Here is a 72,089-nt window from a genome sequence, read left to right as displayed (position 1 = left end):
CCTTTCCCTTATCTCTTGGCGCATGGGCCTCTTGGGGCTGGTGCCCTTGGCCCATACAGGCCAAGGCGCACCCCCTACAGCCCATGTGGCCCCCCGGGGCAGGTGGCCCCACCCGGTGGACCCCCGGGACCCTTCCGGTGGTCCCGGTACAATACCGGTGACCCCGAAACTTGTCCCGATAGCCGAAATAGCACTTCCTATATAAAATTCTTTACCTCCGGACCATTCCAGAACTCCTCGTGACGTCCGGGATCTCATCCGGGACTCCGAACAACTTTTGGGTTACCACATACTAATATCTCTATAACCCTAGCGTCACCGAACCTTAAGTGTGTAGACCCTACGGGTTCGGGAGACACGTAGACATGACCGAGACGACTCTTCGGCCAATAACCAACAGCGGGATCTGGATACCCATGTTGGCTCCCACATGCTCCTCGATGATCTCATCAGATGAACCACGATGTCGAGGATTCAATCAATCCCGCATACAATTCCCTTTGTCTATCAGTAGGATACTTGCACGAGATTCGATCGTCAGTATCCCGATACCTTGTTCAATCTCGTTACCGGCAAGTCTCTTTACTCGTTCCGTAACACATCATCCCGTGATCAACTCCTTGATCACATTGTGCACATTATGATGATGTCCTACCGAGTGGGCCCAGAGATACCTCTCCGTCACACGGAGTGACAAATCCTAGTCTCGATTCATGCCAACCCAACAGACACTTTCGGAGATACCCGTAGTGCACCTTTATAGTCACCCAGTTACGTTGTGACGTTTAGCACACCCAAAGTATTCCTACGGTATCCGGGAGTTGCACAATCTCATGGTCTAAGGAAATGATACTTGACATTAGAAAAGCTTTAGCGAACGAACTACACGATCTTTATGCTAGGCTTAGGATTGGGTCTTGTCCATCACATCATTCTCCTAATGATGTGATCCCGTTATCAACGACATCCAACGTCCATGGTCAAGAAACCGTAACCATATATTGATTAACGAGCTAGTCAACTAGAGGCTTACTAGGGACATGGTGTTGTCTATGTATCCACACATGTATCTGAGTTTCCTATCAATACAATTCTAGCATGGACAATAAACGATTATCATGAACAAGGAAATATAATAATAACCAATTTATTATTGCCTCTAGGGCATATTTCCAACAGTCTCCCACTTGCACTAGAGTCAATAATCCAGTTCACATCGCTATGTGACTAACACTCAAGGTCACATCCCCATGTGACTAACACCCAAAGAGTTTACTAGAGTCAATAATCTAGTTCACATTACCATGTGATTAACACTCGATGAGTTCTGGGTTTGATCATGTTATGCTTGTGAGAGATGTTATAGTCAACGGGTCTGAATCTTTCAGATCCGTATGTACTTCACAAATTTCTATGTCATCTTGTAGATGCAACTACTACGCTACATTTGGAGCTATTCCAAATAACTGTTCTACTATACGAATCCAGTTTACTACTCAGAATAATCTAGATTAGTGTCAAAGTTTGCATCGGCGTAACCCTTTACGACGAACTCTTTTACCACCTCCATAATCAAGAAAATTCCTTAGTCCACTAGTTACTAAGGATAACTTTGACCACTGTCTTGCGATCCATTCTTGGATCACTATTGTACCCCTTGACTGACTCATGGCAAGGCACATTTCAGGTGCGGTACACAGCATAGCATACTGTAGGGCCTATGTCTTAAGCATAGGGGACGACCTTCGTCCTTTCTCTCTATTCTGCCGTGGTCGAGCTTTAAGTCTTAACTTCATACCTTACATCTCAGGCAAGAACTCCTTCTTTGACTGATCCATCTTGAACACCTTCAAGATCATGTCAAGGTATGTGCTCATTTGAAAGTACTATTAAGCGTTTTGATCTATCCTTATAGATCTTAATGCTCAATACTCAAGTAGCCTAATCCAGGTTTTCCATTGAAAAACACTTTTCAAATAACCCTATATGCTTTCCAGAAATTCTACGTCATTTCTGATCAACAATATGTCAATAACATATATTCATCAGAAATTCTATAGTGCTCCCACTCACTTCTTTGGAAATACAAGTTTCTCATAAACTTTGTATACACCCAAAATCTTTGATCATCTCATCAAAGCATACATTCCAACTCCGAGATGCTTACTCTAGTCCTTAGAAGGATTGCTGGAGCTTTGCATACTTATTAGCATCTTTCAGGATTGACAAAAACCTTCCGGTTGTATCACATACAACCTTTCCTCAAGAAAATCATCGAGGAAACAATGTTTTTGACATCCTATCTACAAGATTTCATAAATAATGCAGTAATCGCTAATATAATTCCAACAGACTCTTAGCATCGCTACGAGTGAGAAAGTCTCATCATAGTCAACTCCTTGAACTTGCCGGAAAAAATCTTAACAACAAGTCGAACTTTCTTAATGGTGATACTTACCATCATTGTCCGTCTTTCTTTTAAAATCCATCTGTACTCAATAGCCTTACGACCATCGAGCCATTCTGCCAAAGTCTACACTTTGTTTTCATACATGGATCCTCTCTCGGATTTTATGGCCTCGAACCATTTATCGGAATTCGGGCCCACCATCGCTTCTCCATGGCTCGTAGGTTCATTGTTGTCTAGCAACATGACTTCCAAGACAGGATCACGTACCACTCTGAAGTAGTACGCATCCTTGTCATCCCACGAGGTTTGGTAGTGACTTGATCTAAAGTTTCATGATCACTATCATAAGCTTCCACTTCAATTGGTGTAGGTGCCACAGGAACAACTTCATGTGCCCTGCCACACACTAGTTGAAGAGACGGTTCAATAACCTCATCAAGTCTCCACCATCCTCCCACTCAATTCTTTCGAGAGAAACTTTTCCTCGAGAAAGGATCCGATTCTAGAAACAATCCCTTATTGTGTTCGGTTCTGAGACAGGAGGTATATCCAACTGTTTTGGGTGTCCTATGAAGATGCATTTATCCGCTTTGGGTTCGAGCTTATCAGCCTGAAACTTTTTCGCATAAGTGTCGCAGCCCCAAACTTTTAAGAAATGACAGCTTAGGTTTCTCTAAACCATAGTTCATACGGTGTCATCTCATCAGAATTACGTGGTGCCCTATTTAAAGTGAATATGGTTGTCTCTAATGCCTAACCCATAAACTATCGTGGTAATTTGATAAGAGACATCATGGTATGCATCATATCTAATAGGGTGCAGTTATGATGTTCAGACACACCATCACACTATGGTGTTCCAGGCTGTATTAGTTTTGAAACAATTTCCACAATGTCTTAATTCTGTGCCAAACTCGTAATTCAGATATTCATCTCTATGATCATATCATAGATATTTTATCCTCTTGTCACGACGATCTTTCAACTTCACCCTGAAATTACTTGAACCTTTCAATAATTCAGACTCGTGATTGATCAAGTAAATATACTCAACATCTACTGAAATCATCTGTGAAGTAAGAACATAATGATATCCACTACATGCCTCAGCACTCATTGGACTGCATACATCAAAATGTATTACTTCCAACAAGTTGCTTTCTAGTTCCATTTTACTGAAAACGAGGCTTTCAGTCATCTTGCCCATGTGGTATGATTTGCATGTCTCAAGTGATTCAAAATCGTGTGAGTCCAAATGGTCCATTTGCATGGAGTTTCTTCATGCATATACAACAATAGACATGGTTCGCATGCCTCAAACTTTTCAAAAACGAGTGAGTCCAAAGATCCATCAACATGGAGCCTCTTCATGCGTTTTATACCGATATGACTTAAGTGGCAGTGCCACAAGTAGGTGGTACTATCATTACTATCTTATATCTTTTGGCATGAACATGTGTATCACTATGATCGAGATTCAATGAACCATTCATTTTAGGTGCAAGACCATTGAAGGTATTATTCAAATAAACAGAGTAACCATTATTCTCCTTAAATGAATAACCGTATTGCGATAGACATAATCCAATCATGTCTATGCTCAACGCAAACACCAATCTCGATGGTAGAGGGAGCCTTGCGATGCTTGATCATATCAACATTGGAAACACTTCCAACACATATCGTCAGCTCACCTTTAGCTAGTCTCCGTTTATTCCGTAGCTTTTATTTCGAGTTACTAACACTTAGCAACCGAATCGGTATCTAATACCCTGGTGCTACTAGGAGTACTAGTAAAGTACACATCAACACAATCTATATCCAATATACTTCTATCGACCTTGCCAGCCTTCTCATCTACCAAGTATCTAGGGTAATTCTGCTCCAGTGGCTGTTCCCCTTATTACAGAAGCACTTAGTCTCGGGTTTGGGTTCAACCTTGGGTTTCTTCACTAGAGCAGCAGCTGATTTGCCGTTTCATGAAGCATCCCTTTTGCCCTTGCCCTCCTTGAAACTAGTGGTTTCTTAAACCATCAACAATTGATGCTCCCTTTTGATTTCTACTTTTGTGGTGTCAAACATCGCGAATATCTCAAGGATCATCATATATGTCCCCGATACATTATAGTTCATCACGAAGCTCTAGCAGCTTGGTGGTAATGACTTCGGAGAAACATCACTATCTCATTTGGAAGATCAACTCCCACTTGATTCAAATGATTGTTGTACTCAGACAATCTGAGCACAAGCTCAACAATTGAGCTTTTCTCCTTAGTTTGCAGGCTAAGAAAATCGTCGGAGGTCTCTTACCTCTTGACGTGGGCACGAGTCTGAAATCCCAATTTCAGCCCTCGAAACATCTCATATGTTTCGCGATGTTTCAAAACGTCTTCGGTGCCTCAACTCTAAACCGTTTAACTGAACTATCACGTAGTTATCAAAATGTGTATGTCAGATGTTCGCAACATCCACAGACGACGTTCGAGGTTTAGCACACTGAGCGGTGCAATAAGGACATAAGCCTTCTATGAAGCAATGAGGACAATCCTCAGTTTACGGACCTAGTCCGCATAATTGCTACTATCAACTTTCAACTAAATTTTCTCTAGGAACATAACTAAACAGTAGAACTGAAGCGTGAGCTACGACATAATTTGCGAACACCTTTTGACTATGTTCAGGATAATTAAGTTCATCTTATGAACTCCCACTCAGATAGACATCCCTCTAGTCATCTAAGTGATTACATGATCCGAGTCAACTAGGCCGTGTCCGATCATCACGTGAGACGGACTAGTCAACATCGGTGAACATGTTCATGTTGATCGTATCTTCTATATGACTCATGCTCGACCTTTCGGTCTCTTGTGTTCCGAGGCCATGTCTGTACATGCTAGGCTCGTCAAGTTAACCTAAGTGTTTCGCATGTGTTCCGAGGCCATGTCTGTACATGCTAGGCTCGTCAACGCCCGTTGTATTCGAACGTAAGAATCTATCACACCCGATCATCACGTGGTGCTTCGAAACGACGAACTTTCACAACGGTGCACAGTTAGGGGGAACACCTTCTTGAAATTTTAGTGAGGGATCATCTTATTTACTACCGTCGTTCTAAGCAAATAAGATGTATAAACATGATAAACATCACATGCAATCAAATAGTGACATGATATGGCCAATATCATATTGCTCCTTTTGATCTTCATCTTCGGGGCTCCATGATCATCATCGTCACTGGCATGACACCGTGATCTCCATCATCATGATCTCCATCATCGTGTCTCCATGAAGTTGTCTCGCCAACTATTACTTCTACTTCTATGGCTACCGGTTAGCAATAAAGTAAAGTAATTACATGACGTTTATGTTGACACGCAGGTCATAAATAAATAAAGACAACTCCTATGGCTCCTGCCGGTTGTCATACTCATTGACATGCAAGTCGTGATTCCTATTACAAGAACATGATCAATCTCATACATCACATATCATTCATCACATTCTTCTTGGCCATATCACATCCCATAGCATACCCTGCAAAAACAAGTTAGACGTCCTCTAATTGTTGTTTGCATGTTTTACGTGGCTGCTATGGGTTTCTAGCAAGAACGTTTCTTACCTAAGCAAAAACCACAACGTGATATGCCAATTGCTATTTACCCTTCATAAGGACCCTTTTCATCGAATCCGATCCGACTAAAGTGGGAGAGACAGACACCCGCTAGCCACCTTATGCAACTAGTGCATGTCAGTCGGTGGAACCAGTCTCACGTAAGAGTACGTGTAAGGTCGGTCCGGGCCGCTTCATCCCACAATGCCGCCGAATCAAGATTGGACTAGTAACGGTAACCATATTGAACAAAATCAACGCCCACAACTACTTTGTGTTCTACTCGTGCATAGAAACTACGCATAGACCTAGCTCATGATGCCACTGTTGGGGAGCGTAGCAATAATTCAAAATTTTCCTACGTGTCACCAATATCAATCTATGGAGTCATCTAGCAACGAGGGAGGAGTGGATCTACATACCCTTGTAGATCGTGCGCAGAAGCGTAAAAGAGAACGGGGTTGATGGAGTCGTACTCGTCGTGATCCAAATCACCGATGATCCTAGCGCCGAACGGACGGCACCTCCGCGTTCAACACACGTACGGAGCAGCGACGTCTCCTCCTTATTGATCCAGCAAGGGGGAAGGAGAGGTTGATGGAGATCCAGCAGCACGACGGCGTGGTGGTGGAAGTAGCGGGATTCCAACAGGGCTTCACCAAGCGCTGCGGGAGGAGGGAGATGTGTCATGGGAGGGAGAGGGAGGCGCCCGGGCTTAGGTATCGTTGCCCTCCCTTACCCCCACTATATATAGGGCCAAGGGAGAGGGGGGGCGCAGCCTTGGCCCTTCCTCCAAGGAAGGGTGCGGCCAAGGAGGAGTCCCACCTCCCCAAGGCACCTCGGAGGTGCCTTCCCCCTTTAGGACTCTTCCGTTCCCTTATCTCTTGGCGCACGGGCCTCTTGGGGCTGGTGCCCTTGGCCCATACAGGCCAAGGCACACCCCCTACAGCCCATGTGCCCCCCCGGGGCAGGTAGCCCCACCCGATGGACCCCGGGACCCTTCCGGTGGTCCCGGTACAATACCGGTGACCTCGAAACTTGTCCCGATAGCCGAAATAGCACTTCCTATATATAATTCTTTACCTCCGGACCATTCCGGAACTCCTCGTGACGTCCGGGATCTCATCCGGGACTCCGAACAACTTTAGGGTTACCACATACTAATTTCTCTATAACCCTAGCGTCACCGAACCTTAAGTGTGTAGACCCTACGGGTTCAGGAGACACGTAGACATGACCGAGACGACTCTTCGGCCAATAACCAACAACGGGATCTGGATACCCATGTTGGCTCCCACATGCTCCTCGATGATCTCATAGGATGAACCACGATGTCGAGGATTCAATCAATCCCGCATACAATTCCCTTTGTCTATCGATACGATACTTGCCCGAGATTCAATCGTCAGTATCCCGATACCTTGTTCAATCTCGTTACCGGCAAGTCTCTTTACTCGTTCCATAACACATCATCCCGTGATCAACTCCTTGATCACATTGTGCACATTATGATGATGTCCTATCGAGTGGGCCCAGAGATACCTCTCCGTCACACGGAGTGACAAATCCCAGTCTCGATTCGTGCCAACCCAACAGACACTTTCGGAGATACCCGTAGTGCACCTTTATAGTCACCCAGTTACTTGTGACGTTTGGCACACCCAAAGTATTCCTACAGTATCCGGGAGTTGCACAATCTCATGGTCTAAGGAAATGATACTTGACATTAGAAAAGCTTTAGTGAACGAACTACACGATCTTTATGCTAGGCTTAGGATTGGGTCTTGTCCATCACATCATTCTCCTAATGATGTGATCCCGTTATCAAAGACATCCAATGTCCATGGTCAGGAAACCGTAACCATCTATTGATTAACGAGCTAGTCAACTAGAGGCTTACTAGGGACATGGTGTTGTCTATGTATCCACACATGTATCTGAGTTTCCTATCAATACAATTCTAGCATGGACAATAAACGATTATCATGAACAAGGAAATATAATAATAACCAATTTATTATTGCCTCTAGGGCATATTTCCAACAACAATAAACATGATCAAATCATATTCATGCTCAACGCAAACACCAAATAACACTTATTCAGGTTCAACACTAATCCCGAAAGTATAGGGAGTGTGCGATGATGATCATATCAATCTTGGAACCACTTCCAACACACATCGTCACTTCACCCTTAACTAGTCTCTATTTATTCTGCAACTCCCGTTTCGAGTTACCAATCTTAGCAACTGAACCAGTATCAAATACTGAGGGGTTGCTATAAGCACTAGTAAAGTACACATCAATAACATGTATATCAAATATACTTTTGTTCACTTTGCCATCCTTCTTATCCGCCAAATACTTGGGGCAGTTCCACTTCCAGTGACCAGTCCCTTTGCAGTAGAAGCTCTTAGTCTCAGGCTTAGGACCAGACTTGGGCTTCTTCACTTGAGCAGCAACTTGCTTGCCGTTCTTCTTGAAGTTCCCCTTCTTCCCTTTGCCCTTTTCTTGAAACTAGTGATCTTGTCAACCATCAACACTTGATGCTCTTTCTTGATTTCTACCTTCATCGATTTCATCATCATGAAAAGCTCGGGATTCGTTTTCGTCATCCCTTGCATACTATAGTTCATCACGAAGTTCTACTAACTTGGTGATGGTGACTAGAGAATTTTGTCAATCACTATCTTATCTGGAAGATTAACTCCCACTTGATTCAAGCAATTGTAGTACCCAGACAATCTGAGCACATGCTCACTAGTTGAGCGATTCTCCTCCATCTTTTAGCTATAGAACTTGTTGGAGACTTCATATCTCTCAACTCGGGTATTTGCTTGAAATATTAACTTCAACTCCTGGAACATCTCATATGGTCCATGACGTTCAAAACGTCTTTGAAGTCCCGATTCTAAGCCGTTAAGCCTGGTGCACTAAACTATCAAGTAGTCATCATATTTAGCTAGCCAAACATTCATAACGTCAGCATCTGCTCCTGCAATAGGTCTATCACCTAGCGGTGCATCAAGGACATAATTCCTCTGTGCAGCAATGAGGATAAACCTCAGATCACGGATCCAATCCGCATCATTGCTACTAACATCTTTCAACACAATTTTTCTCTAGGAACATATCAAAATAAACATATGAAAGCAATAACGCGAGCTATTGATCTACAACATAATTTGCAAAATACTACCAGGACTAAGTTCATGATAAATTTAAGTTCAATTAATCATATTACTTAAGAACTCCCACTTAGATAGACATCCCTCTAATCCTCTAAGTGATCACGTGATCCAAATCAACTAAACCATGTCCGATCATCACGTGAGATGGAGCAGTTTCATTGGTGAACATCACTATGTTGATCATATCTACTATATGATTCACGCTCGACCTTTCGGTCTCCGTGTTCCGAGGCCATATCTGTATATGCTTGGCTCGTCAAGTATAACCTGAGTATTCCGCGTGTGCAACTGTTTTGCACCCGTTGTATTTGAACGTAGAGCCTATCACACCCGATCATCACGTGGTGTCTCAGCACGAAGAACTTTCGCAACGGTGCATACTCAGGGAGAACACTTCTTGATAATTAGTGAGAGATCATCTTAAAATGCTACCGTCAAACTAAGCAAAAATAAGATGTATAAAAGATAAACATCATATGGAATCAAAATATGTGACATGATATGGCCATCATCATCTTGCTTCTTTGATCTCCATCTCCAAAGTACTGTCATGATCTATATCGTCACCGGCATGACACCATGATCTCCATCATCTTGATCTATATCAATGTGTCATCACGTGGTCGTCTCGCCAACAATTGCTCTTGCAACTATTGCTATCGCATAGCGATAAAGAAAAGCAATTATTGGACGCTTGCATCTTATGCAATAGAGAGACAACCATAAGGCTTTTGCCAGTTGCCGATAACTTCAACAAAACATGATCATCTCATACAACAACTTATATCTCATCACGTCTTGACCATATCACATCACAACATGCCCTGCAAAAACAAGTTAGACGTCCTCTACTTTGTTGTTGCATGTTTTACGTGGCTGCTACGGGCTTAAGCAAGAACCAATCTTACCTACGCATCAAAACCACAACGATAGTTTGTCAAGTTGGTGCTGTTTTAACCTTCGCAAGGACCGGGCGTAGCCACACTTGGTTCAACTAAAGTTGGAGAAACTGTCACCCGCAAGCCACCTATGTGCAAAGCACGTCGGGAGAACCGGTCTCGCGTAAGCGTACGCGTAATGTCGGTCCGGGCCGCTTCATCCAACAATACCGCCGAACCAAAGTATGACATGCTGGTAAGCAGTATGACTTATATCGCCCACAACTCACTTGTGTTCTACTTGTGCATATAACATCAACACATAAAACCTAGGCTCGGATGCCACTGTTGGGGAACATAGTAATTTCAAAAAAATTCCTACGCACACGCAAGATCATGGTGATGCATAGCAAGGAGAGGGGAGAGTATGATCTACGTACCCTTGTAGATCGACAACGGAAGCGTTTGGTTGATGTAGTCGTACGTCTCCACGGCCCGACCGATCAAGCACCGAAACTATGGCACCTCCGAGTTCTAGCACACGTTCAGCTCGATGACGATCCCCGGACTCCGATCCAGCAAAGTGTCGGGGAAGAGTTCCGTCAGCACGACGGCGTGGTGACGATCTTGATGTACTACCGTCGCAGGGCTTCGCCTAAGCACCGCTACAATATGACCGAGGTGGAATATGGTGGAGGGGGGCACCGCACACGGCTAAGGAACGATCACGAAGATCAACTTGTGTCTTTGGGGTGCCCCTTGCCTCAGTATATAAAGGATGGAGGAGGAGGAGGCCGACCAAGGCAATAGGTGCGGCCAGGATGTGGAGTCCTACTAGGACTCCAAGTCCTAGTAGGAGTCCACCAAGAGGGGAGGAAGAGAGAAGGAAGTGGAGGAGAAGGAGAGGTGGCCGGCCCCCTTTTCCCTAGTCCAATTCAGACTAGAGGGGAGGGGGGCGCAGCAGCCACTTGGCCCTTTCTCCTCTTCCCACTAAAGTGTTGGGGAACGTAGCAGAAATTCAAAATTTTCCTACGTGTCACCAAGATCTATCTATGGAGTCGTCTAGCAACGAGGGAGGAGTGGATCTACATACCCTTGTAGATCGCGCGCGGAAGCGTTCAAGAGAACGGGGTTGATGGAGTCGTACTCGTCGTGATCCAAATCACCGATGATCCTAGCGCCGAACGGACGGCACCTCCGCGTTTAACACACGTACGGAGCAGCGACGTCTCCTCCTTCTTGATCCAGCAAGGGGGGAGGAGAGGTTGATGGAGATCCAGCAGCACGACGGCGTGGTGGTGGAAGTAGCGGGATTCCAACAAGGCATCGCCAAGCGCTGCGGGAGGAGGGAGATGTGTCATGGGAGGGAGAGGGAGGCGCCATGGCTTAGGTATATTTGCCCTCCCTCCCCCCCCACTATATATAGGGCCAAGGGAGAGGGGGAGGGCGCAGCCTTGCCCCTTCCTCCAAGGAAGGGTGCGGCCAAGGGGGGAGGAGTCCATCCTCCCCAAGGCACCTCGGAGGTGCCTTCCCCCTTTTGGACTCTCCCCTCCTCTTGTCCCTTTGGCGCATGGGCCTCTAGGGGCTGGTGCCCTTGGCCCATGTAGGCCAAGGCGCACCCCCTACAGCCCATGTGGCCCCCGGGGCAGGTGGCCCCACCCGGTGGACCCCCGGGACCCTTCCGGTGGTCCCGGTACAATACCGGTGACCCCGAAACTTGTCCCGATGGCCGAAATAGCACTTCCTATATATAATTCTTTACCTCCGGACCATTCCGGAACTCCTCGTGACGTCCGGGATCTCATCCGGGACTCCGAACAACTTTCGGGTTACCGCATACTAATATCTCTATAACCCTAGCGTCACCGAACCTTAAGTGTGTAGACCCTACGGGTTCGGGAGACATGCAGACATGACCGAGATGACTCTCCGGTCAATAACCAACAGCGGGATCTGGATACCCATGTTGGCTCCCACATGTTCCACGATGATCTCATCGGATGAACCACGATGTCAAGGACTTAATCAATCCCGTATACAATTCCCTTTGTCTAGCGGTACGATACTTGCCCGAGATTCGATCGTCGGTATCCCGATACCTTGTTCAATCTCGTTACCGGCAAGTCTCTTTACTCGTTCCGTAACACATCATCCCGTGATCAACTCCTTGATCACATTGTGCACATTATGATGATGTCCTACCGAGTGGGCCCAGAGATACCTCTCCGTTTACACGGAGTGACAAATCCCAGTCTCGATTCGTGCCAACCCAACAGACACTTTCGGAGATACCTGTAGTGTACCTTTATAGCCACCCAGTTACGTTGTGACGTTTGGCACACCCAAAGCACTCCTACGGTATCCGGGAGTTGCACAATCTCATGGTCTAAGGAAATGATACTTGACATTAGAAAAGCTTTAGCATACGAACTACACGATCTAGTGCTATGCTTAGGGTTGGGTCTTGTCCATCACATCATTCTCCTAATGATGTGATCCCGTTATCAACGACATCCAATGTCCATGGTCAGGAAACCGTAACCATCTATTGATCAACGAGCTAGTCAACTAGAGGCTTACTAGGGACATGGTGTTGTCTATGTATCCACACATGTATCTGAGTTTCCTATCAATACAATTCTAGCATGGACAATAAACAATTATCATGAACAAGGAAATATAACAATAATCAATTTATTATTGCCTCTAGGGCATATTTCCAACAGTCTCCCACTTGCACTAGAGTCAATAATCCAGTTCACATCGATATGTGATTAACACTCAAGGTCACATCCCCATGTGACTAACACCCAAAGAGTTTACTAGAGTCAATAATCTAGTTCACATTTACCATGTGATTAACACTCGATGAGTTCTGGGTTTGATCATGTTATGCTTGTGAGAGAGGTTATAGTCAATGGGTCTGAACCTTTCAGATCCGTGTGTGCTTTATAAATCTCTATGTCATCTCCTAGATGCAGCTACCACGTTCTATTTGGAGCTATTCAAAATAACTGTTCCACTATACGAATCCAGTTTACTACTCAGAATAATCTGGATTAGTGTCAAAGTTTGCATCGGCGTAACCCTTTACGACGAACTCTTTTACCACCTCCATAATCGAGAAAATTCCTTAGTCCACTAGTTACTAAGGATAACTTTGACCGTTGTCCTGTGATCCATTCTTGGATCACTCTTGTACCCCTTGACTGACTCATGGCAAGGCACACTTCAGGTGCGGTACACAGCATAGCATACTGTAGAGCCTACATCTTAAGCATAGGGGACGACCTTCGTCTTTTCTCTCTATTCTGCCATGGTCGAGCTTTAAGTCTTAACTTCATACCTTACAACTCAGGCAAGAACTCCTTCTTTGACTGATCCATCTTGAACACCTTCAAGATCATGTCAAGGTATGTGCTCATTTGAAAGTTCCATTAAGCGTTTTGATCTATCCTTATAGATCTTGATGCTCAATGCTCAAGCATCTTAATCCAGGCTTTCCATTGAAAACACTTTCCAAATAACCCTATATGCTTTCCAGAAATTCTACGTCATTTCTGAAATGTCAACAACATATACTCATCAGAAATTCTATAGTGCTCCCACTCACTTCTTTGGAAATACAAGTTTCTCATAAACTTTGTATACACCCAAAATCTTTGATCATCATCAAAGCATACATTCCAACTCCGAGATGCTTACTCCAGTCCTTAGAAGGATTGCTGGAGCTTTGCATACTTATTAGCATCTTTCAGGATTGACAAAACCTTCCGGTTGTATCACATACAACCTTTCCTCAAGAAAATCGTCGAGGAAACAATGTTTTGACATCCTATCTGCAAGATTTCATAAATAATGCAGTAATCGCTAATATAATTCCAACAGACTCTTAGCATCGCTACGAGTGAGAAAGTCTCACCGTAGTCAACTCCTTGAACTTGTCGGAAAACATCTTAACGACAAGTCGAGCTTTCTTAATGGTGATACTTACCATCATTGTCCGTCTTCCTTTTAAAATCCATATGTACCTAACAGCCTTACGACCATCAAGTAGTTCTTCCAAAGTCTACACTTTGTTTTCATATATGGATCCTCTCTCGGATTATATGGCCTCGAGCCATTTATCGGAATCCGGGCCCACCATCGCTTCTCCATGGCTCGTAGGTTCATTGTTGTCTAGCAACATGACTTCCAAGACAGGATTACGTACCACTCTGAAGTAGTACGCATCCTTGTCATCCCACGAGGTTTGGTAGTGACTTGATCTGAAGTTTCATGATCACTATCATAAGCTTCCACTTCAATTGGTGTAGGTGCCACAGGAACAACTCTTTGTGCCCTGCTATACACTAGTTGAAGAGACGGTTCAATAACCTCATCAAGTCTCCACCATCCTCCCACTCAATTCCTTCGAGAGAAACTTTTCCTCGAGAAAGGACCCGATTCTAGAAACAATCCCTTATTGCTTTCGGATCTGAGACAGGAGGTATACCCAACTGTTTTGGGTGTCCTATGAAGATGCATTTATCCGCTTTGGGTTCGAGCTTATCAGCCTGAAACTTTTTCACATAAGCGTCGCAGCCCCAAACTTTTAAGAAATGACAGCTTAGGTTTCTCTAAACCATAGTTCATACGGTGTCATCTCATCGGAATTACGTGGTGCCCTATTTAAAGTGAATGTGGTTGTCTCTAATGCCTAACCCATGAACTATCGTGGTAATTCGATAAGAGACATCATGGTATGCATCATATCCAATAGGGTGCAGTTATGATGTTCGGACACACCATCACACTATGGTGTTCCAGGCTGTATTAGTTGTGAAACGATTTCCACAATGACTTAATTCTGTGCCAAACTCGTAATTCAGATATTCATCTCTATGATCATATCATAGATATTTTATCCTCTTGTCACGACGATCTTTCAACTTCACCCTGAAATTACTTGAACCTTTCAATAATTCAGACTCGTGATTCATCAAGTAAATATACTCAACATCTACTCAAATCATCTGTGAAGTAGAACATAATGATATCCACTACATGCCTCAGCACTCATTGGATTGCACACATCAAAATGTATTACTTCCAACAAGTTGCTTTCTAGTTCCATTTTACTGAAAACGAGGCTTTCAGTCATCTTGCCCATGTGGTATGATTTGCATGTCTCAAGTGATTCAAAATCAAGTGAGTCCAAACGGTCCATCTGCATGGAGTTTCTTCATGCGTATATACCAATAGACATGGTTCACATGTCTCAAACTTTTCAAAAACGAGCGAGCCCAAAGATCCATCAACATGGAGCTTCTTCATGCGTTTTATACCGATATGACTTACGTGGCAGTGCCACAAGTAGGTGGTACTATCATTACTATCTTTTGGCATGAACATGTGTATCACTACGATCGAGATTCAATAAACCATTCATTTTAGGTGTAAGACCATTGAAGGTATTATTCAAATAAACAGAGTAACTATTATTCTCTTTAAATGAATAACCGTATTGCGATAGTCATAATCCAATCATGTCTATGCTCAACGCGAACACCAAATAACAATTATTTAGGTTTAACACCAATTTCGATGGTAGAGGGAGCGTGCGATGCTTGATCATATCAACATTGGAAACACTTCCAACACATATCGTCAGCTCACCTTTAGCTAGTCTCAGTTCATTCCGTAGCTTTTATTTCGAGTTACTAACACTTAGCAACCGAACCGGTATCCAATACCCTGGTGCTACTAGGAGTACTAGTAAAGTACACATCAACACAATGTATATCCAATATACTTCTATCGACCTTGCCAGCCTTCTAATCTACCAAGTATCTAGGGTAATTCTGCTCCAGTGGTTGTTCCCCTTATTACAAAAGCACTTAGTCTCGGGTTTGGGTTCAACTTTGGGTTTCTTCACTAGGGCAGCAGCTGATTTGCCGTTTCATGAAGTATCCCTTCTTGCCCTTGCCCTTCTTGAAACTAGTGGTTTCACCAACCATCAACAATTGATGCTCCTTCTTGATTTCTACTTTTGTGTTGTCAAACATCGCGAATATCTCAAGGATCATCATATATGTCCCTGATATATTATAGTTCATTACGAAGCTCTAGCAGCTTGGTGGTAATGACTTCGGAGAAACATCACTATCGCATCTGGAAGATCAACTCCCACTCGATTTAAGCGATTGTTGTACTCAGACAATCTGAGCACAAGTTCAACAATTGAGCTTTTCTCCCTTAGTTTGTAGGCTAAGAAAATCGTCGGAGGTCTTATACCTCTTGACGTGGGCACGAGCCTGAAATCCCAATTTCAGCCCTCGAAACATCTCATATGTTTCGCGACGTTTCAAAACCGTCTTTGGTGCCTCAACTCTAAGCCGTTTAACTGAACTATCACGTAGTTATCAAAATGTGTATGTCAGATGTTCGCAACATCCATAGACAACGTTCGAGGTTCAGCACACTGAGCGGTGCATTAAGGACATAAGCCTTCTATGAAGCAATGAGGACAATCCTCAGTTTACGGACCTAGTCCGCATAATTGCTACTATCAACTTTCAACTAAATTTTCTCTAGGAACATAACTAAACAGTAGAACTGAAGCGCGAGCTACAACATAATTTGCGAAGACCTTTTGACTATGTTCAGGATAATTAAGTTCATCTTATGAACTCCCACTTAGATAGACATCCCTCTAGGATCTAAGTGATTACATGATCCGAGTCAACTAGGCCATGTCCGATCATCACGTGAGATGGACTAGTCATCATCGGTGAACATCTTCATGTTGATCGTATCTACCATACAACTCATGCTCGACCTTTTGGTCTCTTGTGTTCCGAGGCCATGTCTGTAAATGCTAGGCTCGTCAAGTCAACCTAAGTGTTTCGCATGTGTAAATCTGTCTTACACCCGTTGTATGTGAACATTAGAATCTATCACACCCGATCATCACGTGGTGCTTCGAAACAACGAACTGTCGCAACGGTGCACAGTTAGGGGGAACACTTTCTTGAAATTATTATGAGGGATCATCTTATTTACTACCGTCGTTCTAAGTAAACAAGATGTATAAACATGATAAACATCACATGCAATCAAATAGTCACATGATATGGCCAATATCATATTTCTCCTTTTGATCTTCATCTTCGGGGCTCCATGATCATCATCGTCACCGGCATGACACCATGATCTCCATCATCATGATCTCCATCATCGTGTCTTCTTGAAGTTGTCACGTGATCTATTACTTCTACTACTATGGCTAACGCTTTAGCAATAAAGTAAAGTAATTACATGACGTTTATGTTGACACGCAGGTCATAAATAAATTAAGACAACTCCTATGGCTCCTGCCGGTTGTCATACTCATCGACATGGAAGTCGTGATTCCTATTACAAGAACATGATCAATCTCATACATCACATATATCATTCATCACATCCTTTTGGCCATATCACATCACATAGCATACCCTGCCAAAACAAGTTAGACGTCCTCTAATTGTTGTTTGCATGTTTTACGTGGCTGCTATGGGTTTCTAGCAAGAACGTTTCTTACCTACGCAAAAACCACAACGTGATATGCCAATTGCTATTTACCCTTCATAAGGACCATTTTCATCGAATCCGATCCGACTAAAGTGGGAGAGACAGACACCCGCTAGCCACCTTATGCAACTAGTGAATGTCAGTCGGTGGAACCAGTCTCACGTAAGAGTACGTGTAAGGTCGGTCCGGGCCGCTTCATCCCACGATGCCGCCGAATCAAGATAAGACTAGTAACGGCAAGATAATTGACAATATCGACACCCACAACTACTTTGTGTTCTACTCGTGCATAGTTTCTACGCATAGACCTAGCTCATGATGCCACTGTTGGGGAACGTAGCAGAAATTCAAAATTTTCCTACGTGTCACCAAGATCTATCTATGGAGTCGTCTAGCAACGAGGGAGGAGTGGATCTACATACCCTTGTAGATCGCGCGCGGAAGCGTTCAAGAGAACGGGGTTGATGGAGTCGTACTCGTCGTGATCCAAATCACCGATGATCCTAGCGCCCAACGGACGGCACCTCCGCGTTCAACACACGTACGGAGGAGCGACGTCTCCTCCTTCTTGATCCAGCAAGGGGGGAGGAGAGGTTGATGGAGATCCAGCAGCACGACGGCGTGGTGGTGGAAGTAGCGGGATTCCAACAGGGCTTCGCCAAGCGCTGCGGGAGGAGGGAGATGTGTCATGGGAGGGAGAGGGAGGCGCCAGGGCTTAGGTATATTTGCCCTCACTCCCCCCCCACTATATATAGGGCCAAGGGAGAGGGGGAGGGTGCAGCCTTGCCCCTTCCTCCAAGGAAGGGTGCGGCCAAGGGGGGGAGGAGTCCATCCTCCCCAAGGCACCTCGGTGGTGCCTTCCCCCTTTAGGACTCTCCCCTCCTCTTGTCCCTTTGGTGCATGGGCCTCTAGGGGATGGTGCCCTTGGCCCATGTAGGCCAAGGCGCACCCCCTACAGCCCATGTGGCCCCCGGGACAGGTGGCCCCACCCGGTGGACCCCCGGGACCCTTCCGATGGTCCCGGTACAATACCGGTGACCCCGAAACTTGTCCCGATGGCCGAAATAGCACTTCCTATATATAATTCTTTACCTCCGGACCATTTCGGAACTCCTCGTGACATCCGGGATCTCATCCGGGACTCCGAACAACTTTCGGGTTACCGCATACTAATATCTCTATAACCCTAGTGTCACCGAACCTTAAGTGTGTAGACCCTACGGGTTCGGGAGACATGCAGACATGACCGAGATGACTCTCCGGTCAATAACCAACAGCGGGATCTGGATACCCATGTTGGCTCCCACATGTTCCACGATGATCTCATCGGATGAACCACGATGTCAAGGACTTAATCAATCCCGTATACAATTCCCTTTGTCTAGCGGTACGATACTTGCCCGAGATTCGATCGTCGGTATCCCGATACCTTATTCAATCTCGTTACCGGCAAGTCTCTTTACTCGTTTCGTAACACATCATCCCGTGATCAACTCCTTGATCACATTGTGCACATTATGATGATGTCCTACCGAGTGGGCCCAGAGATACCTCTCCGTTTACACGGAGTGACAAATCCCAGTCTCGATTCGTGCCAACCCAACAGACACTTTCGGAGATACCTGTAATGTACCTTTATAGCCACCCAGTTATGTTGTGACGTTTGGCACACCCAAAGCATTCCTACAGTATCCGGGAGTTGCACAATCTCATGGTCTAAGGAAATGATACTTGACATTAGAAAAGCTTTAGCATACGAACTACACGATCTAGTGCTATGCTTAGGATTGGGTCTTGTCCATCACATCATTCTCCTAATGATGTGATCCCGTTATCAACGACATCAAATGTCCATGGTCAGGAAAGCGTAACCATCTATTGATCAACGAGCTAGTCTACTAGAGGCTTACTAGGGACATGGTGTTGTCTATGTATCCACACATGTATCTGAGTTTCCTATCAATACAATTCTAGCATGGACAATAAACGATTATCATGAACAAGGAAATATAATAATAATCAATTTATTATTGCCTCTAGGGCATATTTCCAACATAAAGCCCATCAAGGCCCATTGCTTCTCCCGTAACTACCCGGTACTCCGAAAAATACCCGAATCACTCGGAACCTTTCCGATGTCCGAATATAGTCGTCCAATATATCGATCTTTACGTCTCGACCATTTCGAGACACTTCATTATGTCCCCGATCTCATCCAGGACTCCGAACTCCTTCGGTACATCAAAACTCATAAACTCATAATATAACTGTCATCGAAACCTTAAGCGTGCGGACCCTACGGGTTCGAGAACAATGTAGACATGACCGAGACACGTATCCGGTCAATAACCAATAGCGGGACCTGGATGCCCATATTGGCTCCTACATATTCTACGAAGATCTTTATCGGTCAGACCGCATAACAACATACGTTATTCCCTTTGTCATCGGTATGTTACTTGCCCGAGATTCGATCGTCGGTATCCAATACCTAGTTCAATCTCGTTACTGGCAAGTCTCTTTACTCGTTCCGTGATACATCATCCCGCAACTAACTCATTAGTTGCAATGCTTGCAAGGCTTAAGTGATGTGCATTACCGAGAGGGCCCAGAGATACCTCTCCGACAATCGGAGTGACAAATCCTAATCTCAAAATACGCCAACCCAACATGTACCTTTGGAGACACCTGTAGAGCTCCTTTATAATCACCCAGTTACGTTGTGACGTTTGGTAGCACACAAAGTGTTCCTCCGGCAAACGGGAGTTGCATAATCTCATAGTCATAGGAACATGTATAAGTCATGAAGAAAGCAATAGCAACATATTAAACGATCGGGTGCTAAGCTACTGGAATGGGTCATGTCAATCACATCATTCTCCTAATGATGTGATCCCGTTAATCAAATAACAACTCTTTTGTTTATGGTTAGGAAACATAACCATCTTCGATTAACGAGCTAGTCAAGTAGAGGCATAGTAGTGACACTTTGTTTGTCTATGTATTCACACAAGTATTATGTTTCCGGTTAATACAATTCTAGCATGAATAATAAACATTTATCATGATATAAGGAAATAAATAATAACTTTATTATTGCCTCTAGGGCGTATTTCCTTCACGACGAGCGCCACCGGGGCCGCGGCCGGAGACGGCAGGGGAGCCGACGGAGCGGCAACGGGGGAGGAGGCGGGGGAGGGGGCCTCGGCGCCCCCAGCGAGCGGCGGAGGTGGATCCAGGGTCACCGATCCCGTAGGGAGGATAGCCAGGTCAAGACCCGGCCCGCCTGGAGCAGTGAAGACGGGGGAGCGTGGGGAGGATGCAGGGCAGACGACCAAGCCCACACTAGAGGCGTCGCTGACAGTAGGGGACTCGGCCCCCGGGGTGTGGGAAGCCAGGGGAGGGAGAACCAACGCGACCTGGCGCCCGTGGCCACCATCGGCCGGAGGAGAAGGTGAGCGGGACGCCGACCGAGAGGGCGAGTCGTCCGAGCCCTCCCCATCCTCCGACCGGCAGGGGCGAGGGTGGTGGCAGCCGTGGTAGTCTCCACCGGCCCCCGGGTTGCCGCCAGGAGGGCCATCGTCGAAGAAGCGAGGGTGACCGATGTGGTTGGGAGGCTCGGGGGCGATGCGAAGGTCGTAGCCCTGGTCGTTGAAGAAGACACGGACGGTGACATGGAGCTTGGAGGAGTCTAAGCACTTGACCTTGACCCGGACCTCCTCCTCCTTACGGAGGGAGAGCTCATCCACCACCACCACCTTGCCCAAGATCCTGGACATCTGGCGGATAACGAGCTCTGACCGGGCGATGTCGGGGGGACCACCCACAAGGAGCCAGGCGGTATCCAGCACAGCCACCACAGGGGCGTCGAGGATCGGCTCGGTGATGTCGACGACAAGCTAGTTGAGGGCGAGGGTGATCCGGCCACTGCGCGTGGCGTACCCATAGCTGACGGAGTCGGGGAAGACCACGTTGAAGATGTGACCAACAGTAGGGGTAGCCAGCCAGTCCCACTGGCAACGATAGAGGTGGTTGAGCTCGGCCTCAATCATCTCCGGGGAGGCCACCCCATCAACCACAGTAACGATCGCCTGAAGGGAGGGGTGGATGGGGGGAGATCGGGGACCTCGAGGTGAAAGAAGCCCAGCCCCACAATCCCGTGTCCATACATCATGAGCTCCGACGTCACCGGGCGAGCAGGACAAAGCAGGGCAGGATGGCCAGGGTCCTGGCAAATGTAGCAGCACTAAGGGTTGACGCAGTTGACTTGCGAGTGCCCCGCCACCCCGCAATTGAAGCACGGGGGACGAGGAAGGTTGGAGACCGGGCCCGGCGGTGGGGCAGAGCCCGGAGCCACCGGGGAAGTGAGGCGGGGGCGCCCCGCCCCTGCCCGCGCCGTTTCTTCTTCTTGGCCGGGCCCGGACGACCGCGGGACGGGCCGGAACCCGGGCGGCCGAGGGAGCCGGCACCGAGGATGACGCGGCGTGGGGCGGAACGTACTTGCGCGGTGCCGTGGAAGAAGCCGAAACCTGGGGACAGGAAGCAGCGGGGATCGACGAGCGCGGAGGGGACGGGGAGCGGCCGCGACGATGCGGGGGGAAGGCGAACGGCGGCGGGACCGCCAGTCACCCGACGCGGCGGCACGGGGAGACCGCGACCGGCAGTGGACATCCCTTCGGGTCGGCGAGCGGCGGTCATCTCGCCGACCGTCGCGGAGCTCCCGCAGATCCCGGCGGAGCTCTTCCTCATGGTGCAGAGAATCCGGCGATGGACGACGGGGCTTGCGGCGGTCATCCTGCCCCCGCTTCGGATGCGGCTCACCGTCATGCCAGTTGCGCACGGCCGATAGCAGCGGCGGGAGGGGGAGCGAGGACGGGCCCGCAACGAGGGGCGGCGGGGATGGGAGCGGGGGAGGAGGAGAATGCGGTCGAGGGGAGGTCGCGAGAGTGGCGGCGGGGGGAGGGAGGGGAGCGATCGGATAACCGCGAGGGAACCAGATCGATCCAGACGAGGACCTGGGCCTAGGGCACCGGGGCGTCCCAGCCTGCGCGGACAGGCCCAGGTGGGGCAGATGAGGCCCAGCAGGCGCGGCCGCCAGGAGGGCCGGGCCACGGCCCAAGAGGCCCGGGTTGGACAAATCAAGGCCCAGCAAGCGACGGGGGCGGCCGAGCCGTAGGGTTTCCCCCCCAACGGCGTGCGCCGCTGCAGTAGCTTGCACCAGCGACACGCCGCCGGCGGAGACCGACGCGGGGCGGTGCATGGGGAGGGAAACACGGACGCGGAGGGAAGAGGAGCCGAACGAGGCGATGAAAGGCCAAAAGGGGGAAGCACGGGCCACCGGAGCCATGGGGACCGGGGCACGCCTCGACGGCGGCCGCGCCGGAGCAAGCTCCAGCCGAGCCAACGGTGGACGGTGCCAGGAAGAGCGGGCGGAGCCACGGTCCGAGTGGCCGGCCACACCCCATGAGAGGGCACGGCGACGGCGACCGCTCCCATCCCGCAAGCAGCGGCCTTGCGTCCCCGGTGCCCGAGACTGGCTCGAGGGCAGCTGCGGCGACCGCGCCTGCTGCGAGCCGGCGGCAGAACCCCTCTCGTGGGGGGCTGAGCCACCGGCTCGGCCGGGTTGGCTGGCGCGATGGGGAGCAACGAGCGAGGGAGGGAACGACGCGTCGTCCGCGCAATCGGCCTACCGGAAGCAGGGGCGGCCGCGGGAGCAGGCGAGGGGGCAGCAGGACGGACGACTCCCGGCGACGGGGAGGGAGGCGAGGGGGGAGGGGGGTCGACGGGGCCGGCGAGGGGCGCGGCGGAGGGCAGCACCGCAGCCGGGGACGCGTCGCCGCAGGCGTCGCAGGAGCGCACCGCGACCTGGCTTCAATTTGACTTTGTTGTGCATGGTAATATGTTCATGTTGCTAATCTTTCCAAATGTCTCCTAATATGGACATTGTGTCTTGGTCCTCGTATAAGAATGGCAATTTTTGCTTGGAAGAGGATGTTGACGGGGATCACAACCAAGGGATCTGGAAAGCTATTTTTTCTCTGAAAATCTAAAATTTTCTCTAGCGACTACTTTAAGATGGTGTTCTAACTAGATTTAACACGAGTAAAAGAAATTCACATTGTTCTTCTTTGTGTTCCTTCTGTGATCAAATAGAAACAGCTAAGTGTTTAACACTTACTCCCTATGTATACTTTTATAGAACGTTTTAGGTCACTATGTTTGGTCTGCTAAAACGTCATAAAAGTTTACAGTGGTAGTAATTTTCAACATTGTCTTGGAACTTCTTGTTGTCCAAATTCCTGGGACTGTTGTTTGCCATGTTAGTGCACCTACTTATATTACCAGGGGTAGTTAGTTGCTGGCGTGCTAGTTCAACGCCGTGTCTCAGGACTAAATGGGTGCTTGCTCACCCATTTGCTCTGGATGTTGCCACTTTATACTGGCAGTCTACCACTAGTTCATTTCATCTGCATCCTATGGTTGTCCTAATCTGTGATGTGTGGTTGTGCTCAAGGGCTGATGTGGGTTACTAATGCAAGCACAACCAGTTAACTTCTTGAGCTGGAACGTTAGGGGACTGACTGATGCGTCCGCTGCTGTCCAACGGGCCAGTGCGCCGCACCCCCTCTCATGTACGGCGCCGTCGGGCTGATGCGTCCGATGTGGTTGGCCTGCAATGCCTCACACCGCTTTTCGAAGACCGCCAGGACGCCATTCTGCCAACACCTACTCCGACCCCAACTCCTCCACGAGCTCTTGCGGCACGTCGGAAGACGATGGCTGGACTCACCATCTTTGCTGTTGATGGCGCCTTCTCGCTGCACAAGACGAGGGCGGCAGGCCGCCCCAAGGGTGCGCCCGTAGCTCGTGTGGCAGAGATCCTTGCCTGTCGCTCCCTCGGCATTGTTAAGAATGGAGAGGACGTGACTATGGCGGTTCTAGACGCATTTGCGGATCGCTTCAAGGAGCAGTTGTCGCCGGAGGTGCTCGCCGCCATGAGGGGGTTGTTCAAGCTCGATGATGCTGAAGCTGCTGCTGTCGAAGACGCGCTCCTGGCGCATGGAGGTGGAGGCGCCCTGGACTTGGAGAGAGACGAGGAAGCCGTGCTGCAGCAGGCAGCAATTTGAGTTGCTGCTCAAAAAACCTGGGACTGTTGTTTGCCATGTTAGTGCACCTACTTATATTACCAGGGGTAGTTAGTTGCTGGCGTGCTAGTTCAACGCCGTGTCTCAGGACTACATGGGTGCTTTCTCACCCATTTGCTCTGGATGTTGCCACTTTATACTAGCAGCCTGCCACTAGTTCATTTCATCTGCATCCTACGGTTGTCCTAATCTGTGATGTGTGGCTGTGCTCAAGGGCTGCTGTGGGTTACTAATGCAAGTACAACCAGTTAACTTCTTGAGCTGGAACATTAGGGGACTGAATTGCCCGGACAGGCGGTCCACCGTTAATGCCACCATTGCTTCCTCCTCCTATCAAGTGGTGTGTCTACATGAGACGAAGCTTCACGCTATTGATCAATACACGGCGGCATTTTTGGGGGGCCACAGGCTGCGTAGCTTCGCGCAGCGGCCGGCTAATGACACCAGGGGAGGGATCCTTCTTCTCTGGGACGACCTCTTGGTGGAGATGACTAATATCACCGTGGCTACCTACTGCCTTTCGGCCATGGTTCGTGTCAGAGACTCGGGTGTGACCTTCAAAATTACTACCGTCTATGGCCCCACCGACCACTCGCTCAAAGATGCTTTCTTTGATGAGCTCGCTACCCAGAAACCACCCGCGGGGATGGCTTGGCTCGCCTCTGGGGACTCCAATCAGATTTACCGGGCTCGGGATAAGAACAAGAGGAATGTGAACTGCAGCCGTATCAATCGGTTCCGCGCATCGCTCCATAGCTGTGAGGTCAAAGAAATCCACCTTCAGAACAGGAGGTTCACATGGAGCAACGAGAGATCAAATCCCACCTTATGCAAGCTCGACTCCTTCTTTTGCAATGCGGAGTGGGACACAACCTTCAATGATCACGTGCTCCATGCGCTTTCTTCGTCCCTCTCTGACCATTGCCCACTCTTGCTTGCCGAGGATAAAGGTCCAAGGAGGCCCAGGACCTTCAAATTCGAGAACTTTTGGGCTTCTATGTCCGGTTTCAGTGAGGTGGTCCAAAAGGCATGGGCCGAGCCTGTTGAGCACACAGACCCGTACATCCTTCTGTTTCACAAGCTTAAGAAAACGGCGCTGCGCCTCACAGAGTGGAGCAGGGGCCTCTTCTCTAAGGCTAAGGTCCACCTCCATGCCGCCCTCTTGGTTATCTTACGCCTCGACATTGCTCAGGAGGGAAGGCTTCTCTCCCCCACGGAGTGTGATCTTCGGGCCCGCCTTAAGAGAAGGGTCATAAGCTTGGTCGTGCTTGAAAAAGCACGCAAAAAGCAGTGTGCTAGAATCTCTAACATCAAAGAAGGAGATGCCAACACCAAATTCTTTCACCGTCGGGTCAACGCGCGAAGGCGAAAAAACCACATTCATTGCATCATGAATGATCAAGGGTGGGTGATTGAGCACGAGGCCAAAGAGAAAATAATCCATGACCACTTCTCGCAAGTTATGAAAAGAGGAAACAGAAGCACGAAGGACTTCAATTGGGAGGAGCTCAATCTGGAGTCGCATGACCTACACGAGCTTGATTCACCCTTCTCTGAGGAGGAGGTCCTCGAGGCGATAAATAGCATGCCTACTGACAAGGCGCCGGGGCCGGATGGCTTCACCGATCTCTTCTTCAAGAAGTGCTGGGGCATCATCAAGCACGACCTCATGAGGGTGATCCAACGCTTTGACTCCTTACACACGGCAAACCTGCACTGGCTCAACTCTGCGAATATTGTGTTGCTTCCCAAGAAAGATGGGGCGGAGAGCATCGTCGACTTTAGGCCCATTAGCCTCATCCATGCGGTCGCGAAGATCATCGCGAAGGTGCTCTCTATCAGGCTTGGCCCGCACATGTCCGCCCTCGTCTCTAACGCCAAAGTGCTTTCATCAAAACACGGAGCATCCACGACAACTTCATGTATGTTAGAAACCTTGCGCGTCGGCTGCATAAGAGCAGGACCCCCTCTCTCCTCTTCAAGCTTGACATTCGAAAGGCCTTTGACTCGGTTAAGTGGGAGTATTTGCTTGATCTACTGCGGAGACGAGGCTTCCCTAGAAAATTTCGTGAGTGGATTGCGGCTCTCCTCTGTTCCTCATCTTCGAGGGTTCTCTTGAATGGGGTGGCTGGTTCTCCCATCAAGCATGGCAAGGGTCTACGGCAAGGAGACCCCATCTCCCCCTCCTTTTTGGTCATCGCCATTGACCCTCTGAAGCAAATCCTGGACGTGGCAACGAGGAAGGGCATCTTGCATAAGATCCGTGGGAGAGGGGTAATGGTGCGAACCTCTATCTACGCAGATGATGCGGCTATGTTCGTCGCGCCGATCAAGAGGGATGTGGACAACCTTGCGGCCATTCTGAGGGGCTTTGGGGATGTCACCGGCATGTGCACTAACTTCCATAAGAGCTCGGTGGTCCCCATCAGGTGCGGCAACCTCGACTTGGACCATATTACCCGCGGTCTTCCGGCTATTAGGGCCTCCTTCCCACTCCGCTATTTGGGTCTGCCGCTCTCTGTGTGGAAGCTCAAGCTTGCTGATCTTCAATTTCTCGTGGATAAGGTCGCGAGCAGATTGACAACATATGAGGGTCAAAACATTACCACCATTGGCCGTACTGCGCTTGTCAAGTCGGTGCTCGCTTCCCAGGTGATCTACTTCATCACGTCGCTTGTCATTCAACCCACCATCCTGCAAACCATCGACAAGCTTGAGCGGGCCTTCCTTTGGTCCGGGTCGGATAAAACCACGGGAGCAAAGTGCAAGGTCAACTGGGACATTGTGAGCAGGCCGCTTGCTTTTGGTGGGCTTGGGGTCCTCAACACCAACAAGTTTGCGCGGGCCTTGAGATTGCGGTGGCCGTGGTACGAGTGGAAAGAACCCACGAAGTTGTGGGTTGGGGGCGGGAACCCATGTGACGAGGGCGACCTCAGCTTTTTCTATGCCTGTACAACCATCACGGTCGGGAATGGTGCAAAGACACCTTTTTGGGACAGCCCTTGGCTCCTTGGTCGTAGGCCCAAAGACATTGCTCCACTCATTTTCGAGGCCTCCTCCCGAAAGTGCTGGAAGGTTCGGGAGGCCCTCAAGGAGAATGCGTGGATTATCAAAATCAGGCCACCCACTTCGGTTTCCGTCGAGCTTGTCTCGCAATTCTTCACCCTCTGGACGTTGCTGCAAGAGGTGCATCTGGACGAGCTTGTTGAGGACGATATTCTATGGAAGCACACGAGTTCTGGGCACTACTCTGCTGCCTCCGCCTATAGGGTGCAATTTTTGGGCTTGGTCCTCTCCCCCTTGGACCAAATGGTTTGGAAGATTTGGGCCCTCCGAAAGTCAAGTTCTTCGCTTGGCTCGCGCTTCAGGATAGGATATGGACTGCCGATAGATTGGAGAGGCGAGGTTGGCCAAACTGTGGCCCTTGTCCCTTGTGCAGGGGGTTCAGGAATGCGGTCCCCACCTTTTCTTTCGGTGTCGCTTCACTCTCCGCCTTTGGAACATGGTGATTCAGAATCTTCACATCTACGACTTGGACACTTCCACTTGGCACATGTTCGACTCTGTCCACGAGTGGTGGGCAAGCACGTGCACCGTGGGCACCAGCGACCGAAAAGTGAAGGCATCAATTACTATGCTGGTTTCGTGGGTTATCTGGAATGAGCGTAACGCAAAGGTGTTTAGGCATAAGAGTGCACCTCCGCAAATCCTACTGAACACCATCATCGATCAGACAAACCTTTGGGTCAAGGCCGGGGCAAAGAAATTAGGGTCTTTTTTGTTGCGAGAATAATTGTCATGCCGATTCTTGGTTGTGTGTTGTAACAAACTCTTTCTCCTTCTTATTTAATATATGAGGCAAATCTTTTGCCTCCGTTTCAAAAAAATAATTCCCCGTGGCAAGCGTGTGCCGTTTCATGCCTTTTTTTTTCCTTTCCTTTTGGTGATAAGTTCCATGTGGTGGGCTTTGCTGCTCTCCGGTGGATTTTGTGGACTACTAGGAACAAAATTACTTTTTATAATCATGTGGTGAGATCTCCCCTGGAGGTTGTATGTGTTATGTGCTCTTTCCTCTTATCCTGGGCAGGTCTACAAAATGAAGATGGCAAGATGACTCTGAACAACGATGCAACTAAAAAAATGAACAAGTCGTTGGCGCCGATGCATGGCGAGACGGGAAGATCCCGTGCTGCCTGCCAGTCATGCCCGTATAATCGTTGAGCAAACAGAACCGGTGCAATGAACTGAAGGTGAAAAATCAGTAGTACAAGTAGATCATAAGATTGCACACAGAAACAATCACCGTATATTTTTTTGAAACAAAGGCAAAAATTTTGCCTCTTCAATTAAATAAGAGAGAATAGAGTTTAGAGTTTTACAACACACTCACAAATCGCGGCATGACAATTACTCCTATAATATGATGTTCCCTAGTTTCCTTGCGCCGGCAGTAACCCAAAGTTTAGCGTCTTCTAAAAGGTTGGTTAAGAGTACTGGCGGTGGCGCACTTTTCCGACGGAATACTCGGGCATTTCTCTCATTCCAAATGGTCCAGGAAACGAGCATGACGAGGGAAGCCATTGCGTGGCGGTGAGGGTTGCTGCCGTCGGTTCTTTTCTGCCACCACTCAATAACGATTTCATCTAACTGTTATTCCAAGGTGTCCATGTGCGCGAGCCCAAGCTTCTCAATGATTGATCTCCAGAGTCTAAGCGTATAGCGACACTTGACAAAGAGGTGTATTCCCGTTTCTTGTCCCCTTTTGCATAGCGGGCATGGGCCACAGTTTGGCCAACCACGTTTCTCCAAGCGATCAGCAGTCGAAATCCTATCCTGCAGAGCCAACCAAGCAAAGAATTTAACCTTTGGAGGGGCCCAAGGCTTCCAGACCATGCGGTCCATGGGGGCAGGGCCAGGCCGAGAAATTGAGCTTTATAGGTAGTGTTCGCCGTGTATATCTCATCGTTCACGTGCTTTCAAATGATATCGTCTTCGGTTTGCTCATCAAGGCGGCCAGAAAATTAACCACTTGGGATGTGCAAAACACCACGCTATCAGACGCACAACTCTCGTCAAGTCGGTCATCTCCTCTCAAACGGTCTTCTCTATCATGCCTCTCATAGTGCCGCCGGGCATTCTAACAACCACCATATATAACAACGCAATGGTAAAACAGTTAATCTCCACATCTTGTCCAGCGCGATCTTTTTTTTTTTTTGAGGGAATTGTCCAGCGCGATCTTAACTACATACAGATACGCTGGGTCCACTGACAGCACACTAATTATTGTTTATTTATTATTAAACCACGATGGGGTTATTGAGAACCGAAGAGGATGCATGCATGCGAGAGCGAAGGTAACGACTACCGAGAGGTGCAGTCGAAGAGAGAGCACGCAGCAGCCAGCTTGCTGATGAAGCTCACACTCCGCAGAGGACGGCGACGAAACCGACAACGAGCAGCACGGCCTGGGTCACGAGGAAGATGGCGTGGTAGAGGACGAGTATGACGCGGTCGGCGTTGCCCATGCAGAGGCCCAAGGTGACGGCGGCCACCCCGCGGACGACGTAGTAGAGGGCGTAGGCGTTGAAGCCACCGAGAGCGTGCGCGAAGATAGCGAGGAGCCGGGCCATCCCGCGGCCGAACGCCGTCGCGATCACCCAGGCCGCCCCGGCCGTGGCCGCCTGCGCCGCCGCGGTGAGGAGCACGACCAGCCCCTCGAAGCGCGTGCCCAGCTCCTGCTGCGGCGTGGCGCCGCAGTTCGCGGACCTCAGCGCGGTATCAGTCTATACATACACGGACCAGCCAGCCCATCAGTGCTCGAGATCATCTCGCCCGGCCGATAAGAAATGAAAAGATAAGACGATTTTGATCGATCATTCGTACCTGCGTCAGGGAATCTGCCGGGTTGAGGGCGACGGCGTAGAGCGCGAAGGCGGCCGTGGCCAGGCCGAGGACGACGTCCGCCGCCGCCACCGCGCGCACGCCCATCCCTTGCTGCAGCTGCCACGCGCCAGCTCCAGCTCCAGCACCAACACCACCAGCAGGAGGAAACATTCTCGACACAAGGAGCTAGCGCGTGCGACTGCTGCACTGCCTCTGCTGTGAAGCAAGATGAGGCATGGTATAAATACACACACACGCTCGATGGGCGACGCACGCAACTACCAGTACAAAGTGCACTGCAGATAGATCGATCGAGATTAGTTACTTTGGCGAACACGGCGTATGCACCACCTTATTTCGGCAAGCTAGCTTTACTAATGCATGTGTAGTAGTGATTCAGACGCATCTCATATTCTCACCACGCATGCCGGCATGCGTGTATGCACTGCATTTTTGGCCGACGATAAGGTTGCAGAAGCTATATAAGAACGATGACAGCTTGGAAAACATTGAGATTAGCTAGCGGCCGGCGCATGCATGCATGCAGTTCCTGGAAGGAAGACGATGCTTGCCGCATCGATCTGCACGTCATTCCTTACTGGGTTTCTCGATGCACCCCCTCTATATCTACATATCATCTCTGTCGAATGTCGACCGTATCCGAAATTAGGTTGCAGCGAGGAGACATTCGGGAGGTCGGTCAGTTGCACGTCCCTCTCAATGTGCTTGATTCGGACGAAAAGATGCAACGCTGGTTGTGTGGGACTAGGGACACACAACACACGTGGCACAGTACTCGGCACTAGACAAACTAAGGGCTCGGTTAATCGATCGGCTTCATTGATCGTGACGGGTGAGGCTAATTAACTTGGTAGATGGTGCATAACTCTGTTAAACTATAACCGCTTGCACCTGCAGAAATACAGCGGTCGATCGCGGCCGACCATTAACACACGTACCTGTAGAGTATTATTAGCACGGCCAGAACAACTCTAAATCTTGAAATAAAGCAAACACAGCATTCATGCAGTGTAAGAAAAAATATATAAGGTCGCTTGAGCAATAGCACAAACATGCCTAAATAGGGGAGCTACAAATTCCGTAGAGCCAACAACCAACGGCTAGGTGGCGAAGCTATATGGCGGGCCGCCAGTAAAAGATCGTCAATCATGCCGCCAAAACCGGTCCGGGTCCTGCTGTCTACAGAGCGAGTGCCGATGTTGTAAGAAGACCATGATTTTAAACATCAAGTCAGTAGCACGCCGTAGAAAGATCCGCTTACTCACTATCTTGTTATGCGTAGTCCATATGATTCAGGCCATCGCCGCAAATACAAACAAGAAGAGGCACCTGTCGTGCCAGTAAGACTCGCTTGCGCTTCCAGGAACTTGCCTAGGTCTAGAGCCTGCCACTCAGGCCCAGGGCCTCACAAGCAAAGCACCACAGGAAGTGGGCAGGAGCAGGAAAATAGAATATGTGTCTTGGGCTGTGGAACCACACAAACGGGCATACACAATGGTCGGGTCCCTGCCGCTTCGCGACCTCGGTCCCCTTAGGAAGGCGGTCATGGAGGAGCTGCCATACGAAGATCCCGATCTTTGGCTGGAGTGGTGCTTTCAACAAGCATGTGGTTCATGCTAGGGTCAGGGCACGACATACTGCACGATATGCCGAACCGACCGAGAAAATACCCGAGGGCGTCAGGTGCCAGGGCACCGCATCCGGGGACCCCGACAGGGTTCGGAAAAGGAAGGCCCAAAGCTTAATCCGTATTACAGTTTCCTCGGGGCCAAATGTACGTCGGAATAACATACTAAGAGCATTGGATCCTAGCATATCGCAAATAGTGCTAGAAACTCGACACGCAGAATGAACCGACCAAGCCATAGGTCAAACCAGATAAGGGTACCTTCTCCATTCCCTATGGAGAATCTAGTACCAAGGCGAATCTCGTGCTTAAAGACTAGAGCAACTTCCAGAATTAGGATCCCTCCCTACAATCATAGGCTAGAAGCGGGATGCCTTGGAGATCTTTTGCTTTCATGAGCTGCAATCATAGGCTAGAAGCGGGATGCCTTGGAGATCTTTTGCTTTCATGAGCTGCAACTAGAGCCCCCCCCCCCCCCACACACACACACACACATGATATGCCACACCCACCTCAACATATGGGTGACATTCATGCGTCTGGATGCGAGAATGCACAGTCCACCCCGGTCCTTCCAGAAACATATATTCGCCCACTTCATCTATGGTATTTATGTTGCCCATTGGTTGTCTGCCAGAAGAAGCCTGATGGATCTTGATCAATGGAGCCATGCACGCCTCTCGGTAGAATATATAGCACCATCATAAACATGGGGAGACTAGACATGCAGGAGTCGATAAGCACAGTCTTGCTCCCCTATGAGATGAACCTATCATCTCATATCACCATGGCCCATCATTCGCATTAACCCCCACCCCGTAAGAGAACAAAGTCACAAATCAAGCTTCGAGGATCAGAAATCAGCATCCCCAGGTAGGTGATATAGAAAGCAGACACACTTGTTATTAAAGTTGTCTGCAATCCACTATTGCTCCTTACACATATACCACAAGACCACAACCTCACTCATATCAAAGTTGATCTTGAGCACCGACATCTCCAAAAGTAGACGAGAAGGAACTTAAGATTGATGATGTCCAGTTCTGCCCCTCTTTCATGATCATGGTGCCGTCCGCATACCGGAGGTGGCCAGAGATGTGCCCGGCTATATTAGACTTCTCAAGATAGCTGTCAGGACGTCAACCACAAGGTTAAAGAGGATGTGGGAGATGGAATCCCCCTGCCTCATCTTGCATGAAGATCTAAAATAGAGACCCACGTACCCATTAATATTAAAGAGAAGTGCATATTTCAACCCTGAACTTTTGCCCTAATCTAATTTACAACCCCGAACTCCAATACCGTCTAAATTACAACCCCCAACTCTCAAAACCGGCTAGGATTCAACCCTCCCCTCTCCGTTGACCTGGTTGACCGGTTTTGATCAGTCAACAGCTCCAGTCAGCATGCCACATCAGCCAAAAATGCAAAATTTCCAAGGAAACAATCTGTAAAATCAAAGAAAATCCAGGAAAAGGAATAAGAAATCCAATTTTCAAAAAATAGGGAAAATAAAAGAAGAATTTCCAAAAAAACAAAACCTCAAATTCCTGAAAAAGTATTTCCAGAAAAAACCCAAAAAATCATCTATTCTATTTTCCCTAGCTTTTTTCGTGATTTTTTTTGGAATTTTGCTTTTTCATATTTTTTTCATGATCTTGTAGATTTTTATTTACTTTTTCTTGAAATTTTGAAAAAAGAATATGACGTGGCATGCTGATTGGACCCGTTGACTAGTCAAAATTGGTCACCCCAGGTCAAAACCGGTCAACAGGGAGGGGAGGGTTGAATCCTGACCGGTTTTGAGACTTGGGGTTGTAATTTAGACGGTATTGAAGTTCGGGGTTGTAAATTAGACTAGGGCAAGAGTTCGGGGTTGAAATATGCACTTCTCTCTTAATTTAGGACCCCAATAAATCTCGAACATTCGGATTTTAAACATGTCATCCCGAACATTATTTGATGGCAACTTTAGTTGATGCGAAGTGGCAACTTCAGTTGTTGAAACATGAAAACTTTGTTCCAGATAGTTTTTTTGACAGAAAATTGCCATGTTTGCCAACCTCGTATGAACTAAAGTTGCCATGAAAAACGTTCGGGTTGTCATGCTAAAACGTTCGGGTTATCATGCTTAAAATCCGAATGTTCAGGATTTATCATTTCCTTAATATTAACAATGGTGCTACCCCTCCCGATGATCGTCATGATCCTGGAGCACCAACGATCATCGAACCCCCTTCGATCGAGCACCACGCGGAGAAAGGACAAATCTAGGTTGTCGTAGGCCTTCTAGAAATATAGCTTAAGGAAAATGCCCCGTTGGTGTTTGACCTTAACCTCATGAGAAATCTCAAGAAGCACCATGATCCCATCATGACTGAACTGCCCTTTAATGAAGGCAAAATCGTAGGAGTGCATGAGGCGATCCACCACAGGGACGAATCACGTCGCACACACCTTAGAAAAGATGCCTTGGAGTACATTGATGACAGTGACCGGTCTAAATTGGCAGTGCATATACAATAAATAATTGGATAGTAGGCTGCGTGCATCAATCGGTGTTTAAGTCATGGTTTTACCCTTCTTTCGAATTCTTTACTACTCCCTCGGTTTCTAATATAAGCCTTTTTAAAGATTCAATAGGAACTACATACGAATGTATATAGACATATTTTAGAGCGTATGTTTACTCATTTTGCTTCGTATGTAATTTGTATTGGAATATCTAAAATGACTTATAGGAGTATTTAGGAACACAGGGAGTAGAAGGGGGCACATACACAATCGATGTTGAGGTCGAGGGTCATCATATTCTCAATTTGAATGAGACCACAAGCACATAAATTGGTCTACCACCAGTATTTGCTCGTAGTGGCAAGCCTGCGTTTGCTGCATACTACAAAAATGTTCTAATAACCGGGATCACGTGGTTGCGCACGTTTGTGTAAAGTTTGGGGTGAAGTAATGTATGTTCATGATTGATTCATGTAGCCCAAAATATATTTCAACATATTGTTTGCCTTTGTATGGTTTGATAATTTTTCATGATAATCACTAAATTCTAAATTCAAATATTAATCATATGTGTATGTGTGGAAAAACATGAACACATGCCACAAGGCCCACAACCAGGCTGCAATGCTTTTTTCGACAAAGAGAATACATTAATATCAAAGAGATACCAATTACACCCAACCTCTACAACAATGAAATGTCGTAAAGACATCACAGATGCACACAGCCAAAAGACCAAAAAAGAAAAAGAAAAAATAAATAAAAGATCTCGCTATAGTGATCAATTCGTTGTAGCTGCAGCACGAACCACAACCAAGACAACACCCAAAGTCCAAATTCTTTAAAAGCGACGCCTCCAAGAAGGAAACAGTGCACAAACGCCGTCATCGCCTGATCATAGATCTTAGGTTTTCACCCTGAAGAAAATCCTCACTCTCAAAACAATGCCTTCAACAAGAACATTGCTAGGCACAACCAATTAAGGCCAAACCTTAGGTTTTCACCCTGAAAGCTAAGACTTTGTATTTCACCTGTGTTACCGCCCTCACTTGTCGATGCCACTGCTACAAGTCACGAATCCCCAAGCGAAGTCATCATCGCCTCAAAGTCTCGATCCGCCATTATTAGGCCTCGGATCTCATCCACCATGACATTCTCCGCCACTGTCTTCACCATGAAAATCGAAATACCGATATGTCCCATAATGTCAACACACAACGAAGCTTCGCATCACACCTTCGTGAAGCCATACGGGCTGAAATTCGGGCGTACGCGACTGAATCCATTTCGACCAGTAATCTACAGGCATCAAGCATCCAATGAAGATTTCTGACGGAGTATTCCGGAACTCGTCAATGATCAGATCAAAGAGGGTCGACATCTCGCAGAACACCATTTTGGAGTAAGAAGAACCCTAGGAGCGGCAGATGGTGGCCACGGCAACCCATTCGGATCCACGACCTCCATCCTGCCCAGATCTAGGCAGAAGCGAAGCACCTCGTGGAGAGAGATGAGGGAGATGGGGAGGAGAGGAGGCTGTGGGGCGTCCCGCCGCCGCCTACCCACGCCAAGACTTTGCCCGGCGGGGCTAACAGGCGGCGGCGAGGTGGGGAAGGGAGGGAAGGTGGGAGCAATGCGGCGGCGATTTGGGGCTCCGCCCGTGTCGCCCCGATGGGACAACGCGGGGGCTGTTCCAGGCTGCAATGCTGATATAGGTATATTATAAGCCAATTAAATGAAACATCTTTTTAATGCAACACTTAAGCAATGATACACTAGGGTATCTCTGAAATATACAAACATTTAGGAGAACACGCTAAAAGACAAAGCATGTAAATTCTATGTCTCCGGTAAGACTCCTCCCACACACGACTTGAAGAAACCGGCAAAGCCACGTCGTTGTTTGCCGAACCAAGGCTTCTTAAGCGCCTCCGCTGCGGTAAGCCGCTTCTCCGGGTTGCTCTCCAGCAGCCCGCTGAGCACCTCGAACCCGGCCGACGACAACTTGCGACTGGGAAACTTGTCCCGAAGGCGGTTGACGCTCCCCTTACCCGGCAGCTTCGATTTCCGGTCTGCCGCTAGCTCCGAGTATCCAGACCACTCCTTGATCCCCTCCGTGCCGACGATGCCAAACACTTTAGCCATCATCTCTATGTCCGACTCGCCGTCGAACATGGAGGCGCCGGTGCCCGAGAGGAGGTCGGCCATTATGCATCCCAGCCCCCACGTGTCCACGCGATCGTCGTACTCGCGCGAGTGCAGCAGGAGCTCCGGCGCGCTGTACGGCGTCAGAATAATCACCTCCGGCTGCCTCTTGCCCCGCCCTTTCGTGGACATCCCGAAACCACCGATCTTGTAGACTATGCGGTCGTCCTTGACCTCGCCGCGAACATCGGCTTCCACGGCCCCCTTCTTGGGCTTCTGCTTCCTGTCTACGGTGCCGTCGTCGAGGAGCACGTTCTCTGGCTTGATGTCGAGGTGCAGGACGTCCACGCCGTGCACGGCCTTCAACCCTTCCACGAGCTGCTTCATGATCCGGCGCACCTCGTCCTCGGAGAACGGCCGACGAAGACGAACCCGGCGCTGCATGTAGCCGCGTAGGTTGAGGCGTCCGACGTAGTCCATCACGATGAAGGAATCGCGTTGGCATGCGGCAACGCAGGTTGCGCGGTGCTGCACGATCGAGGGGATGCCGCGGCACGCGCCCAGGCACATGGCCTCCCGCATGACCTCCGGTAGGCCGGAGATAATGAAGCCGTCGTCACCGCTCCCGCTGAGCCGCTTGACGGCGACGATCAGGTTGTCCTGGGTGTCCCACGCCTTGAACACTTCCCCGTTGATGCCCGCTCCCAGCTTCTCCAGCCGCTCGTACCGCGCCATGGTGGCAGGCCAGGCGGCCTCTTTCTTTCCGGTGGAAGCTGCCATGGCGTCCGTGCCGGTGCACGCAGATTGGATCGCCAGGAGGCAAGTAACAAGTTTAGGCAGGGAGGTGGAGATACAACGAGTTGACATATATACACATTGGGAAAACGTTGATTTGTCTAGGGTACGGACTGCGGGCAGTCCTGGACTCGAACCCACACTCCGACTCGGAGTCAAGACCAACCATATTGCTGTCTGCTGATTAATTTGATCAACTCTATTACGTACGCAATTCCACCACTAGGCGCCAGTCTCCGCGCGTGCGTTGGATCAAAGCAACCGACGTAGTTCGATTGCCTCTTCTTCGTCTAGACTCAACAAGTAAAAAAAAAATCTCCTACCCTCCGAAGCTATGCCGTCAGCGATCGCCGGCCACTCGCAACACCGCGCTCGCCCCACCCGCCGGCCGTCTGCGCCGCCCCATTCATCCTTGCCCCATGCTCACCAGCAACCCACCTCCTCCTGTCGCCAGTTGGCTCGCAGGATCGCCAGTTGTAGCAGAAAACAGAGTAGCGCTCGCCATGGTCACCATGGTTGCAACTCCGACACCGGCCGGTTCCAGCGCATGATGACGACGGTTGCAGCATCAGTAGCATCACCGCCACCGGCTCGCCGCGAGTCGTCGACTTGCACCGTTGTGGCAAGCAAAAAAAAACTGAAAGTAACAAAAATCCTTCGTTTGTTGGTTGAAGCAAATAATTATTAAGTTCAGCAAAAATTAAAGTCGGTTCCAGCAAAACAAAGTCAGCGAGAAAAACTCCCGGTGTGTGATTGTAGCAAAAAAAAAGTAGTTCCAGCAAAAATATACACTAGTTCCAAAAAAAAAAATTGTCACCGACAGTGAGGGTGCGTCCGGTTCAAGCACATCGCATGGCAGGTAGCAATTACTCATGCCGGTTCCAGCTCTGGGCTGCCCCGGTTGCAGCAAACGGTCGGTGTGGTTCCAGCATCTGGCAAACCGATTGTAGCACCCCGCGTCCCGCGTGGTCACCACTAGCAGCTGCAGGCTTCCAACATTTGCCATCGTGGTTCCAGAATCTGGAAGCCACGGTTCCAACATCTAGTGGCGGAGCTTGATGCAAAAGGTTGCGGGCCATGCTAGCTAAGCTATAGAAATTACTCTTGGGCTGATGTTGCACGCCAAACTGAGCATACAATGAAGAGAATTCTCGTGGGCTGGGCGGGCCGGGGCACATGTTGTCCCTCACGTAGCTCCGCCCCTGCCAACATCTATAACCATGGGTTGCAGCACCGTGGTGCTACACGACGCAGTCACCATCGACGCAATACTGCCACCATGGCAACTCCTCGTGCCGCTGATGGTCACAATCCCTGGTCTTCGTCCTCACTCTCTTTTGTAGCAAAAAACGACATGGAAGGCGGGCACGAGGGGTTGGGTGAGTGGGTGAGCGGCCGTGGCCGACTCCCGGTAGCAGCGACTGGTGCTTAATCTCATGGAGGGGATTTTCTCTCGCGGGAGAAACAAAGAGAGATGAAGGGAGAGTGAAGGGAGGAAGCGGATAAGTGAGGGAGAAAGAAAAATAAAGAAGGGCCAGAGGATAAGAGACCGACCACGGGAGAGGCGGTGCGGGACGCGTGGCGATACAGCGTGCGTCCGGCCCAAACTCGGCTGGCTGGCTGGGTGAAAGCGTGCGTCCGGTCTAAACACCCTTATTTTTCTCCCACATATGTGATGAGTTTGTAGGTCTAGGGACGTCCCGTCAAATGTGGGAAACTTTGGGGCCTCCATTGAAGAGGCTTTTTCTCTCTTTCATTTCCAGGTCTTCGGGTTGGAGATGCTCTTAATTTGGCCAGCATAAAACTATTGGGGGCTGCTATGCGTCAGCCGGCGGATAACTATAAAATATCCGCCGTCTGGCTGGCCATTGGATTGATGCAGGGAGCCGTCTGATCTACTCATCGGTGTTGCAAAAAGATTTCTAACATATGTTGTGTTTTAAAACCTTTGCAACAGAGGTGATGTTGCAGAATTTTTTTGCAACAAAGGTCTTGTTACAGAAATATTTTGCAACATGATTTTTTTTGGAACAGAGGGCTTGTTGCAGAATTTTTCGCAACATATTTCTTGTTGCAGAAACATTTTTGCAACAAAGGTGATGTTGCAGAATTCTTTTTTCCCAGGCAGAGGCGGCGAACTGGTAATCGGCGGCAGCACACATGCCGGGGACACAGAACAAACAGCGAGGTGCAAAGAAGGGCTGGGGACGAGCAGAGCAGATCCAAGCGGTGGCTGCCATTCACAGCTTGACAGCGGAGGTAGAGTCCGGCGACGGGCTCGCCCGATCACTTCCATGGAGCTTCGGGCCAGAATCGGTGACATCGCAAGGGCGGTGCCATTAGATGTGGCGGCGCGGCGAGTGGAGCGAGAGGAAGATAGGGAGCGACGGCGGGGTGCCTCGGCTACACAGGCAACAACCCTCAAGGATCCAGATTCTGCAACACACGAGTTGTTGTGGTAGGCAAACCGCAACAAGAGCTCAGTTGCAAAAACGGAAGAGATAATTTTAGGTGAGGCACGCAGGACACATGTCCCACGTACGAGACGGCGGACGCTTGCATGCGATCTGCCGGCTGAAGGTGAGCGTTTTCCAAACTATTGGCCCTTGACCTTTGTTTGACCGTATATTACACCATGGGCTAACTATGTGTACAACAGTTTATCAGTTCTGTTGAAGTTTAGATTCTGAGATAAAAGAAGAATTACACTCTTGACTTAAACTGCTTTTATTGTTGAAATATATTGCCTGCCTCTCTTCATTAAGTGCCCAAAGGAGTTTGCACAAAACCCTTTTCGCAGATGCATGACGTCAGCAGGTGAGAACTAAGAACCACATGATAACTCAGCGTGCATGTCAAGTCCTCTACATTATTTTTCAGTTAACAGTTGGCACTTCGTCAGTTCGTCAGTTTCGTCAGTCAGTGTCAATGATTCAAGTCATTTCTCACAGGCTCCCTTCCCTAGTCTAGTAGGAGCCTGACAGTGCACAATTGAAGAATACTACACTGCATATCTTATTGAAAAAAAAGAATTCCTTTCAAACGGAACAGTTTAGCATGCACTCACGAATCTGCATAAAAGAGTGTCACGCACGAATCTACACAAGATCGTATAGGGGGGATGTTTGCATGATAAACATCTTCTCTGCTGGCCTACATTATAGATACCTTATATCAAGCTTGTTATCCTGCCAGAACTAGTTGAGTACAAAAATTTAATGAAGATATTGCATGCCAAAAAGCGCAATTTTTACTAAAATAACAGCAAAGCTAAACTGTCTGACTTGACTATAGAAACCACAGCTATAAAAGATAATTTTGAACAGTAATTATAGAATTAATGATGTGTTTGCTGACTTCAAACTGGTTCCTTCATAGAACCCCAAGCCTTCAATCTCACGACCAGAATCTTTGATATCCAGCAGTTCATTTCTAAGCCCCTCGTCTGTGCAACCTAGTAGTGCACATGCCTTCACTCCAGCACTAATAAACTCCTGATAATACCGACAGATAGAGTAATTAATAATTAGCGCATACATAACTTATGTCAAGAAGTATTAAGTGAAAAATTTCTACAAAAATCAATCTTTTAGGTCGTCTCCACCTGCTCGGTCAATAACAACCTTATAATGCTTGAATAAACTGATCGCTATCGATGATGAGCAGAAGTCATCATCTGACAAGGCATGAACATGGCATCGATGCAGCGTACGAAAAAATGCTTAGAAGGGGGAGAAAATACAGTGATCAAAATCGCCAAATATAGAGGGAAAGGAGAAACACCAGTGGGCCTTATACTTCTTTCATTTAAGCTTTTACTGTCTTAACTGTAGCTGTGAAGAATGTGTAGCTTTCTGTACATGATGCTTTCCACTGAATTATAAACTGCACAGCATCCTAATTTATCATGCAAACAGAGGCACTTTTTTCAGGCAGTTCCAGGTCCCAGCAAGAATAGGCCTCGCAAAAGGAACATTTTCTCGGTAAATATGAAACATAAGCCGCAGCCTGACTGCCGGGGGAATAGATCTTTCTAGCACAAAATGACCCTTGGCCATACTTGATCTTAGCAACGAAATACATATATTACACAGGGACAAAAATTAGTTGAGCACTGGGTGGTCACTAAAATATGTTAAGCAACTCAGCAAGTAATGATATCACTTAACAATAAGAAATTGTAAATACACGTTCCAAAAGTATAAAGCACATCATTGTACAAATTTAATTAAATGTATGGAGGCCTAGCATCTTCTTTCTTTTCTAAAGCTATATGTTTGTCGTCTGAAAGCTTTCATGGCCAACCACCTGCATACATTCAGAGTTTCAGACAACATTCATATACAAGTTTCATTTTACATATCTTTACACTAATTCTGTAGACATATGATAAATGAAATCATAGTCAAAGCTGTCTGTCGAAGACAAAAAAATGTCAACAACGCCCTATATTTTGGGAAGCAGAGAGTACATTTTTGCAGAAGACCTAAAAAAAACAGACAAAGCATGTGGAGTGGCTAAAACTAATTCTAAATTTCCGGTAGGACTCCAACAATGCACGACTTGAAGAAACCAGCAAAGCCACGTCGTCGTTTGCCGAACCAAGGCTTCTTGAGCGCGTCCGCTGCGGTAAGCCGCTTCTCCGGGTTGCTCTCCAGCAGCCCGCTGAGCACCTCGAACCCGGCCGACGACAACTTGCGACTGGGAAACTTGTGCCGAAGGCGGCTGGCGCCCTCCTTACCCGGCAGCTTCGACTTCCGGTCTGCCGCTAGCCCCGAGTATCCAGACCACTCCTTGATCCCCTCCGTGCCGACGATGCCAAACACTTTAGCCATCATCTCTATGTCCGACTCGCCGTCGAACATGGAGGCGCCGGTGCCCGAGAGGAGGTCGGCCATTATGCATCCGAGCCCCCACGTGTCCACGCGATCGTCGTACTCGCGGGAGTGCAGCAGGAGCTCCGGCGCGCTGTACGGCGTCAGAATAGTCACCTCCGGCGGGCTCTTGCCAGGCCCCTTCTTCTGGGACATCCCGAAACCGCCGATCTTGTAGACTACACGATCGCCCTTGACCTCGCCGCGAACATCGGCTTCGATGGCCCCCTTCTTGGGCCTCTCCTTCCTGTCCTCCGTGCCGTCGTCGAGGAGCACGTTCTCCGGTTTGATGTCCAGGTGCAGGATGCCCAGGCCGTGCATGGCCTTCGCCCCCTCCAGGAGCTGCTTCATGATCCGGCGCACATCGTCCTCGGAGAACGGCCGACGACGAGTGACCCGGCGCTGCATGTAGCCGCGTAGGTTTAGGCGTCCAACGTAGTCCATCACGATGAAGGAGTCGCCGGTCTCGGATTGGCATGCGTCAGCGTAGGTCCGGCGGTGCTGCACGATCGAGGGGATGCCGCGGCACGCGCCCAGGCACATGCTCTCGCGGGCAACCTCCGGTATGCCGGAAATAATGAAGCCGTCGTCGCCGCTCCCGCTGAGCCGCTTGACGGAGACGATCAGGTTGTCCTGGGTGTCCCACGCCTTGAACACTTCCCCGTTGATGCCCGCTCCCAGCTTCTCCAGCCGCTCGTACCGCGCCATGGTGGCAGGCCAGGCGGCCCCTTTCTTTCCGGCGGAAGCTGCCATGGCGTCTGTGCCGGTGCACGCAGATTGGATCGCCAGGGAGGCAAGTAACAAGTTTAGGCAGGGAGGTGGAGATACAACGAGTTGACGTATATATATGTACATACATGTTGGGAAAACGTTGATCTGTTAAGATACGGACTGCGGGCGGTACTGAACTCGAACCCACACTCCGACTCGGAGTCAAGGCCAATTATTTTATTTTATTTTTGCGAAATCAAGGCCAATTATATTGCTTGCTGATTAATTTGATCAACCCTATTACGCAATTTGGGCCGGTCCGTGCGTGAGTTGGATCAAAGTTCCATGAGAACACGTACAGTCTCTCTGCTCTCCGGCGTGTAACACGACAGTCCTCAAACTAGTGAAATGCTCCATTATGGTCCTCAAGTATGTGGATACGCTCCAAAACGGTCCTGAATACGCCTGACAATACGCCTACAGCTTAGCCTGATGCCATGTCAGCATACAGTAGAAGCATGAGGCCCACATGTTAGTACAGAGGAAAAAAAGTTAGCAAAATAAATTGCAAAACAGAGGTTCCAACCTGAAACCTTTGCTCGCTGATTGTAATGTGCGCACAAGCTAACCACAGATCACAATTGTGATTAGTTTTAATATCTGACCTATATATGACACAACACAGAAAACAACACATAGTGTGCCTCCATCACGTTCCTTTTCCACTGTTTTTTTGGTTCACATTTATTTATCTTTTTCCCATTTAAGAAATAAATGTAAGGAAGTTTTACATTCAAAAAATTATTTCAAAACATGTTCGTGGTGTATTAAAATATTATTGTGTAAACTCATTCTTGCATTTCAAGAAACACGTTGATTTTCTAAATACAAGTTGAATTTTTTAATACATTTCTAAAATTTATTGATTACACAATAAATTTTAATACATGTCAACTTTTTAAGCAACTGTGTACTTAGAAAAAACAATATACACGGCAACTGTGAGTGCTTGTGGTCCTGAATGAAGATATGTAATTTTTATTATTTTTAAATCTATATAAATTTGAAAAAAAAATCATGTTTACCTATTTTAGTTAACTAATAATGAAAATGAAATGAAGATTTCAGATACACGATAATTGTGTATTTGTAATTACTAGAAGAACGCCCGTTCGTTGCAACGGGGCCACATTAACTTTAAGAGTTCAATATTAATATTCTCATACATATCAAGTGACATTGGCGACATTTTTTACCATCAAATCCTCACGCACACACTCTCTTCCTCCCTCTTCCTCACTCTCTCTCCCCCTCTCCCCCTCTCTCTCTCTCTAACACACACACATATCCATCTTATTGGGTACGGGACCATAATCCATCTATTTCACACACACACACACAGGCACGCTAGTGCATAACAATATGGATTATGTGTATTATATTTGCCACCACAACTGAGGGAATTAATTTCATGTAAGTCGGCCAGCCACAGCTCCAAGAATACGCGAAGGAGATGGCCCGGGTCGGCGTCGGCACCGTCCGGCACGGGCCCGCTTCCAAGTGCGTCTGCGCGTCGGCCACCCACGCCGGATCCTTCAAGTGCCGCTTCCACCACACCAACTCCCAAGGCCACGGCCAGGGAAGCCGCCCTTCTTCGCCCCCTTCACCGGCCGCGGCCAACGCGGTGCCGCGGCACCCGGCCTCGCCGTCCTCGTCCTCCGGCACCGTCGCTACCCAGTGACGCAGCCCAAGCATCGGCCTCGAGAATTAAGAACGCTTGACAACGGAGAGGGAAGGGAAGATCATATACATGTCATAAGAAAAGGGAGTTTATTTACTGCTCCATCGATGTATTGTTTCCTTTGTTTGAAGATTGATTACCATCTGTGAGTGATTTTTCTGAAAATCAATTATTTGTTTTCTAATTAATGTGATTGAGTGATTTAAGGTAAGGTTAATTAATTTAGATTTGGTCTTTAGAGATTGTTCGTGATTGATTTTATATTACTAAATAACTTGCACGTATGGAAAGTTCTTACCTGTTTAGATTTTTTTCGTTGTGCGAGAGAATGACGCGAAAATAAACCGATGAAGTGGGGGGAGGGGACGAAAAAATCTACGAAAAAACCAGCGAAGGTGGGAGGAGGTACCAAAAAAAACATGAGAAGTGGGACGAAAAAAACCTGGAAGCGGGACTACCAACTGCTCCATTAAAAATAGAGATTGTAAAATTTTCTTGCATTTCATTTTTAAATGAAAAGATAAAACAGGAAACATAAACACGAACTTGGAAGGAAACAATAAGAAAACTGGTAGCTGGGCATATAATTGGGCAAAAGTATAACCATTTCCTAAAACTACTATAAACATTATTAAAATACATGTTGTCAATTTTAAAAATGATTTTGCATTTGAAAGAAAAACAATGAGGATGCACAACAATTGTGCGTGCTTGTGGTCTTGAATGAAGAGATATAAATTTTTCTTACATTTTTAATCCACATAAATTTTAGAAAAAGTTCATGTTTACCTGTACAAGTGTACATGCCGACCTAATTTTATTTTCTATATTAAGCTTTATAGACAACAAGTGTACATGTAGCACATGTCAGCTCTTATCGCTCGCTCACGTTGCTGGATGGCCTGGGCTCTCAGGTTCGAACGCAACCGCGCCCAGTTTATGTTTTTGAGTTATGGCAGGTGCTCCGGGCGGGCTTTTTATTCTGTCATGTTTTTGGGGCCCAATAAAGAAAGGGAAGGAGAAGCGGCCACCCGTGGCAATTAGGGCATCTCCAGCCGTTCGGCCCCCCAGGGTGCCTAAATAGAGCGGCTTGGGGGCGTGCCGGCGCTAGTTCGGTCCCTGGGGCGACCTAGCTCCCAGTCACGCCCCCAAGCGCCGGCCCCAGGATGCGGGAAATTTGAACTAGGTCGTTCTCACTTACAAAAGACGCCATAAATCCGGCGATCGGACGTAGTCTGGCCTTACAAAAGACAAAGCGTCGCACGCCGTAAGTTCGTGTGCGCAACGAATCACTCGGCGGGGTCGGCTCCAGGCGTTGGCGGAGTCGGCGTGCGCGGGCTCGGCGGTGTCGGAGCTGCTTCGGTGTTGGGCTGTGTCGGCGCGGCTTCGGTACTACTGGGCGGCGCTGTAGAGGCGTCGTTCGGGCTTGGCGTCCGTGTGGCCGTGGGCGCGGGAGCTGGCGTCGTCGGCGTTGCCGTCTGCATCTGGCTCAAGATGAGGCCGCGCTCCGCCATGTACCACGCCCTGAGCTCCTCGTCGTTGCTCTAGAGCATGTCCGCCCCGCCCATCAGAAAAGCCATGTCGGTGTTCCTCTTCTTCGCGGCGACGTTCGTCCGGAGCAGGTCGACGTTGGTCTGGAGTAGGTCGAGCTTGATGGCGCTGTTCGTCATCAGCGAGGACCACCGCGCCTCGGTCTTCTCTTCACGTAGGACGGCCCGAGGCTGGGCGTCGGCGAGGCAATGCTCGATGGACTCCTGCACTCGCGCGGTTGCCGCGTCGGCGTTTTTCCCCTTCTTTGCCAATTTGTGGCCGTCCGGCCGCCCCTCTGACGCACCCGGAGTCGTCGCGACCGGCTTGTATGTCTCCTTGGCCTTGTCGAGGGTACGTCGGATTTCCGCCCACTTCTTGCACTTGTCAATGCGCTTGTAGACGTGGAGGTGCTTGAAGTCGGCGTCGAGGTTGCCGCACCGATACATGGTGAACATGCGCAGCAACTGCGCGGAGGAACAAACAGTTGGCGGGCGGCGGGCGTAGACGACGAAGAGATGCGGGTGAATGGCGTGCGTACCTGATCCTCAATGCTGGCACCGCTCTCCGGGCAAGCCGCGACCTCCTCGACGATTCCATGCCATTTGTTGCACGCCCCTGGATACGCCCCCAATGGTTCGCCATCGCCTTGGAGCCGCGCTGCATGTAGACGCCATTGAAGTAGGGGTCGACGAGTTTCCGCTCGTCGAACTCGGCCTTGATGCGGTCCCAGTACGTCTCGAAGCTCTGGTTCGTGCCGGTGGTCGGGTCGAGGCAGACGACTTTCCATACTTCGACGAGGCATTCCTTCTCCTTGGACGTCCACTTGATGCGCGGTTCGCCTGGCCTAGCCGCCCGCTTCTTCTTCTGGCGCCCCTTCGTCGGATCAGGAGCCGGCTCCTCCTCCTCTTCCTCCTCCTCCTCCTCGGGTTCCTGCGCTTCGTGCATGTCCTCGCCGTAGACGTAGCCGAGCTCGGCCTCCATGCCGCCGCTGAGATCCACTACCTCGTCCTGGGTGGCGAACCCGGGAGACGCGGCGGCCGCGGTCGATCCTGTCGCGATGATGTCGTCAAGGTCGGCTCTTGTGTCGTCGGTGTCATCGAGGTGCGAGAAGGGCAATGGTCCACGACGGAGATGGGGCGTCGGTGTGGACGCGTAGGCGGGCGGCGAGTAGTTGTATGGAGGGTACTTGTAACACCTCGGATGTAAGTTTCCCAATTTGTACTCCAACTCTTGTCGTTTCCGGCGTTAAGTTATATTTATTTCCTCGGGTTCGGGTCTTTGTCTCCGTGTGTTGTTGTCGTTGTCATGCATCTCATATCATGTCATCATGTGCATTGCATTTGCATACGTGTTCGTCTCATGCATTCGAGCATTTTCCCTGTTGTCCGTTTTGCATTCCGGCGCTTCGTTCTCCTCCGGTGGTCATTTCTAGCTTTCTTTCGTGTATGGGGATTAAACGTTTCCGGATTGGACCGAGACTTGCCAAGAGGCCTTGGTTTACTACCGGTAGACCGTTTGTCAAGTTTCGCATCATTTGGACTTCGTTTGATACTCCAACGGTTAACCGAGGGACCGAAAAGGCCTCGTGTGTGTTGCAGCCCAACACCCCTCCATTTTGGCCCAAAACCCACCTAAGTCTTCTTCATCATCTAGAGGGTTCGATCACGATCGCGTGGCCGAAAACCGCACCTCATTTGGACTCTCCTAACTCCCTCTACCTCTATTTAAAGAACCTCTCCGTTTTCGGATCTTCCTCTCCTCCCGAAACCCTAAAAAAATCCACCTCGCGCGCCAGACATGTCCGTTTCTTGCCGGACAGACGCCGCCGCCGCCCGCAACCACTGAGGGGCTGCCACGTGGCATCGCGCCGCCACCACCGCCGAAGCCCGCCGCGGCCCGAGCCGGGCCCCCGCGGCCCAGTCGCTCCCGCCGCCGCCCGGGTCGTCTCCCTCCTCCGCCCGACCGCCCGCACCGCCTTGCGCCCCCGCGCCGACCACCCCCTTGCTACAGTGCGCGCCGCCGTGCTACAGTGCGCGAGATCTAGATCCGTGAACAGTGAAACCCTAGGTGGTCTTTTTTTCTCTAAGTCCCGATTTTTGCAGATCCATGTCCTCATGTTCATGACCCCGTAACTTTGCATCCGTAGCTCCGATTCATGCATATAGCATATCAAAATGTTCATCTCAAAGAGTACATCATTTCATTCCATCGCATTATTTTCATTTGAGTTCATCTTGATGCCCGAAATGCTGTTAGAAGAGGGCTACTTGAGATAATTGTAGATCTGCTAATCCGTTTAGGTTTTTGTCATTTTTGCCATGATTAATGTGTGCATGATATGCCCTGATGCTCTACATATGTTTTGTTAAGGGTTTTGTCATCTTTCCAGAGGTGCAACCCATGTTTTTTTGTGATGTGTGTGGTGTCTTGTGCAAGCTTGCAAAGTGGTGCACTTGCTAATTCTGTTTTCAGGGACTTAGTAATTTCACTAAGTCCTGGATCTGTTTATCTCATGATGCCATATGTTCGTGTTGTTTCCTAGTGATCCGTGCCTCTTTTGAGGATGATTAGTAAGGATGTTTTGTTAATATTGTAGTGCTCTATCCATCCATGTCTTTGTTTGAAATTATGGAGCACACTAGCTTGAGTCAATCGAGCTCTACTTTTGCTACTTCGTGAATCTGGGCAGATTGTCAACTTGTTTGCAATTTTGCCGATTATGTTGTAGTGGATCCGTGCATGCTATGCTTTTTTTCTTGCCATGTCTAGCTTGAATTTTGTGCTTTCTCTTGATGGTTGTATGCTTGTCTTGCCATGACTTGCACCGTAGTGAGTGCATCGAGCTCGTAAACATGCCTACTTGATATCTGTTTTCAGCATGTGCCAGTTTTTCACTAAGTCTGAAAACTGATTATGTTTTTGCTATGTTCACATGCTTGCAATTGTATTTTTTGATCTCTTTTGGCTCAAGGTCACTAAGGGACTTTTGTTAAGCTCTTTGAGTAGCTCCATGCCATACTTTACTTTGCCATGTTCAGGTCCTGTAGCATATAGTTTTGTTGCTCCGAAGAGTGCTACCTGATCTGAAATTCCAGACAAGTGTTAATTTCACTAAGTCTGAGATATGTTTGCCATATGCATTTTTGCCATGCTTGTTTGAACCTGTTAATGGATGATTTGGCGGTAGCTCAGTGCTAGACTTTTGTTAAGAATCTTGTATGCATCCCTGCCATGTATTTTGTTGTCATTTTTGGGTGCTGTAGCATGTTTATCTCATTGCATTTAGATAGCTACTTGCTGTAAATCGCAGACCGGTGTCATTTTTGAATCGCTTGCCATTTCCAAACCGTAGCTCCGATTCCGGGGTTCTTTATATCGTTTTCAAGCGATATCATCTCATCTTTCCAGTGGCACACTTGGAATCCCAAGTTGAGGCCAGGTTCATGCATTTCCTGTCATATCTTGCATTTGGCATCCCGCATCGCATCCCGCATAGCATACCATCTTTGCATTGTGTTGTTTGAGTTTGCACGTGGTTGATTGTATCCTTGTTGCTTGTTTGTCTTATTTGGGTAGAGCCGGGAGACGAGTTTGCTAACGAGGAGCCCGTTGAGTTTGCTTTTGAGGATCCAGTCAACTCTGACAACTGTGCAGGCAAGATGATCATACCCTCGAAATCACTACTATCTTTGCTATGCTAGTTTGCTCGCTCTTTTGCTATGCCAATGCTACGATGCCTACCACTTGCTTGCAAGCCTCCCAAATTTCCATGTCAAACCTCTAACCACCATGTCCTAGCAAACCGTTGATTGGCTATGTTACCGCTTTGCTCAGCCCCTCTTTATAGCGTTGCTAGTTGTAGGTGAAGATTGAAGGCGTTCCTTGTTGGAACATCTTTTATTTACTTGTTGGGATATCATTATATTGCCATGTTATCTTAATGCATCTATATACTTGGTAAAGGGTGGAAGGCTCGGCCTCTCGCCTAGTGTTTTGTTCCACTCTTGCCGCCATAGTTTCCGTTATATCGGTGTTATGTTCCCGGATTTTTGCGTTCCTTACGCGGTTGGGTTATAATGGGAACCCCTTGATATTTCGCCTTGATTAAAGCTTTTCCAGCAATGCCCAACATTGGTTTTACCATTCGCCACCTAGCCTTTTCTTTCCCTTGGGTTCTGCAGACTCAAGGGTCATCTTTATTTTAACCCCCCGGGCCAGTGCTCCTCTGAGTGTTGGTCCACTTGTCAGCTACCGGTGGCTACCAGGGGCAACTCTGGGCTGGCCTACCTGTACCTAGGACAATCTGAGTGTGCCCTGAGAAAGAGATATGTGCAGCTCCTATCGGGATTTGTCGGCACATTCGGGCGGTGTTGCTGGTCTTGTTTTAACCTGTCAAAGTGTCTTCAAGAACCGAGATACCGAGTCTGATCGGAATGTCTTGGGAGGAGGTCTATTCCTTCGTTGACCGTGAGAGCTTGTCATGGGCTAAGTTGGGACTCCCCTGCAGGGATTTGAACTTTCGAAAGACGTGCCCGCGGTTATGGGCAGATGGGAATTTGTTAATGTCCGGTTGTAGATAACTTGAACCTTAATTAATTAAAATGAATCAACTGAGTGTGTTACCGTGATGGCCTCTTCTCGGCGGAGTCCGGGAAGTGGACACGGTGTTGGAGTAATGTTTGCGCAGGTGGTTCTCTAGTTTCTCGCTCGTGCTTTGCCTCCTCTTCTCGCTCTCTTTTGCGTATAAGCTAGCCACCATATTTGCTAGTCGCTTGCTGCAGCTCCACTCATATTTTACCTTGCCTTACCTATAAGCTTAAATAATCTTGATCGCGAGGGTGCGAGATTGCTGAGTCCCTGTGGCTCACAGATTACTATTACACCAGATGCAGGGCCTGATGATTCCGCTCCAGGAGACGCGTTTGAGCTCAAGTGGGAGTTCGACGAAGACTCTCAACGTTACTATGTTTCCTTTCCCGATGATCAGTAGTGGTGCCCAGTTGGGGGTGAACGGGACCGTGTCGCATGTTGGGTTATCTTTTATTTTGGCGCCGTAGTCGGGCCATGAGTGTTTGGATGATGTAATGTTATTTATGTACTTGATTGACATGGCGAGTGTAAGCCAACTATGTTATCTCTCCTTTATTATTTATATTACATGGGATGTTGTGAAGATTGCCTAACTTGCGACATATGCCTTCAATGCGATTATGTCTCTAAGTCGTGTCTCGACACGTGGGAGCTATAGTCGCATCGAGGGTGTTACAAGTTGGTAATCAGAGCCTTCCCCGACCTTAGGAGCCCCATTGCTTGATCGTTTTAGCGGCCGAGTTGTGTCTAGAAAAATGTTTTGAGTCATTTAGGAATTATATATCGAGAGATTTAGGAATTCTTTTTACTTCCCAGTCTCCTCATCGCTCTGGTAAGGCATCCTGACGTAGAGTTTTGACTCTTCTCTTCTCAAATTTCACTAAAAAAATTTAGGATCACGCGGGTATTTTGGAATCGTTCCGATGGTTTTATGATGAGAACATTGTCTTGGTGCCTCCTGTCAGGGGTTTAGTGGAAGTGTCCCGGGGAGTTGAGCTCTGAGGTGTTGTCATCATAATTTTATCGTTGCAGTTCTGGAATACCTGAGTTTAGTATGCCGACATCGAAAATCCCTTTTATGCAGTTCATTGGTGAGATAACCTCGACGCCACCCAGTACTGGGGCGGGAGTTCGGGAGTATCGCCATAACTTGTATAACGGATGCTTTTCGAAGGTTGAGGTAGATGGTTTCCGAAGGTTTCTTGGTTATGTGTTGAAGGATGGATACAACTGGATGTAGGATTTGCTAGTTTGGGTGAGATATTATGCTTCCCCTGTATCCCCAACACCTGATTGCATAACCGGAAAGGTTTGGGAGTTTCATAGGTGGGAATTCTAGTAGCTCTAGTTCTTCTTCCATGGATATTGGTTTGAGATTGGGATTTCTTACCGATTATTCATTCTTGATCCGTACCTTGTTGAATTATTTCTCTACCTTAATTCTACGTGGCTTCTCAATTTATGGATATGTGACCATTTCAAGAGGAATGCATTCGTTCATTTTGTTCGGATGTGAAGACTATATGTTGCAATTTTCATTCCGTTGGATTCAGCTTCAATATTTGTCTATCATTGTGCTAATGGTGGTCAACCTCTTCAGGATGGCTCCTCCAACACGCATGACTCCGAATCCTAATCCGCCACCACCTCCACCTCCTCCGGAGGCATGGAAAGCTGTGATGGCCGCAACCAATGCAAACACACAGTTGATCATGCAAATTCTTCAAGAGCGCAATCAAGGCAACCAAGGGAATCAAGGCAGCAATCAGAATCACTTTGCTTCACTCAACCAGTTCCTTGCTAACGGGCCAAAGACTTTCAGCAATTGTGTTGAGGCAACCGATGCTGATGATTGGCTTGTGGATCTGTGTAAGCATTTCGAGTGCAGTAATGTCAGGCATGAGGACTTTGTTAAGTTCGCTTCCTTCCAACTCAAAAATCAAGCTGCAGAATGGTTCCAGCAGTACAAGGACTCCAGAGGTGGACGTGTTATCACTTGGGATGATTTCCGTCGAGATTTCAGAGCTCATCATATTCCTCAAAGCGTTGTTGAAAGCAAGCGTGAGGAATTCCGCAATCTGAAGCAAGGCTCTTTATCTGTCTATGACTATAACAAGTTGTTCCAGAAGCTCGCCCGCTTTGCCAAGCAGGACGTACCTGATGAGAAGAGCATGATATACCAGTTCAGGGGTGGTCTCAGAGAAGAAATTCAGCTAGCTCTTGTTCTCTTCGAGCCCTTGAGATACGATGAGTTCTACAACATGGCATTGAAGCAACAGGCTGCTAAGTTGAGGTGTGATGCTTCCAAGAAGCGAGCCAGAGATGTTACTCCTTCTTCCTCTACTCAAGTGGCCAAGCAGCAGAAGTTTTGGCTTCCTCCTCCTCCGTTCCGTCAGCCGTATCAGCAGAAGAGCAAAGGTGGCAGTGGTTCTTCCCACCCACCCAACCCTGGCTTTCAGAACAAGACTTCGTCTCAAGCTCCAAGATCGAGTGCTCCGTACCACCGTCCGCTTTCAGAGGTCACGTGCAACAAGTGCCAACAGAAGGGTCACTATGCCAACAAGTGTCTCAACCAGAGGCGTCTTCCTCCTCCTCCTCCTGTCAGATCAGTAAGTACAGCTGTGGTCAAGCATAACCCCAAGCACGCCAAGGTCAACTTGATGAATGCAGCTCAGGCAGAGGACTCGTCAGATGTGATCATGGGTAACCTTCCTGTTAATGATATTCCAGCTAAAGTTCTTTTTGACACTGGTGCATCGCATTGCTTCATCTCGAGATCGTTTACAAATAGGCATGAATTGGTTTCGCAAGTTTTGCCTAGTCCTTTAGCAGTTGTCTCTCCCGGTAAGCGCATGCATTCTAACTCCATCGTTCCAGATGTTTCTATCACTTTGGGTGACTACAAGTTCTTGGCTTCTCTAACGGTTCTCGGTGACTCGGATATTGATCTTATTCTCAGAATGGATTGGCTTTCTAAGCACAAGGCACATCTTGATTGTGCAGCCAGGCAGATTCAATTGACTCATTCGTCTGAGGATGTAATTGTCTTTGCCGCTCGAGATAATATCATCCGTCTGTTTTCTCTCAATGAAAGGGGTGAATTGGATGCTATTTCGCAAATTCCAGTCGTTTGCGAATATCAAGACGTCTTTCCAGAAGAGCTTCCAGGAATGCCTCCGCACCGTCCAGTTGAATTCATTATTGATCTTGAGCCTGGCACGGAACCTGTGTGCAAGCGTCCTTACAAGCTCGGACCTGAAGAGTTGAAGGAGCTAAAGAAGCAACTCGATATTCAAGAGAAAATGGGTCTCATCCGGCCTAGTTCTTCTCCGTGGGGTTGTGGTGTTCTTTTTGTGAAGAAGAAGGATGGAACGGACCGACTTTGTGTTGATTACCGTTCAGTGAACAAGAAGACCATCAAGAACAAATACCCACTTCCCAACATCAATGAGCTGTTCGAACAACTCAAAGGTGGCCAAGTATTCTCCAAGCTTGATCTCCGTATGAGTTATCATCAGATTCGTATCCCGTGAGCAAGATATTCCCAAGACGGCTTTCAGGACAAGCTTTGGTTCATATGAATACACTGTCATGTCTTTTGGCCTCGTCAACGCTCCTCCGACGTTCTCTCGCATGATGAATTTCATCTTCAATGCCTACACCAATGACTTCGTTTTGGTCTATCTTGACGACATTCTGGTTTTCTCGAAGAGCAAGGAAGATCATGCCAAGCACTTGCGTTTGGTTCTTGATAAGCTCAGGGAACACAAGTTCTACGCCAAGTTCTCCAAGTGTGAATTTTGGCTCGATGAGGTTCTTTATCTTGGTCATATCATCTCTGCCAAGGGCATTGCCGTGAATCCTGAGAAGGTGTCTGCAATTGTGAATTGGGAACCTCCTCAGAACGTGAAGCAACTCCGTAGTTTCCTCGGTCTCGCAAGCTATTGCCGAAGATTCGTTGAAAACTTTCTAAGATCGCGAAGCCTCTCTCAAATCTTCTCCAGAAGCACGTCAAGTACGTTTGGTCTCCGGAGTGTGACATTGCTTTCAACACTTTGAAAGAGAAATTGATCACTGCTCCAGTTCTGACTCCGCCTGATGAATCCAAGCTGTACGAGGTCTTTTGTGATGCCTCTCTCCAAGGTCTTGGCGCAGTATTGATGCAAGAGAAGAAAGTTGTTGCTTATACATCTCGCCAGTTGAAGCCTAATGAGAAGAACTACCCCACTCATGATCTCAAGTTGGCGGCAGTTGTGCATGCTCTTTTGACTTGGAGACATCTTCTATTGGGAAGAAAAGTGGACATTTTCACTGATCACAAGAGTCTCAAGTACATCTTCACTCAGCCTAATCTCAACCTCAGGCAAACTCGATGGATCGAAATGATTCAAGAGTATAATCCGAGTATTGAGTATACTCTAGGCAAGGCTAATGTGATTGCTGACGCTTTGAGCAGGAAAGCTTACTGCAACCATCTGAGTCTCAAGCCTTATCAACCCGAGCTTTGTGAAGCTTTCCGCAAACTTAATCTGCAAGTTGTTCCTCAAGGTTTCCTCGCCAACCTTCAAGTCTCTCCTACCTTAGAAGACCAGATTCGCCAAGCCCAGCTTCTTGATGCTATGGTGAAAAAGGTGAAGATTGGGATTGCCAAGAGCCAGTCCAAGTACAAGTGCTACCGCCTTGATGACAAGGACACTCTTTTCTTCGAGGATCGTATTGTTGTACCCAAAGATGACCTTCGTAAAGTGATCATGAACGAGGCTCACAATTCTCTCCTCTCCATCCACCCTGGGAACACGAAGATGTATCAGGACCTCAAGCAGGCTTATTGGTGGACTCGAATGAAGCGCGAGATTGCTCAATTCGTTAATGAATGTGATGTCTGCAGAAGAGTGAAGGCAAAACACCAAAGGCCAGCAGGTCTCCTCCAACCTCTTGCCATTCCAGAATGGAAGTTTGACCAGATTGAGATGGACTTCATGACTGGGTTTCCAAAGTCCAAGCGTGGCAATGATGCTATATTCGTTGTCATCGACAAACTCACCAAAGTGGCTCACTTTCTGCCTATCAAAGAGTCGATCACTGCAGCTCAATTGGTGGAACTCTACACCTCTCGTATTGTCTCTCTGCATGGTATTCCACAAGTGATCTCTTCAGACCGTGGCAGCATCTTTACATCCAAGTTTTGGGATTCTTTTCAGAAGGCCATGGGCACCAACATCCGCTTCAGCACAACTTTCCATCCTCAAACTAGCGGTCAAGTCGAGCGTGTCAACCAGATTCTTGAAGATATGCTTAGGGCTTGTGTGATCTCCTTCGGCATGAAGTGGGAGGATTGTCTTCCTTATGCTGAATTCTCCTTCAACAACAGTTTTCAAGCAAGTTCGGGCAAGGCCCCATTTAAAATTCTGTATGGCAGGAAATGCCGTACCCCTCTCAACTGGTCTGAAACCGGTAAGCGTCAGCTTTTGGGTAATGACTTAATCGCAGAGGCAGAAGAAATGTGCAAAGTCATTCGTGATAACCTCAAAGCAGTCCAATCCCGCCAGAAGAGCTAGTATGATAGTAAGCACCGTGATTTGGCTTTCAAGATCGAAGATCATGTTTACCTCCTCGTCTCTCCTATGAAAGGTACTCGTCGCTTCGGTATCAAAGGGAAGCTTGCCCCTAGATACGTGGGACCTTTTAAGATTGTCAGCAAGAGAGGCGACCTCGCCTATCAACTCGAGCTTCCTTCAAACTTTGCAAATGTTCATGGCGTGTTCCATGTCTCTCAGCTTCGAAAGTGCTTCAAGACTCCTGACCGCACCATCAACTTCGAGGACATTGAGCTCCAAGAAGATCTCTCTTATCGTGAGCACCCAGTTGCTATTCTTGAAGAGACTGAACGCAAGACTCACAACAAGTCAATCAAATTTCTCAAAGTCAAGTGGTCACACCATTCCGACCGTGAAGCTACCTGGGAACGCTAGGACCACCTCCGTTCTGAGTACCCGTCGTTTTTTCAGTCCTAGATCTCGGGACGAGATCCTTCGTAGTGGTGGAGTGTTGTAACACCCCGGATGTAACTTTCCCAATTTGTACTCCAACTCTTGCCGTTTCCGGCGTTAAGTTATATTTATTTCCTCGGGTTCGGGTCTTTGTCTCCGTGTTTTGTCGCCGTTGTCATGCATCTTATATCATGTCATCATGTGCATTGCATTTGCATACGTGTTCGTCTCATGCATTCGAGCATTTTCCCCGTTGTCCGTTTTGCATTCCGACGCTTCGTTCTCCTCCGGTGGTCATTTCTAGCTTTCTTTCGTGTGTGGGGATTAAACGTTTTCGGATTGGACCGAGACTTGCCAAGCGGCCTTGGTTTACTACCGGTAGACCGCCTGTCAAGTTTCGCATCATTTGGACTCGTTTGATACTCCAACGGTTAACCGAGGGACTGAAAAGGCCTCGTGTGTGTTGCAGCCCAACACCCCTCCATTTTGGCCCAAAACCCACCTAAGTCTTCTCCATCATCTAGAGCGTTCGATCACGATCGCGTGGCCGAAAACCGCACCTCATTTGGACTCTCCTAACTCCCTCTACCTCTATTTAAAGAACCTCTCTATTTTCGGATCTTCCTCTCCTCCCGAAACCCTAAAAAAATCCACCTCGCGCGCCGGACATGTCCGTTTCTCGCCGGACAGACACCACCGCCGCCCGCAGCCACTGAGGGGCTGCCACGTGGCATCGCGCCGCCACCACCGCCGAAGCCCGCCGCGGCCCAGTCGCTCTCGCCGCCGCCCGGGTCGTCTCCCTCCTCCGCCCGACCGCCCGCACCGCCTTGCGCCCCCGCGCCGACCACCGCCGTCTCGCCGGCCGCCGCGCGCCAACTCCGGCGGCTCGGCCCTCGCCTCCGCCCGCCGGCCCTCGCCTCTGCCTGCCGCCCGGTGCCTCCGGCGCCGCAAGATCCGGCCGCCTCGGGCCCCTGCGCCGCCGTCCCTGGCCACCGGCGACCTCGCCCTCGCCGGTCGCCGTCCTCGTCCCCGCCATGCTATAGTGTGCGCCGCCGTGCTACAGTGCGCGAGATCTAGATCCGTGAATAGTGAAACCCTAGGTGGTCTTTTTTTCTCTAAGTCCCGATTTTTGCAGATCCATGTGTTCATGTTCATGACCCCGTAACTTTGCATCCGTAGCTCCGATTCATGCATATAGCATATCAAAATGTTCATCTTAGAGAGTACATCATTTCGTTCCATTGCATTATTTTCATTTGAGTTCATCTTGACGCCCGAAATGCTGTTAGAAGAGGGCTACTTGAGATAATTGTCAGATCTGCTAATCCGTTTAGGTTTTTGTCATTTTTGCCATGATTAATGTGTGCATGATATGCCCTGATGCTCTACATATGTTTTGTTAAGGGTTTTGTCCTCTTTCCAGAGGTGCAACCCATGTATTTTTGTGATGTGTGTGGTGTCTTGTGCAAGCTTGCAAAGTGGTGCACTTGCTAATTCTGTTTTCAGGGACTTAGTAATTTCACTAAGTCATGGATCTGTTTATCTCATGATGCCATATGTTCGTGTTGTTTCCTAGTGATCCATGCCTCTTTTGAGGATGATCAGTAAGGATGTTTTGTTAATATTGTAGTGCTTTATCCATCCATGTCTTTGTTTGCAATTATGGAGCACACTAGTTTGAGTCAATCGAGCTCTACTTTTGCTACTTCGTGAATCTGGGCAGATTGTCAACTTGTTTGCAATTTTGCCGATGATGTTGTAGTGGATCCGTGCATGCTATGCTTTTTTTCTTGCCATGTCTAGCTTGCATTTTGTGCCTTCTTGATGGTTGTATGCTTTTATTGCCATGAATTGCACCGTAGTAAGTGCATCGAGCTCGTAAACATGCCTACTTGATATCTGTTTTCAGCATGTGCCAGTTTTTCACTAAGTCCGAAAACTGATTATGTTTTTGCTATGTTCACATGCTTGCAATTGTATTTTCTGATCCCTTTTGGCTCAAGTTCACTAAGGGACTTTTGTTAAGCTCTTTGAGTAGCTCCATGCCATGCTTTACTTTGCCATGTTCAAGTCCTGTAGCATATAGTTTTGTTGCTCCGAAGAGTGCTACCTGATCTGAAATTCCAGACAAGTGTTAATTTCACTAAGTCTGAGATATGTTTGCCATATGCATTTTTGCCATGCTTGTTTGAACCTGTTAACGGATGATTTGCCCGTAGCTCAGTGCTAGACTTTTGTTAAGCATCTTGTATGCATCCCTGCCATGTATTTTGTTGTCATGTTTGGGTGCTGTAGCATGTTTATCTCATTGCATTTAGATAGCTACTTGCTGTAAATCGCAGACCGGTGTCATTTTTGAATCACTTGCCATTTCCAAACCGTAACTCCGATTCCGGCGTTCTTTATATCATTTTCAAGCGATATCATCTCATCTTTCCAGTGGCACACTTGGAATCCCAAGTTGAGGCCAGATTCATGCATTTCCTGTCATATCTTGCATTTGACATCCCGCATCGCATCCCGCATAGCATACCATCTTTGCATTGTGTTGTTTGAGTTTGCACGTGGTTGATTGTATCCTTGTTGCTTGTTTGTCTTGTTTGGGTAGAGCCGGGAGACGAGTTTTCTAACGAGGAGCCCGTTGAGTTTGCTTTTGAGGATCCAGTCAACTCTGACAACTGTGCAGGCAAGATGATCATACCCTCGAAATCACTACTATCTTTGATATGCTAGTTTGCTCGCTCTTTTGCTATGCCAATGCTACGATGCCTACCACTTGCTTGCAAGCCTCCCAAATTGCCATGTCAAACCTCTAACCACCATGTCCTAGCAAACCGTTGATTGGCTATGTTACCGCTTTGCTCAGCCCCTCTTATAGCGTTGCTAGTTGTAGGTGAAGATTGAAGGCGTTCCTTGTTGGAACATCTTTTATTTACTTGTTGCGATATCATTATATTGCCATGTTATCTTAATGCATCTATATACTTGGTAAAGGGTGGAAGGCTCGGCCTCTCGCCTAGTGTTTTGTTCCACTCTTGCCGCCCTAGTTTCCGTCATATCGGTGTTATGTTTCCGGATTTTTGCTTTCCTTACGCGATTGGGTTATAATGGGAACCCCTTGATATTTCGCCTTGATTAAAGCTTTTCCAGCAATGCCCAACATTGGTTTTACCATTCGCCACCTAGCCTTTTCTTTCCCTTGGGTTCTGCAGACTCAAGGGTCATCTTTATTTTACCCCCCCCCCCGGGCCAGTGCTCCTCTGAGTGTTGGTCCACCTGTCAGCTACCGGTGGCTACCAGGGGCAACTCTGGGCTGGCCTACCCGTACCTAGGACAATCTGAGTGTGCCCTGAGAAAGAGATATGTGCAGCTCCTATCAGGATTTGTCGGCACATTCGGGCGGTGTTGTTGGTCTTGTTTTAACCTGTCGAAGTATCTTGAAGAACCGAGATACCGAGTCTGATCGGAACGTCTTAGGAGGAGGTCTATTCCTTCGTTGACCGTGAGAGCTTGTCATGGGCTAAGTTGGGACTCCCCTGCAGGGATTTGAACTTTCGAAAGCCGTGCCTGCGGTTATGGGCAGATGGGAATTTGCTAATGTCTGGTTGTAGATAACTTGAACCTTAATTAATTAAAATGAATCAACTGAGTGTGTTACCGTGATGGCCTCTTCTCGGCGGAGTCCGGAAAGTGGACACGGTGTTGGAGTAATGTTTGCGCAGGTGGTTCTCTAGTTTCTCGCTCGCGCTTTGCCTCCTCTTCTTGCTCTCTTTTGCGTATAAGCTAGCCACCGTATTTGCTAGTCGCTTGCTGCAGCTCCACTCATATTTTACCTTGCCTTACCTATAAGCTTAAATAGTCTTGATCGCGAGGGTGCGAGATTGCTGAATCCCTGTGGCTCACAGATTACTATTACACCAGATGCAGGGCCTGATGATTCCGCTCCAGGAGACGCGTTTGAGCTCAAGTAGGAGTTCGACGAAGACACTCAACGTTACTATGTTTTCTTTCCCGATGATCAGTAGTGGTGCCCAGTTGGGAGTGAACGGGACCGTGTCGCATGTTGGGTTATCTTTTATTTTGGCGCCGTAGTCGGGCCATGAGTGTTTGGATGATGTAATGTTATTTATGTACTTGATTAACGTGGCGAGTGTAAGCCAACTATGTTATCTCCCCTTTATTATTTATATTACATGGGATGTTGTGAAGATTGCCTAACTTGCGACATATGCCTTCAATGCGATTATGTCTCTAAGTCGTGCCTCGACACGTGGGAGCTATAGTCGCATCGAGGGTGTTATGTGATAGCCTGGCTTATTAGGGATGGTAGACTACTCATATCAATAAGGAATTCCTTCTTTTCCGGGAGCCCATTCGGACAGAACTCCAAAGTTAAGTGTGCTCGGCTTGGAGTAGTGTCAGGATGGGTGACCGACCGGGAAGTTGCTCCCGGGTGCGCATGAGTGAGGACAAAGTGCGCAGAAAAGACTAGTATTGATCTGTGGGGCCAGTCTAGATCCCGCCAGGAGTAACGACGACCGGCGGGTGTGTCCGGAGCGTTACAAGTTGGTATCAGAGCCGACCCTCGCGGTTAGACGGATGGTTGCGGACAGGTGCGTGGTCATGTTGTTCATGACGTTTGTGACCCGTCGTGGCACCCGACATGGCACATGTACCAGACTAGAAGCACACACGTTTGTGCCAAGAGGGAACGTTCCTGTGGCCCGACGAGGACGTCGGTTTCTCTGAGTGGGGGTGTATGTGATAGCCTGGCTTATTAGGGATGGTAGACTACTCATATCAATAAGGAATTCCTTCTTTTCTGGGAGCCCATTCGGACAGAACTCCAAAGTTAAGTGTGCTCAGCTTGGAGTAGTGTCAGGATGGGTGACCGACCGGGAAGTTGCTCCCGGGTGCGCATGAGTGAGGACAAAGTGCGCAGAAAAGACTAGTATTGATCTGTGGGGCCAGTCTAGATCCCGCCAGGAGTAACGACCACCGGCGGGTGTGTCCGGGGCGTTACAGTACTGCACGCCGACGAAGGCGGGCGAGGATGTGCGCGTCGCGGGGTGGCCATGGGGGAAGGTCACGTTTGGGTTGAACCCACCGTGCGCGTCGCCGTCGGCGTAGCCGGACGACGACGATCCCCATGGAGATCCACCGCCTTGCTGTCACCAGGGCGCGTACTGGGCATGGCTGACGACGGGTGGATTCATCATCCCCGCGTGGTCGACCGCTGAGGAGGACGCCGCCGCCCGTGCCGCGTTGTCGCGGGCCTTCTTGGCGATGGCCCTGTTCCGCCGGTCAGCGGTGACTGCGTCGCGTCGCTGAACTTCCACCCTCCACTCAGCGTTCGACATGCTCGGTGGCTTTAATGGCGGCGCCCTCGGCTTCCTCTGCTTCGGCTGGGCCACGGTGCCAGTCCTGGTTGCCGCCGCGCTCGGCATGGCGTATTTCTTCGGCGGCATGGCGGCGACTGGAAGGCGAGCGGGAGCGGGTTTGGCGGGAGAAAGAGAGGGAATGACGGGAGGAAGGCGAGCGAGCGGGAGGGATGCGAAGGAAAAGCGCCAAGAAACGGCAGGAAAAGGCCCTCGGGTCGCCGTCAGGGCGGACCCACGTGCCTTTTTCGCTTGTGCCGGCTCCCCAAGCGCCCCCCAGGGCGCCGCGTTCGGCCTGGATCCGCCAACACCAGTTTTGGCCCGAGCCGACGAAAAACGGACTTCTGGGAACGCGACTGGCCGTTTTTTTGGCGCCGGCGCGGCAAAAGCGCCCGGAGAAGGCCTGTTAGGGATGCGGCTGGAGATGCTCTTAAGAGGAGGGGAACAAGCAGTCGTCTGTCCATTTCTTCGTTTATCTTGTTTCTTCTCTATCAAAGCCAAAGATCTCTGTAGCGGAACGGAAGAAATCGACTTTGCTCCTGCACGGCCAGCGAGAGAATGGGCGACATCGATGGTGGTGTAAGTGCTACCCTCTTTCTATTTTTTATTTTATTTGTTTGTTGGAGCTATATATGATTTAGATCTGAGGGGATTGGGTTCCATTTTTCTTTGGATCAAGTCTAGATTATTACTAGCTTGAAGCATAGAATCGCTCCTAGGTTTTAGCCCTTTTTTCCCGTGTCCTTTTTCTTCAAGCAGTGGTATGTAGCATGCCCCTTTTTTGTGTGATTTTTGTTTCAGATTTGCCGAAATCCTTGTGAAATCAGTAGCATGTTGAAATCATTCTCTGGAAAGGAGAGGATTATTACTGAACCTATCACAACGAGTTACATGTTTATTTGTTTTTTCAAAATTTGCTGAAACGCTATTTAATCATTAGCATGTTTTGAAATCATTCTATCGAAACAAGCGAGATTATTACTGAACCTATCACTATGAGTGGGCATGTTTATTTGTTTTTCCGATTTTTGCTAAAACCCTATTAATCAGTAGCATGTACAAATCTTTCTATGGAATCAAAGAGAATGATTACTGAACCTATTTCTAGCAGTAGCATGCTTTTTTTCAGATTTGCTGAACCCTATGACAGTACCATGTTCAAAAAAATTCTATGGAATCAAGATAAGATTACTAAACCCATCACTAGCAGTGGCATGTTGATTTTGTTTTTCATATTTTTACTGAAATACATTTCTGGTGTGGTACTGGTTTACTTTTTGGGAGGAACCTTCTCGTTATTAGGCTAGCTCAAGTATTTTTTTTTTTACAGTTTTGTGTAGGTGCAAAAGCCCAGCAACACTAGGGCTGAACTGATTGATCTATACATGTGTAGGACTAGAAGTAGTACTACCAGTACTACTAATCTTTTTTTGCTTTGTTGTTACTTAGAAAAGTTAATTAGGATCTTTAGCTGAGAAGATCTGGTAAAGTATTGAGCAAAAGTACTGCCAGTACTGCTATTTTTTATGCTATGACTTTCCGAGAGTCAGTAAATTAGGTGGGGCTTCGTTTTCAGGAGAACAAAAATTAATTAAGCCAGCTCTTCCATGCTTCTATATAGGAGGAGCATGTGTTTTTAGGGTGCCTAAGTTGACCTTTTGTTAGGATATAACCTCTGTTTCTCTGAATGTTGACACAACAGGGATATTTGATGGCACATGCCCCTAGTTGTTTGTCACCACTGCTATATTAGATTAATTAGGGGCAGCAGTATTTCCTTTTTGTTGTGTAAATAAATGGGGTTTGGCATCTGGTAAGCAGGGTTTGGGTTCACACAGTAATAAACCTGCAGATATACATGCTGAAATCTAGATGTTTTGAAATCATTCTTTTTCTAGTTATGCTCTTCTGAATCCAGTTTTTTTTACTCTTTCCGTATTTGTGTTGTTAGTGAGTAATCCATCTATTCTTTTTTCTTTTTGCTTTTTTATATGCACAGGAGGTGGTTTGTGTAGTTTGTTTGAACCATTGCACCTATGAGAACGAGGGAAGCGGTTTCAACATGTATGCATGGGAGGACTTCGGAAACGCAGGGGTAAACTCACCGGGTCTGTTTATATCTTTTCATTTTTTTTATTTTTTGTTTCTTTTTATTTTAGTCTTTGTCATGACACCACTCCTAACTTTTGTTTTCTTGCTTTTTTGTGTTCAACCAAAATAGGTTGTGCCATGTAATGAAAGGGTCTGTTTCAACATGACATGAGAGAAGTGATGTTTGTGGCAAACCAATGGACGTACACTGTAAAGTGTTACAAGGGTCGCACAAAGAGCACAATTTATGGGAGAGGTTGGAGGAAGTTTTGTGCAGACAACAAGCTGGGGAAGGGCCCGATGGTGGTGTTCTTCCTAGACGAGCCTTCCCCCATGGGCAATTGTTTGTGTGATCCAATTTGGCAATGGCTCCGAAGATGAAGAATCTATGGAATAAGATGATGCCATTGAAGATTTAAATGAAGATGATGAGGATGTAGAAGCTTCCAGCGACGACAATGAAGGCATTGTTCACAATATGAGCACTATGAGGCTCTAGCTGAATGAGATAGAGGAATTTGAGCTACAAGGCATGCTGCCCCTCAGCGATGGTTTCATTGGTTTGCCTTTCGTTCACCGCCTCAGGAGGACAGATGTTCAATTGGACATGATGGTATGTATCTCTTCTTCATGTTTCTTATCTTTTTGCATGGATATGCTACAAGTAAAAATTCAAATACATAATGCAAATCTGAACTGAAAATATGAACTATAAGCGTTTTGTATGGTTTTTAGTTTTGTAACTCTGAACTGTATGTTTTCAAGTACGGATGTACATGTTTTCCTGTTTTCATCTTTTCCTTTTTGTTTTTGGTATGCTTTAAGTAAAAATATGAAATTGTTTTACTTGTTTTTGTCGGTTTTTCTACTATGTTTTTGGTTATAATACACATTTATATTCTTTTTTGCTGGAGATAATTTTTAGGAATGACAGTTTCGTAAACACTCATAATTGTCTTCCAAGCATGGTTTTGGAGTCGCGAGACTAGTTCGACTAGTCGATGAGTCGCAAAATATGTCAACTCAACTTATTGTCGTCTCATGACTCGATCCGCGACTAGTCGCATTTGCAGGCTCGACTTTTTCCGAGTCGCTACCAATGACTCGTCGAGTTGAAAACCATGCTTGCAAGTCAAACCTCGGCTCTCAATCGGGGGCTTTTTCATAGTTTTGTAGTTGCACCCTCGGACCCTCGCGCCCAGCTGCATGTCAACTATGGGCACTCAATTGTTTTTTTATAGTTTGTGTGTGTGTGGGGGGGGGGAGTTGGAAGTCAACCCTTGAGTCATAATTGAGGCTTTTTCCATAGGTTTTTGTAGTTGCAATCCCCGGCCCCCGACCTAGTTGCATGTCAACTATCTACATGCTACTAGGGGGCTTTTCATAGGTTTTGCAGTTACCCGAGTTTGCAAGTCAACCCTTGACTCACAACTAGGTTTTTTTGTAGGTTTTTGTAGTTGCCCCCAATTTGCATGTCCCTTGACTCGTAATTTGGGGCTTTTTCGTATATCTGTGTAGTTGTCTGAGTTGCATATCACCCTTTTGACTACATCCTCGAAGCTTTTTCCTAGGATTTTTGTAGGTGCCCGAGTTGCGAGTCAACTCTAGACTCACAACCCGAGAGCTTTTTCCCCAGGATTTTTTGTAGTTGCACTTGTCTGGTCCAACGGCAAGTCAAGCCTAAAGTCGCAACTAGGGGCTTTTGTAGGTTTGTGTAGTTGCTTGAGTTGCAAGTCAACCCTCAACTCACAACCCTGGGGCTTTTTTCTCGTAGGGCGAGGGGTGGGGTAGTTGGAAGTCTGAGGGGGGGAGTTGCATGTCCAGCACTAGGCATGCAACTGCAACAGTCACACTCCAACTGCAATTGCATGCCTTCCAACAAGGATGGAACTAGTTTTGTTTTTTATTGTTGGAAGGAGGAAGTTGCAAGTCCAGTACTAGGCATGCAACTACAACTATCACTCCCGACTGCAACTGCATGCCCGGTAGAAGTCTTGCAACTACAAGTGTCATGCCAAACTGTAACTTCATGTCTCCCTACCGACCACAATTAGCTGTGTGTTTCTGCCGAAGGGAGGCATGGGAGAGGGGGGGGGGGTAATTGCAAGTCTAGTACTAGTCATGCAACTGCAATTATCACCCCCAGTTGCAACTACACCTCTGCCAACGTTGCCGCAACTATCTTTTTGTTTTGTTGGAAGGTGGGAGTTGCATGTCTGATACTAGGCATGCAACTGTAGTTGTCACCCTGACTACGAACTGCATGCCTTCCAATGTGATCGCAACTGGTCCTTTTGTTTTGTTGGGAGGTGGGAGTTGCATGTCTGATACTAGGCATACAACTGCAACTATCACCCCGCCCCCCGCAATTGCATGCCTTCCAACAAGGTTGCAACTACATGTACGACAGTAGGCTTGCAACTACAAGTGTCACCCCCAACTGCATTTGCATATCTCCCTACCAATCGCAACTGGTCTTGTGTTTTTGTCGAAGGACGACGGGGTGAGGTGGTTGCAAGTCTAGTAGTAGGCATGCAACTGCAATTGTCACCCCCGACTGCAACTGCAACTCTCCCAACATGGTCGCAATTGGCCTTTTTATTTTGTGGGGAGGTGGGAGTTGCAAGTTTGGCACTAGGCATGCAACTGCAACTGTAACTCCAGGACTACAACAACATACCTTCCAACGTGGTGACAACGGTCCATTTGTTTTGCTGGAAGGTGGGAGTTGCATGTCCGATACTAGGCATGCAACTGTAATTGTCAGCCCGACTACAACTACACACCTTCCAACATGGTTGCAACTGCATGTCCGACAGTAGGCTTGCAACTACAAGTGTCGCCCCAAATTACATTTGCATGTCTCCCTACGGACCCGCAACTGGCCTTGTGTTTTTGTCGGAGGACGACATACGGTGAGGTAGTTGCAAGTCTAGTACGTGGCATGCAATTGTTACCCCCGACTGCAACTCTCCCGACGTGGTCGCAACTGGTCTTTTTGTTTTGTGGGAAGGTGGGAGTTACTTTTCCGATTCTAGGCATCCAACTGCAATTGTCACTCCGGACTGCAACTACATGCCTTCCAACGTGGGCGCAACTGGTCTTTTTTATTCCTGGAAGGCGTGGGTTGCATGTCCGACACTAGGCATGCAACTGCAAGTGCCGCCGCTGACTGCAACTACATGCCTTCCAACGTGGTCGCAACTGGTCTTTTTTGTTTTGTTGGAAGGTGTGAGTTGCATGTCCGACACTAGGGATGCAACTGCAAGTGCTGCCTCCGACTGCAACTACATGTCTTCCAACATGGTTGCAACTGGGTTTTTTTTGTTGGGGGCGATGGGGAGATGGGGGACAATTGCATGTCCAACACTAGTCATGCAACTGCAAGCGTCACCCCCGACTGCAATTGCATGTCTTCCAACCTAGTTGCAACTAGGTTTTGTTTTGACAGAGGGGCTGCGGGGAGAAGGCGGACAGTTCCATGTCCGATGCTAGCCATATAACTGCAAGCGCCGCCCCATCCGCAAATGCATGTGTTCTAACCTTATTGCATCTGGGCTTTGTTTTGTGGGGCGGGGTGGGGGTGAGGAGGAGTGGGGATAGTTGTATGTCTGACACTAGTCATGCAAAAAGGTTGAGACCATTGTTACACCGAGTAGCTAGAGTTGAGATCAGTTTTTGTTTTTAATTTTGAAATCCATCTAAAACCTGACGTATGTAAGCATGATGTTTTGTTTAGAGTAAGCTCACGCATTGTTTTTTTGGATACGCACCTTACTTTCGTTTTGCTTTTGTTTTCCTAATATCCTGATTGCAAGCGTACTTCCAGAGTTGGGTTCAGTATGTATAGATAGTTCCTCCTGTGATCATTTTTTAGGCCGAGAGGTCCCTAGTGAAGCTGGATTTTGTAGAGAGTTCTTTTCATTCGAATTAACATGAATGTGTGTTTGTTTGTCGTTTTTTCGGTTCTCTTAATCCGTCTAGTAGTTTTTGTAGGAACAGTCATGATGAATTTGTAGCGGCAGTAGAGAGCGTGTTAGTAGTGGTATTTGGTAGGAAGGCTTTTGTTCGAAAGAATGAAAATGGACCAAAATATATCTGGTTGGTGCGTATTGCTTCAGTTTAACTCGGCATCGATCTTATGTGCTTCCACAACACTCCTTTTTCAAACGGACACTTGCTCACTACAGTACTACCGAGTTCTCTTTTTTCTACAGTCTACATGGATTTGATGTCATGTGTGCTGACGGGGGGCTGTAGTTTTTGGTGATTGTTTTCTCTGTTCGTCCATGCATGCTTTCATTTTCACATACTAGCAGCAGATCAGTTGCTTGGGGAGGGGGGAGGGGTGTACATGATTTGGGATATGTTTAAGGGGTGATGACAGTGTGGGATCCGGGGTAATTATCATGTTTTTGTCTTGTTTTTTTTTTTAACTGAAGCAATCACTAAAGTTTGTGTATTCCTGAAGTAGAGTTGAGACCATGTGTATGCTTGTTCCACGTTCAATTTTTGTTTGCTATAATGACAATGATGGTGTCTTTGTTACGATTGTCAGATTTTTTTTCTAGACTTGACAATGCCGTGCTTAATATAAAAACATCAAATCATTAGTATTTTATTTTTGAGAATCACATCAAATCATTAGTAAAAGCTGACTACACAATCCTGATCTTTGTGTGCACGCCCGCATGTGTGTTGGGTTGGATGTTTTACATAACAGAGATCATAACTAGTAGTTGTTGGATAAATGTTAAGACTATTTTTTTTGTTCAGATTTTTTTTCAATACGCATCTGTTCAATCTGAGAGATGGTGTCGCTAGCATTTTTTTGTGCACTAGGAGGGCATGATATGCTGATTTACAAACTAGTAGTAGGAATTCTCTTCTGCTAGTGCCATGATTTTAGTTTCATCTATGTCATACTTTGTCACACCATCCTCTTTTTTTAAACTTGTTTTCAACAATAATGTATCATATATATTTATGAATACAGCAGTGCACGGGCACTGACATGGATGACGAAGGAAGCGACCCTGAGAACGACAAAAATGCAAAGGCAAGAGCACTGTGTTGAAAATCCAGAGTGAGAAGAGGGAGGATATCATGTACTCCCTCCGTTCTAAAATAGATGACCCAACTTTAGTATAAAATTAGTATAAAGTGGGTCATCTATTTTGGAATGGAGGGAGTAGAAATCACTGACACGGAAGCATTGAAGGGTTTTCTTTTTGAAGAAGTTGCTAAACGTTTGTAACCTTTTTCTAAATAATTCATATTTTCTCCAAAGTTTTTTTAGTAGTTGATACAGGAAGTTAACTAACACATGACCTTTAACTTGTTGTGTTGCCGTGTCTCCATACTTCTTGCTGAATTTTAAAATAGCTAATGCATGAATTTGTTAACTAGCTACTTCATGTCTATGTAAGTTGCTAGTTAACTTAGAACTGGAAAATATCCGTAACTTCCTGTGATCAAACTACACGAACAATGGACATCACAGTTCAATTTAGCATACAGTTTCTAGTCTCTATCTGGTGGTCTTTTTTTCAGTTCCTTCTTCTGTTCAATAGCTTTTTTCGCTAAAAGATAATTTCATAGGCGAGCCTGTTCCAATCAAAACAAACTAATTAAGAAAGCCCAGCCCAAGAAAATAAATAAATAAACAAACAAGAAAAATAAAAAAGCCCAGAAGCCTGGTCGTATATAATCCAGGAGAGGGAGAGCTGGTTAACAGGCCAAATCTGCATAGGATGATGTCAGCCGATTGAGACTTCGCGAAGTCTCAGTCGACATCGACTGATACCTAGACAAACCCTTATACTATTCATCTCTCGCGTACTGACATGTGGGGCCTATATTTCTACTGTATGCTTTTTTAACACAGTACAGACGCAAGCGCTCATATAAACGCGCATACACTCACCCATATGAACGCGCACACACACACCCTACCCCTATGAGCACTTCCCAGAGACTGAGCCGGTATATCATCTTGAAATTTTACGAAGTCACCGTAGGTGCCTCGTAGTCGACGGGAACGTCTCCTCCCATTGAAAGCGTATCGCCGGAATTCCTGAAATAAATCAAGGATAAATGCGAACACCAGGATTTGAACCCTGGTGGGTTGGTGATACCACTGTCCACCTAACCATCTCAACTAGAGGTTGGTTCGCTCTACTGTATGCTGATGTGGTATCAGTCTGGACGTATGGCGTAGCTGCCTGTAAGACAATAAGTTTTGGGGAACCAGCACAACCCTCTAGGGGTGGCTTATCTCATTATATATAATGGTTGTGTTACAATATGTACCATATACGTACATAGGTACAGAAGCTATACATAGTCTAACACCCTCCCTCAATCTTAGCCACTTTCTAAAGAACTGAGAAGGGTAAGATTGCGCCTACAAGCCTCAAACTGTGGCAGCGGTAAAGGCTTAGTGAAGATGTCTGCAAGTTGATCCTTAGATGAGATAAACTTGATCTGGAGTTGCTTCTGTGATACACGTTCCCGTACAAAGTGATAGTCAACTTCAATGTGTTTCATTCGGGCATGAAATACTGGATTTGCAGAAAGGTATGTAGCACCGATGTTATCACACCAAAGAATAGGAGGCTGTGGTTGAGACAAACCCAACTCCTGAAGCAAAGACTGCACCCAAATAATCTCTGCAGTAGCATTAGCCACAGCCTTGTACTCAGCTTCAGTACTGCTACGTGACACAGTAGCCTGTTTCTGAGCACTCCAGGCGATCAAATTAGAGCCAAAGAATACTGCATAACCCCCCGTGGATCGCATGTCATCTGGGCTACCAGCCCAATCTGCATCAGAGAAGGCCGAAAGGACCCGAGAGGAAGTCGGCCGAATATGCATACCAAATGTCAGGGTGAACTGAACATAACGAAGAATGCGTTTAACAGCAGCCCAATGGGTATCTCTGGGAGCCTGAAGATACTGACAAACCCTGTTAACAGCATAAGAGATATCTGGTCTCGTGATCGTCAAGTACTGAAGTCCACCAACAATGCTCCTGTACTCTGTGGCATCCGCAGGAGACAAAAGCTCACCATCAACAGCTGTTATCTTGTCGGTAGACGACATGGGTGTGGTGGTCGGTTTGCACTTCAGCATGCCAGCTCTCTGTAACAACTCCAAGGAGTACTTCTTCTGCGTAAGGACAAGATCAGTAGCACGAGAAGTGACCTCAACTCCAAGAAAGTAGTGAAGCTTCCCAAGATCTTTGACCGCAAAATCAGCACCAAGAGAGCAGACAAGAGCATCAGCAGCATACTGAGAAGAGCTGACAAGGATAATATCATCGACATATACCAAAAGATACATAGTGACTTCTGGCTTCTGTAGAAGAAATAACGAAGTGTCAGCAGTAGACGGCACAAACCCAT

At 47.8% G+C, this 72,089-nt stretch overlaps 3 protein-coding genes and 1 pseudogene across 3 annotated transcripts; all 4 read right to left on the bottom strand.

The window, feature by feature from the left end:
- Positions 1-30,064: 30,064 nt before the first annotated feature.
- On the bottom strand, positions 30,065-30,907 carry LOC123151857 (uncharacterized). The gene is made up of 2 exons (XM_044571501.1): positions 30,677-30,907; positions 30,065-30,576 (listed from the first exon to the last, which is right to left on the bottom strand). Exons 1-2 carry the CDS (start codon positions 30,845-30,847, stop codon positions 30,211-30,213), a joined length of 537 nt encoding a protein of 178 aa, XP_044427436.1. The 5' UTR covers positions 30,848-30,907; the 3' UTR covers positions 30,065-30,210.
- A 4,965-nt stretch (positions 30,908-35,872) lies between these two features.
- On the bottom strand, positions 35,873-37,808 carry LOC123151899 (putative cyclin-dependent kinase F-2). Its single transcript, XM_044571531.1, has one exon. The coding sequence runs from the start codon at positions 37,761-37,763 to the stop codon at positions 36,678-36,680; it is 1,086 nt and encodes a 361-aa protein (XP_044427466.1). The 5' UTR covers positions 37,764-37,808; the 3' UTR covers positions 35,873-36,677.
- A 3,008-nt stretch (positions 37,809-40,816) lies between these two features.
- LOC123153388 (uncharacterized) lies at positions 40,817-41,836 on the bottom strand (annotated as a pseudogene).
- Positions 41,837-42,034: 198 nt separating this feature from the next.
- On the bottom strand, positions 42,035-43,470 carry LOC123151982 (putative cyclin-dependent kinase F-2). Its single transcript, XM_044571598.1, has one exon. It carries the CDS (start codon positions 43,403-43,405, stop codon positions 42,308-42,310), a length of 1,098 nt encoding a protein of 365 aa, XP_044427533.1. The 5' UTR covers positions 43,406-43,470; the 3' UTR covers positions 42,035-42,307.
- Positions 43,471-72,089: the final 28,619 nt, after the last annotated feature.

Source organism: Triticum aestivum, chromosome 7A (genome assembly GCF_018294505.1).
Source record: "Triticum aestivum cultivar Chinese Spring chromosome 7A, IWGSC CS RefSeq v2.1, whole genome shotgun sequence".
Classification (NCBI taxonomy): domain Eukaryota; kingdom Viridiplantae; phylum Streptophyta; class Magnoliopsida; order Poales; family Poaceae; genus Triticum; species Triticum aestivum.
Note: the sequence above shows the minus strand (reverse complement) of the source record. Positions and strands in the feature narration are given on the sequence as shown.

Coding starts and splice junctions, on each gene's coding strand:
- LOC123151899 (XM_044571531.1), bottom strand. CDS start 37,763: ATGGCAGCTTCCACCGGAAAGAAAGAGGCCGCCTGGCCTGCCACCATG.
- LOC123151982 (XM_044571598.1), bottom strand. CDS start 43,405: ATGGCAGCTTCCGCCGGAAAGAAAGGGGCCGCCTGGCCTGCCACCATG.
- LOC123151857 (XM_044571501.1), bottom strand. CDS start 30,847: ATGTTTCCTCCTGCTGGTGGTGTTGGTGCTGGAGCTGGAGCTGGCGCG. Junction 30,577..30,676: donor CGGCAGATTCCCTGACGCAG/GTACGAATGATC, acceptor GTGTATGTATAG/ACTGATACCGCGCTGAGGTC.